Here is a 72089-nt window from a genome sequence, read left to right on the forward strand (position 1 = left end):
ATGACGATGAGTCCGATGACCCGGATCAATTTGTGGTTGCGAGAAGGAAGAAGCTAGTATCCAAGAGGGGACGAGGCCCTAAGTGATTTGTAGTTGGTGTTGCACTTGTCGAGCTGAACTATTTATTGTAGTCTTGAACTATTTCGAGTTGTGAACCATTTAGTTCTAGTTGTAGTTGTTGAGAACCATTTAGTGCTGTCAAAAGATCCTTATTGCTGGAAATATATTGCTTTATTGCACTCACAAGATCCTTATTGCTGTCAATATATTGATGTATTGCTGTTCTAAGATCTTTATTGCTGTCAGAAATTGCTTTATTGCTGTCCATATTCAGTTCCAGCAGGTTTTCCCATGTGTGGCGCCTAAGCCTTAGGCGCCACACATGTGCAGTGTGGCGCCTAAGGCTTAGGCGCCACACATGGGCTTATACAGCCACCCCCCTCCCCAGTATAAGTCCATGTGTGGCGCCTAAGCCTCAGGCGCCACACTACACATGTGTGGCGCCTAAGTCTTAGGCGCCACACACTCTGTCATGCCTAGAACTGCATCTTATTGGAGGAGGAGTTCAAAAATAGTGGTGGAGTTCAGATACATACGTTAAAACATACAACACAAAGCACGTAGTAGTGGTGGTGGAGTTCAAACATACATATGGTTCTTAAAGTAACTTACGTCCAAAAGTGCATACATAGTGGAGTTTCATTGTCATAAAGCGCGGAACCAAACAAGGTTTAACAACACATAGATTACAAGCATCCGGCTCTATTGGGTCGAGCAAGGCCCCTTACCCTTCTTCTTCTTCTTCCTCTCTTCTTCCTCTTCCTCTTCCCTTTTGCGCAGTTTTGAAGCCTCTTCCTTAACCCTCTCCGTGAAGCGCTGATGCTCCCGCTCTCTCTTTGCTGCGGCCTCTGCCAACATCTTCTTAAAGTTAGCTTCATATTCTTTTTTACGTTTCTCTAGCGTCTTCCTGTCATTCTCCTTTATCCTAGCCTCATATCGCTTATGCTCAAGGAACATTTGCCACTCCTCATCCCTCTTTGCCTTATCCTCCTCATCCTTCTTCTTTCGCGCTTCCGCTGCATCCTCCTCTCTCAACTTCTTTGCAGCCCTATCCATCAACAGCTGCTCCTCACTGGCTACATCCTTCTCCTCCCCCCACTCCGCTTTTGCCTTGTTCGGCTGAGAAGCGGCCATACCTACAAAACAGGCATCATAGCTCATAGTTAGTAAAATAACACACAAAGGAGCATCAAAAACAACATGATAAAGATAAGTGAAATATGTGACATACGGAAATGGTCCTTGTAGGTATCCACGCATACCAATCCTAGTAAGTCCACCACCTATCCCACCACTGCCTCTAGCACCACCACGACCTATCCCACCCCTGCCTCTAGCACCACCACGACCTATCCCACCAATTCCTCTAGTAGCACGTCCTCTAGTAAGCCCAAGTCGGCTAGGAACACGTTGAGTAGGAACTTGTTGGCTCGTGCTTCCTTGACCCGTCCCTTGTTGGCTCGTGCTTCCTTGACCCGTCCCTTGTTGGCTTGAACTTGGTTGGCTAGGACTTGGTTGGCTAGGACTTGGTTGGCTTGACCTGGAATCATTGTTTTTGGACTTCTTCTTTCGCGCCGTACACCTTCTTCTGTTGTGCCCTGTTACACCGCAATCTCCACATTGTGATCTCTCAGTAGGCTCTTCGAATTGGTTGTTCCCCATTTCTCTGCCACCACCATGGCCCCATCCATCCATGTCTCCTCTAAAACGCTTTGTCTTTCGTCTTCCAGTTTCACAACCTTCCACTCTGGGTCGGGCCATAGTTGTACTCCATGATACTACGGCCATTGTGATTGGTCAAAGTATGGTTCAAATCTAGGAGCCCATGTATGCTTCGTGGTCATGATCGAGAACTCGGACTCCCTCACGGTTAGTGGATGGTTGACGTCCACATTCCTACTGCGAGCTGCCGTGTACAAATGCGAGCATGCGAGATGAAGCAACCTTGGTCTCCCACAAGAGCAATCACACAAGGATAAAGAAACCTTGAACGCCCTGTTTCCGTGTTGCTGGCCATCGTTTGTCGTTCCTCCGGGCTCATTCACTTCGTATGTCCAATCCTCGTTGTTGTACAGGGTAGCCGTTTGGGAGTCAGCCTTCCGTGATTGAAATACCATCCATTTCTCAACCTTTGGTGGAAACTGGTACTTATACTTTTTCTTGTTCTCTCCCGCAATCTGATCATCTGTTTCTTGTGAGTACTTTAGAAAGTATGCTCTCAACTTGTCGAATGTGTATTGAACTATTGCCGTCACCGGCAACGCACGGACACCCTTCAACACCCGGTTGAAGCATTCTGCCATGTTACTGGTCATTTGACCATATCTTCGGCCATCTTCGTCATAAGCTCGTGCCCACTTGGCCCGAAGTTCAATGTGCCTGTTAAGAAACTCAAGCCCACCTGCATCAAGTTTTTTGTTTACAAGCAAAGCATTGTACAATCTTGCAAATCGTTTGTCAGAAAATGCTTGACAACAATCCTGAAGATCATCCGCCAACTCCTTGCTACCACATGCCCGATAGAAGTTTGCACAGAAATGCCTCATGCACCATCGATGATGCAAAGGAGCATGGCCGGGAATGACAATGTCAACCGCGTTAAGTATGCCTTGATGACGATCCGATATGACACATATTTCCCTCTCAAACGGTAATACTTTGGTTCTCAAAATATGCAAGAACCATTCCCAGTTAACATTGTTCTCTGCCTCAACCAAAGCAAAAGCCAAAGGCATCAACCGGTTATTGGCATCACTTGCTATTGCAACCAACAAAGTGCCCCTGAATTGTCCGGTCAAAAACGTGCCATCGATGGAGATGACAGGACGGCAGTGCTGGAAAGCCCTCACACATTGCTCAAATGCCCAAAATGCACGGCCAAATACGCGAACCCTATTTCCATTCTTAATCCTTGTTTTCTCCCCATACGGCTCGACCACATGAACCATGCCCGGGTTAGTGTGGGCAATAGCTCCCAACAACCTAGGTATGCGGTTGTATGCTTCCTCCCAATCACCATACAACATCTTGAATGCGGCTTGCTTTGCTTTCCATGCCTTACCATATTTCACCTCGTAGTGAAAGAGGGCTTTCACAAGGTCTTGTACGCTTTTTATGCTCATTGTAGGAAGAGAGGAGATGGAGTTGGAAAGCCTATAAGCGATGAACTCGGAGGTTAGTTGTCTATGGCTTTGCGACGATAGGGCACCATCAACCCTCTTGCCTTGACACATGTGAGGCATACAACTGATAATGTTCCATCCTGGCCCTCCTTTCCATGGTCTTGCACGGACAATCCAAGGACAACCTCTATCCTCACAAGCAACCGTGTAGCGCAGCTTCATGTTTGAATGAACAACTTTGTGTGGCCTGTAATGCGTAACAGAATATTCATCCAACCACATCTTCAGTTCAAAGAATGTTTCGAACTTTGACCCCGGCAAAATAATATTCTTCCCATGTGTGTCCCGATGAGAAGGTGGCCTAACTCCAAACAATATGCCTTCGCCTCCGTCAACCACGGCTTCATCCGCAAGGCTAAGATCCTCGAACAATGGTGTCCGGTGATCACGCTTTAATACCTTCGTGAAAGCTTCAGCCTCCGTTGCCGTGAACCCTTCCTCATCAACTTCTTCATCGGGACCCTCATCGTCAGACTCAGAGGCATACCCACGTGAGTACGGAATGGAATGGTCCATTGTCTCTTGCAAATTATATTTGTCCAAATCACCAAGATTGTTGTCATGAAGAACATTACCATCATCATAGTGCTCATAATTAGCCTCTACCAATGGTTCAATGTTGACCTCTTCGTTAGCCTCATACACACAAGAAAGAGGTTCAATGCTGGCCTCTTCGTTGATGGTTGCAGGAATAGCTTCAACAATCGAAGAGGAAACCCGGTTCAAATCCAACAAGTTAGGAACATTTGTTTTCATGGCAAATAACTCTAGAGCCTTGTCTAGTGATTCGGCCACCGTATCCTTGTATGCAAGCCAACGTTGCTCGGAGTTGACACGCATGGTCTTCCAACGAATGTGCATTCCGAATCCCACATTATGCCTACCAGCAAACTCAACTACATCACTAGGGTCCATCCAATTCAAATCCTTTCGGACTTGTTCCAACAATTCAGCATAGCTAGGACACAAATCGAACACCATGTCAAGCTCATCCGAGTCCGGATCAATATTGCCTTTTAAAAAGGCATCCTTGTCCACGTGATGAACATAAACACATGTTCTTCCCATACCTAAACAACAAAACATAGAACCTTTTTATGAGCAATCATACAATTACAATAACCATAGCCTAACTTCCAAATAACCCTAACCCCCTCATAACCCTAACACAACCAAACATCCCTAACCCTAGCCTAACCATAGCCTAACCCTAGCCTAACCCTAGCCTAACCCTAAAACAACCATAATGCACACATCCAAACAACCCTAATCCTAACCCCATCATACCCCTTATCCTAACATACAAACAAATAAAACAATATGATATACATCCCACATTTCATGAAAAACTAGGGTTTCCTCTAATTTGCAAAAAAAAGAACACAAAAGATTTTCCTTTGGATGAGAATGATGGGAGAGGTGGGGATTACCTTAGGGGAGTGATTGGACAACAAATGCCCGCTCCAAACCTTGAGATTTGGTGATGTAGAGAAGGATTTGAGGGAGGGGGCAGTGGCTGGGAGAGGGGCTGGGGGAGGGGAATGAGGGAGGGGGGTGGGGGAGGGGGTGGGGGTGGGGAGGGGGCTGGCCCGTGGCTCTGTAAGTCAGTGTGTGGCGCCTAAGGGTCAGGCGCCACACATTACAATGTGTGACGCCTGAGGCTTAGGCGTCACACTGCCTGGGGGTGGGCCCCTCCCTGCCACGTGGTCGGGGGTGTGGCGCCTAACCCCTAGGCGTCACACAGTACAGTGTGGCGCCGAGGTGTCGGGCGCCACACAAAAGGGTCAGGCCGGTGAATTATTTCTCCCGAGGGGTCAATCCTTGAGTTCTTTCGTCCCAGGGGTCATTTTTGTCAATTTTGCCTTGTGAAGAGAGGTAGAATATAACCGCCCTCGAAAGATAAGACAGGGAACGAGTGGCTGTGGAGGCAGCGGTCCATGGTCCCCACCAAAACGTGTGACGTGTAGCAAAGCGGATGATCATCCAGATGATTCTAAACATTTCCCTTTTGCCATCGATTAACTTACGAGTGAGCCCAAGGTAGCGGAAACACTATCATACGTTTTAGAAAAAAATATATTTGTATTTGATTACAAAACTTACTCTAAAGTTGTGTTCGATTGAAAAAGCCCCCTTCAGTTAAGATTCTTCGATGCCATAACTTAAAAAGCTACTCCCTCTGTTTTTAAATATAAGTTCTTTTAGAGATTACATTAGGAGATTATATACGCAGCAAAATGAATGAATCTACACTTTAAAATGTGTCTATATACATCCGTATGTAGTATCCTAGGGACTAAAAAAACTTATATTTAGAAACGGAGGAAGTACTATATATAATTGTGGCATTTGATCATTGTTGTTGGAACGTGTTCTGTGTCCGTTTTATTATATTTTTCGCTTCTGCAAATATGGCATGGAACCCTTTGATGGAAATTTTTTATTTTGTAAGCTAGACTAGACTATGCTTGATCCATAGAGAAAATTGTTAAACGGCACTCCTTGCATGTAGCTATAGGTAGCGCGAGCGCTACTCCTGGATCTCACGATCCCTTCTCCCGACGGCCTGCGTGTCTAACATAGCGGGAGTTAGTTAGTCTAGCTGTTGTATATAGCACTCACGTGATGTAACAATGTTTCCTATCGATAATACAATTCAGCTTGGTATCAGACTCTCAGGTTCTCCATGGCGGAACCCGATGCCCCCGACGCTCTCCACTCGGCGACCTCTCCCGGCACCGCCCCATCCACGACGCCCTCCGCCGTGTCATCCTCCTCCGCCACCTCTGCTGCCTCCCCACCTCCCTTCGTCTTCGGTACTACCTCCGCTCCCCTTTTTCAGTCTCAACCTCTGGCGCCGCCGATCGCCCCTCGCCACCCCATCTTCTCCGATCACATCACCAACCACCTTAAATTCCTTCTACACCCTGCTGATCACAACTATCATAAGTGGAAAACCTTCTTCCTCATGGTGCTCGTTCGCTACGGCGTCTCCTACCTCATTGAGGAGCCTCCCCCACCCAACGCCACCGCACAATGCCTTGAACTCGACGCCCATGTCGCTCTCTGGATTTATGCCACTCTCGTCGATCCTATGGTGGATCACGTCATCGGCGCCACCACCACCTTCGCCCTCTAGAATAAAATCAAGGACTACTTCCTCGCCAACCGAGCTGCCCGCTTCATGGTCCTCAACCGTCAGTACCGCAACCTCAAGCAAGGCGATCTTCCCGTCTCCGAATATGCGCGCCGCATGAAGCTCATCACCGAGGGTCTGGATGACATCGACCACGCCGTCACTGAGGTCGACCTCACCACCCAATTCCTCCACGGCCTCGACAAACGTCTCGACACGATCCGTGTTGTCCTTGGTGACCAGGTTCCCACCCTGGATTTTGACACGGTCCTCTCTCGTGTCACCCTCGCGGAGGAATCCATGGCCCAACGCGTCGCTGATGAGAGCGCCTCCGTCTTCGCTCTCCCTGGCGGCGGCCCCTCGGCCACAACCTCTGGTGATCGCACCCCCGGCACCACCACCAACGGCTCCTCTCCTCAACCGTCCACTCCCTCCGGCCGCGGCCGATCTGATCGTGGTGGTGACCACGGTGACCGCGGTCGCGGTCGTGGCCGTGGCCGTGGTCGTGGCCGCAACAACTCCGGCGGCCGTGGTCAGCAAGCTCCTGCCCCTCCCTTCATGGGCTACTTCGCCCCCTACGGGATGGCACTCCCCTCTCCGCGCGCCGGCTGGGTCCCCGCGAACGCGGCTGGCGTCCTTGGGCCGCCCCCCGGCTCCCATGCTCACGACTACCCGGTATATCCCTCGGCACCTGCTGCACCTCCTTCGCCGCACTCCCCACCCCCGCCGACGTGGGAGCATCTCGCCATGCTAAACGCCGCCTACAGCAATGACGGGTTCAACTCCAACCCCTCCCCCGAGTGGTTCCTCGACAGTGGCGCTTCTTCACACGTCACCGGCACACAAGGTAACCTCACCAAGTTTAGTTCTTCCTTGAAGCATGTACCATCTAGCATCCTTGTTGGTAATGGCCACCACATTCCCATCACCGCTTCTGGATCCACCACTCTCCCACCCACTGATTTCCGCCTCACCGACGTCCTCGTCTCCCCTAATATTTGTTGGGGAACGTCGCATGGGAAACAAAAAATTTCCTACGCGCACGAAGACCTATCTTGGTGATGTCCATCTACGAGAGGGGATGTCTGATCTACGTACCCTTGTAGACCATACAGCAGAAGCGTTAGTGAACGCGGTTGATGTAGTGGAACGTCCTCACGTCCCTCGATCCGCCCCGCGAACTATCCCGCGATCAGTCCCACGATCTAGTGCCGAACGGACGGCACCTCCGCGTTCAGCACACGTACAGCTCGACGATGATCTCGGCCTTCTTGATCCAGCAAGAGAGACGGAGAGGTAGAAGAGTCCTCCGGCAGCGTGACGGCGCTCCGGAGGTTGGTGATGATCTCGTCTCAGCAGGGCTCCGCCCGAGCTCCGCAGAAACGCGATCTAGAGGTAAAACCATGGAGATATGTGGTCGGGCTGCCGTGGCAAAAGTTGTCTCAAATCAGCCCTAATACCTCAGTATATATAGGAGGGAGGGGGAGGGAAGAGGCAGCCTCAAACCCTCAAGGTTTGGCCGAAATTGGAGGTGGAGGAGTCCTACTCCAATCCTACTTGGAGTAGGATTCCACCTTCTCACTTGGAAACTCTTTCCACCTTGTGTTTTTTCCTTCTCAAACCTTATGGGCCTTAGTGGGAACTTATTCCAGCCCACTAGGGGCTGGTTTATCTCTTCCCATAGCCCATGAGACCCCTTGGGGCGTGACACCCCTCCCGATGGTCCCCGGCACCCCTCCCGGCACTCCCGGTACACTACCGATGAGACCGAAACTTTTCCGGTGACCAAAACAGGACTTCCTATATATCAATCTTTACCTCCGGACCACTCCGGAGCTCCTCGTGACATCCTGGATCTCATCCGGGACTCCGAACAACATTCGGTAACCAACCATATAACTCAAATACGCATAAATCAACGTCGAACCTTAAGTGTGCAGACCCTGCGGGTTCGAGAACTATGTAGACATGACCCGAGTGACTCCTTGGTCGATATCCAATAGCGGGACCTGGATGCCCATATTAGATCCTACATATTCTACGAAGATCTTATCGTTTGAACCTCAGTGCCAAGGATTCATATAATCCCGTATGTCATTCCCTTTGTCCTTCGGTATGTTACTTGCCCGAGATTCGATCGTCAGTATCCGCATACCTATTTCAATCTCGTTTACCGGCAAGTCTCTTTACTCGTTCCGTAATACAAGATCCCGCAACTTACACTAAGTCACATTGCTTGCAAGGCTTGTGTATGATGTTGTATTACCGAGTGGGCCCCGAGATACCTCTCCGTCACACGGAGTGACAAATCCCAGTCTCGATCCATACTAACTCAACGAACACCTTCGGAGATACCTGTAGAGCATCTTTATAGTCACCCAGTTACGTTGCGACGTTTGATACACACAAATCATTCCTCCGGTGTCCGTGAGTTATATGATCTCATGGTCATAGGAACAAATACTTGACACGCAGAAAACAGTAGCAACAAAATGACACGATCAACATGCTACGTCTATTAGTTTGGGTCTAGTCCATCACATGATTCTCCTAATGATGTGATCCCGTTATCAAGTGACAACACTTGCCTATGGCCAGGAAACCTTGACCATCTTTGATCAACGAGCTAGTCAACTAGAGGCTTACTAGGGACAGTGTTTTGTCTATGTATCCACACAAGTATTGTGTTTCCAATCAATACAATTATAGCATGGATAATAAACGATTATCATGAACTAAGAAATATAATAATAACTAATTTATTATTGCCTCTAGGGCATATTCCCAACAGTCTCCCACTTGCACTAGAGTCAATAATCTAGTTCACATCACCATGTGATTCCAACGAATCCAACACCCATATAGTTATGGGGTCTGATCATGTCTTGCTCGTGAGAGAGGTTTTAGTCAACGGTTCTGAAACTTTCAGATCCGTGCGTCCTTTACAAATCTTTATGTCATCTTATAGATGTTGCTACTACGTGCTATTCGGAAATACTCCAAATATCTACTCTACTATACGAATCTGTTTCACTACTCATAGTTATTCGGATTAGTGTCAAAGCTTGCATCGACGTAACCCTTTACGACGAACTCTTTAACCACCTCCATAATCGAGAAAAATTCCTTAGTCCATCAGTTACTAAGGATAAATTTTGACCGCTGCTAGTGATTCAATCATGGATCACTCTCTGCACCTCTCAACAACCTTTGAGTCAAGGCACACATCAGGTGCGGTATACAACATGGCATACTTTAGATTCTACGTCTAAGGCATAGAAGACGACCTTCGTTTATTCTCTTTATTCTGCCGTGGTCGGGTTTTGAGTCTTACTCAAATTTACACCTTACAACGCAACCAAGAACTCCTTCTTTGTTGATCTATTTTGAACTCCTTCAAAAACTTGTCAAGGCATGCATATTATTGAAACTTTCATTAAGCGCTTTTGATCTATCTCCATAGATCTTTGATGCTCAACGTTCAAGTAGCGCAATCCAGGTATTCCTTTGAAAACTCCTTTCAAACAACCTTATATGCTTTATAGAAATTCTACATTACTTCTGATCAACAATATGTCTACCACATACACTTATCACAAATTCTATAGTGCTCCCACTCACTTCTTTGGAAATACAAGTTTCTCATAAACCTTGTACAAACCCAAAATCTTTGATCATCTCATCAAAGTGTATATTCCAACTCCGAGATGCTTGCACCAGTCCATAGAAGGATCACTGGAGCTTGCATACTTGCTAGTATCTTTAGGATCGACAAAACCTTCTGGTTGTATCACATACAATGTTTGCTCAAGGAAACCGTCGAGAAAACAATGTTTTGACATCCTACGTGCAATATTTCATAAATAATGCATTAACAACTAACATAATTCTAACAGACCTTTAACATCGCTACGAGTGAGAAAGTCTCATCATAGTCAACTGTTTCATCTTGTCGAAAACATCTTTGCGACAAGTCGAGCTTTTCTTAATAGTGACTTATCACCATCATCGTCTGTCTTCTTTTGAAGATCCATTTTTACTCAATAGTCCTATGACCATCAAGTAATTCTTCCAAAGTCTACATTTTGTTTTCATACATGGATCCTCTCTCGGATTTCATGGCTTCCAGCCATTTGTCGGAATCTGGGCCCGCCATCGCTTTCTCCATAACTCGTAGGTTCACTGTTGCTCAACAACATGACCTCCAAGACAGGGTTACCGTACTACTCTGCAGCAGTACGCGACCTTGTCGACCTACGAGGTTTGTAGTAACTTGATTCGAAGCTCAATGATCATCATCATCAGCTTCCACTTCAATTGGTGTAGGCGCCACAGGAACAACTTCCTGCGCCCTGCTACACACTGGTTGAAGTGATGGTTCAATAACCTCATCAAGTTCTACTACCCTCCCACTCAATTCTTTCGAGAGAAACCTTTCCTCGAGAAAGGATCCGTTTCTTAGAAACAAACACTTTGCTTTCGGATCTGAGATAGGAGATGTACCCAACTGTTTTGGATATCCTATGAAGATGCATTTATCCGCTTTGGGTTCGAGCTTATCAGACTGAAACTTTTTCACATAAGTGTCGAAGCCCCAAACTTTCAAGAAACGACAGTTTAGATTTCTCTAAACCTCAGTCTATACTGTGTCATCTCAACAGAAATACGCGGTGCCCTATTTAAAGTGAATGCGGTTGTCTCTAATGCATAACCCATAAATGATAATGGTAATTCGATAATAGACATCATAGCATGCACCATACCAAATAGTGTGTGGCTATGACGTTCAGACACATCATCACACTATGATGTTCCAGGTGGCATGAACTGCGAAACAATTTCCACATTGTTTTAACTGCGTACCAAAACTCGTAACTCAGATATTTATTTCTATGATCATATCGTAGACCGTTTATCCTCTTGTTACGACGAACTTCACTCCGAAACAGAATTGAACTTTTCAATATTTCAGACCTGTGATTCATTAAGTAAATACTCTTGTATCTACTCAAATCGTCATTGAAGTAAGAACATAATGATATCCACTGCGTGCCTCAGCACCCATTGGACTGCATACATCAAAATGTATCACTTCCAACAAGTTACTATCCTGTTTCATCTCAATGAAAACAAGGCCTTGCTCATGTGGTATGATTTGCATGTCACTTGTGATTCAAAATCAAGTGAGTATAAAGATCCATCAGCATGGAGCCTCTTCATGCAATTTATACCAACATGACTCAAGCGGCAGTGCCACAAGTAAGTGGTACTATCATCATTACCTCGTATCTTTTGGCACCAATATCATGAACATGTGTAACACTACGATCGAGATTCAATAAACCATTGAAGGTCATTATTCAAGCAAATAGAGTAACCATTATTCTCTTTAAATGAATAATCGTATTGCAATAAACATGATCCAATCATGTTCGTGCTTAACGCAAGCACCAAATAACAATTATTTAGGTTTAATACCAATCCCGATGGTAGAGGGAGCGTGCGACGTTTGATCATATCAACCTTGGAAACACTTCCAACACGTATCGTCACCTCGCCTTTAGCTAGTCTCCGTTTATGCCGTAGCTATCATTTCGTGTTACTAATCACTTAGCAACCGAACCGGTATCCAATACCCTCATACTACTAGGAGTACTAGTAAAGTACACATCAACATCATGTATATAAAATATACTTCTTTCGACTTTTGCTAGCCTTCTTATCTACCAAGTATCTAGAGTTGCTCCGCCTCAGTGACTGTTCCCCTCATTACAGAAGCACTTAGTCTCGGGTTCAGGTTTAATCTTGGGTTTCTTCATTAGTGCAGCAACTGTTTTGTTGTTTCACGAAGTATCCCTTCTAGCCCTTGCCTTTCATGAAACTTAGTGGTTTTATAAACCATCAACTATTGATGTTCCTTCTTGATTTCTACTTTCACAGTGTCAAACATCGCGAATCGCTCAAGGATCATTTGTATCTATCCTTGATATGTTATAGTTCATCACGAAGATCTCACAGCTTGGTGGCAGTGACTTTGGAGAACCATCACTATCTCATTTGGAAGATTAACTCCCACTTGATTCAAGCGATTGTCGTACTCAGACAATCTGAGCACACGCTCAACGATTGAGCTTTTCTCCTTTACTTTGTGGACAAAGAATCTTGATGGAGGTCTCGTACCTTTTAACAAGGGCACAAGCATGAAATCACAATTTCATCTCTTTAGAAAATCACTTATGTTCCGTGACGTTTCAAAAACGTTTTCGGCACCTTGCTTCTAAGCCATTAAGTATTTTGCACTGAACTATCGTGTAGTCATCAGCAACGTGTATGTCGGATGTTCACAGCATCCACAGACGACGCTCGAGGTGCAGCACACCGAGTGGTGCATTAAGGACATAAGCCTTCTGTGCAGCAACGAGGATAATCCTCGGTTTTACAGACTTAGTCTACAAAGTTTGCTACTATCAACTTTCAACTAAATTTTCTCTAGGAATATATAAAAAATAGTAGAGCTATAGCGCAAGCTACATCGTAATTTGCAAAGACCATTAGACTATGTTCATGACAATTAGTTCAATTAATCATATTACTTAAGAACTCCCACTCAGAAAGTACATCTCTCTAGTCATTTGAGTGGTACATGATCCAAATCCACTATCTCAAGTCCGATCATCACGTGAGTCGAGAATAGTTTCAGTGCTAAGCATCTCTATGCTAATCATATCAACTATACGATTCATGCTCGACCTTTCGGTCTCATGTGTTCCGAGGCCATGTCTGCACATGCTAGGCTCGTCAAGCTTAACCCGAGTGTTCCGCGTGTGCAACTGTTTTGCACCCGTTGTATGTGAACGTTGAGTCTATCACACCCGATCATCACGTGGTGTCTCAAAATGAAGAACTGTCGCAACGGTGCACAGTCGGGGAGAACACAATTTCGTCTTGAAATTTTAGTGAGAGATCACCTCATAATGCTACCGTCGTTCTAAGCAAGATAAGGTGCATAAAAGGATTAACATCACATGCAATTCATAAGTGACATGATATGGCCATCATCATGTGCTTCTTGATCTCCATCACCAAAGCACCGGCACGATCTTCTTGTCACCGGCGCCACACCATGATCTCCATCAACGTGTCGCCATCGGGGTTGTCGTGCTACTCATGCTATTACTACTAAAGCTACATCCTAGCAAAATAGTAAACACATCTGCAAGCACAAACGTTTGTTTAAAGACAACCCTATGGCTCCTGCCGGTTGCCGTACCATCGACGTGCAAGTCGATATTATCTATTACAACATGATCATCTCATACATCCAATATATCACATCACATCGTTGGCCATATCACATCACAAGCATACCCTGCAAAAACAAGTTAGACGTCCTCTAATTTTGTTGTTGCATGTTTTACGTGGTGACCATGAGTATCTAGTAGGATCGCATCTTACTTACGCAAACACCACAACGGAGATATATGAGTTGCTATTTAACCTCATCCAAGGACCTCCTCGGTCAATTCCGATTCAACTAAAGTTGGAGAAACTGACACCCGCCAGTCATCTTTGAGCAACGGAGTTACTCGTAGCGATGAAACCAGTCTCCCGTAAGCGTACGAGTAATGTCGGTCCGAGCCGCTTCGATCCAACAATACCGTGGAATCAAGAAAAGACTAAGGAGGGAAGCAAAACGCACATCACCGCCCACAAAACCTTTTGTGTTCTACTCGAGAAGACATCTACGCATGAACCTAGCTCATGATGCCACTGTTGGGGAACGTCGCATGGGAAACAAAAAATTTCCTACGCGCACGAAGACCTATCATGGTGATGTCCATCTACGAGAGGGGATGTGTGATCTACGTACCCTTGTAGACCATACAGCAGAAGCGTTAGTGAACGCGGTTGATGTAGTGGAACGTCCTCACGTCCCTCGATCCGCCCCGCGAACTATCCCGCGATCAGTCCCACGATCTAGTGCCGAACGGACGGCACCTCCGCGTTCAGCACACGTACAGCTCGACGATGATCTCGGCCTTCTTGATCCAGCAAGAGAGACGGAGAGGTAGAAGAGTCCTCCGGCAGCGTGACGGCGCTCCGGAGGTTGGTGATGATCTCGTCTCAGCAGGGCTCCGCCCGAGCTCCGCAGAAACGCGATCTAGAGGTAAAACCGTGGAGATATGTGGTCGGGCTGCCGTGGCAAAAGTTGTCTCAAATCAGCCCTAATACCTCAGTATATATAGGAGGGAGGGGGAGGGAAGAGGCAGCCTCAAACCCTCAAGGTTTGGCCGAAATTGGAGGTGGAGGAGTCCTACTCCAATCCTACTTGGAGTAGGATTCCACCTTCTCACTTGGAAACTCTTTCCACCTTGTGTTTTTTCCTTCTCAAACCTTATGGGCCTTAGTGGGAACTTATTCCAGCCCACTAGGGGCTGGTTTATCTCTTCCCATAGCCCATGAGACCCCTTGGGGCGTGACACCCCTCCCGATGGTCCCCGGCACCCCTCCCGGCACTCCCGGTACACTACCGATGAGACCGAAACTTTTCCGGTGACCAAAACAGGACTTCCTATATATCAATCTTTACCTCCGGACCATTCCGGAGCTCCTCGTGACATCCTGGATCTCATCCGGGATTCCGAACAACATTCGGTAACCAACCATATAACTCAAATACGCATAAAACAACGTCGAACCTTAAGTGTGCAGACCCTGCGGGTTCGAGAACTATGTAGACATGACCCGAGTGACTCCTCGGTCAATATCCAATAGCGGGACCTGGATGCCCATATTGGATCCTACATATTCTACGAAGATCTTATCGTTTGAACCTCAGTGCCAAGGATTCATATAATCCCGTATGTCATTCCCTTTGTCCTTCGGTATGTTACTTGCCCGAGATTCGATCGTCAGTATCCGCATACCTATTTCAATCTCGTTTACCGGCAAGTCTCTTTACTCGTTCCGTAATACAAGATCCCGCAACTTACACTAAGTCACATTGCTTGCAAGGCTTGTGTATGATGTTGTATTACCGAGTGGGCCCCGAGATACCTCTCCGTCACACGGAGTGACAAATCCCAGTCTCGATCCATACTAACTCAACGAACACCTTCGGAGATACATGTAGAGCATCCTTATAGTCACCCAGTTACGTTGCGACGTTTGATACACACAAAGCATTCCTCCGGTGTCCGTGAGTTATATGATCTCATGGTCATAGGAACAAATACTTGACACGCAGAAAACAGTAGCAACAAAATGACACGATCAACATGCTACGTCTATTAGTTTGGGTCTAGTCCATCACATGATTCTCCTAATGATGTGATCCCGTTATCAAGTGACAACACTTGCCTATGGCCAGGAAACCTTGACCATCTTTGATCAACGAGCTAGTCAACTAGAGGCTTACTAGGGACAGTGTTTTGTCTATGTATCCACACAAGTATTGTGTTTCCAATCAATACAATTATAGCATGGATAATAAACGATTATCATGAACTAAGAAATATAATAATAACTAATTTATTATTGCCTCTAGGGCATATTCCCAACAATATTGTCACCAGCCTCATCTCTGTTCGCAAGTTTACAAAAGATAATGCCTGCTCTATTGAATTTTACCCTTGTGGTTTTCTTGTGAAGGATCTACGCACTCGGAAAGTTCTCATGATCTCCATTAGCAATGGCGACCTCTACCCCTTCACCGGCCACTCACCAGCTCATGCCTCCGCTCTTCTGGCCACCTCGTCGCCGGATCTGTGGCATCGTTGGCTTGGACACCCCGGCGCTTCCTCTTTCTCCACCCTCGCCATGCATTTTCTTCCTGATTGTAATAAAGCTGCCCATGTACCTTGTACTGCTTGTCAACTGGGCAAGCAACCCCATCTACCCTTTCCCTCTTCCTTTAGCAAAACTTATTCACCATTTGATTTAATACACTGTGATTTATGGACATCTCCTGTTGTTAGTTTCTCGGGGGTTTCAATATTACCTTGTCATCCTCGACGACTACACCCATTACTCATGGTCTTTCCCCTTATGCCACAAGTCCGACACCTCCACCATACTCCAACGCTTCTTCACGTTTGTTCACACGCAATATAACATCGTTATCAAGGCCATGCAATGTGATAACGGTGGGGAGTTCATCAACTCCTCCCTTCGCTGCTTCTTATCCTCCAACGGCATCGCGTACCGTTTCTCCTGCCCCCATACATCTCCACAAAACGGCAAGGCCGAATGGCTCATTCGCATCACCAACGATATCGTTCGCACCCTACTTCTCCAAGCCAACCTCACTCCCCCGTTGTGGGTCGAGGCTCTCCATACCGCAACTTACCTCCTCAACCAAAGACCCTCTCGCGTCATCGCTCACAACACACCTTACCTTCTTCTCCACGGTACACCACCCTCCTACGACCACTTACATGTCTTTTGGTGCTTATGTTTTCCTCACACCGCCGCCATTATGTCTCACAAGCTCTCGCCCCGCTCCACTTGTTGCATCTTTCTTGGTTACCCTCTGGAGCACAAGGGGTACCGTTGCTATGACCTCCTTACCCGCCGCGTCATAGTTTCCCGGCATGTCATTTTTGATGAAACTTGTTTTCCCTATGTGCCCGCCACACCGATCGCTCCCACCAACCCGGCCACAACAGATCCCGCTGCCTCCACCCAATCATCTCTCGCTGATGGGGTCATAGTCCCAGGGTAGGGTCATAGGCCTGCCCTATAGGTCCTACCCAAAGACTACCCTTCTTAAGGGACAAGGCCCTTAGTCAGTTCCGACTGAATTAAGGACTTCCCATCATCTAGTCGGTAATGATTCCCCCCATCATCCGGTCAGAGACGAGCATTCGGAGCGTATTAAACTGCTGACTGGATTCCACTCTGTATATCGTAACCTCCCTGGAGGGCAACGGTCGTACGTTTTCATACACCATTATTAGCATTTAAGGCATACGTTACCTGTAACGTAGGCATTTATTCGCCACTACTCCACCCCTGTGCACCGGACCGTTGTGAAGGGCAGCGTACTCTATATAAGCCGCCCTTCCCCACTGGTGCAGGGGTTAGCATTTCACTGTACCCATATTGCACTCGACATTAAGCTCCCAAGAGCACTGAGACGTAAGGCTTTTACCTCCACCATAGAGGGGCCTGAACTCATACAACCTCACCATAGCTAAGGCTCCGCCCATCCTTTCGTACCCTACACATCTACTGTCAGACTTATACCCACGACAGTTGGCGCCCACCGTGGGGCAGGCGTCTAAGCGACTTCCGGCGAGTTTGCGACTACATCTTTTCATCATGTCGTCCGGTGGAGATTTGTGCATGGGGCATGAGATCCTCTTCGGCGCACTCTCCTTCATCGTCGACGATTCGGCATGGCTTCGGGATGCGCCTCTCGATGTCGAGGCACTCCCCAGTCGCGGGGCTACGCACTTCCGTGCCGGCGCCCGCGGCATCCTTCTTCTCCAGCAGTCGGCTTCGGTGTCGATCTTTGCCCCCGTCACGCGCCGCAACAAGCGGTTTCGCCGTCCGCGGCTCCAGCGTTGGGTGCGACACGCCCAGGCGCGCCAGAACGCGTCCTCTCAAGTGGCGGTCCTCGAGTCGGTTGTGGTTGCGCCGCCGTCCCAGCGCTCAGACTCAGTTCCGACTGAGTTGCCTTCCGAGTACTTGGGTCATGGGCCTACGGCCGAAGTTCATATGGCCAATTCCCATGAAAGTCCCCGCCAAACTGGTCGGAACGAGCACGAGGTCGGCGAGTCATCCGGCGCTCGCCGTCCACCCCGTCGTTCTTCCAGTCGACGCACTCGTCAGAGTAACGTGGAGGTGTTCCGCACACCCGTCCTCAACCTCGCTGCCACCGCCAAGATAGCCGATTCCCTCCAGCCGACTGATTCAGAAGCTGGCAGAGGGATTGAGCAGATCCGTGCCCTGTTGCACACGGCGCAGCAGCAAAATTCGGCGGTCTCCCAGTCGCACAACAGGATCCACAACAGTTCTGTTCACGCGAACACGCATCGGTCAGTTTTCAGCCCCGATTCTCATTAGCGACACACAGGAGGTAGCCGTTCCATGAATCCCGAAGATCATCACCGTTCACGCACCCCTCCGCGGGGTGGGCCCTACGGGCCCCGACATCATGATGATCGGTGTTCGGTCGGTGACACTTATGATCCAAGGCCCGACGCAAGAGGGTACATCACCTAGAGGAAGGTCGACAGGAGTCGAGCCCACCGTGATGGTCATGACAGAGACCGTCTGAGTGGAAGCAGGACCATCGTCTCTGGCCCTGAGTGTTTCAGTCGGGCCATCCGTTCGGCTCACATCCCTCCCAACTTCCGATTGGCGACGGGGATCAGCAAGTTTACAGGAGAATCCAAGCCAGAAACGTGGCTGGACGACTACCGAGTGGCGGTCCAGATCGGTGGTGGAGATGACCAGGTCGCCATGAAACATCTCCCCCTGATGCTCGACGGCTCGGCACGAGCGTGGCTGAACCAGTTGGCTCCTTGAAGCATCTACAGCTGGGCAGATCTGGCCCGAGTCTTCATCAGGACCTTCGAGGGGACGTGCAAACGCCCTGTTGGTCTCGTGGAGCTCCAGCACTGTGTCCAGAAGCCGAATGAGCCCCTGCGCGATTTCATCCAGCGTTGGACAACCCTCTACCACACGGTGGAGAACGTCACAGAGCACCAAGCAGTCTGCGCCTTCAAGGAAGGCGTGCGGTACAGAGATCTGTACCTGAAGTTCGGTCGGACAGGCGACATCTCCATGAGCAAGATGATGGAGATTGCGGCACGCTATGCAAATGGCGAAGAAGGGGACCGCATTCGTAGCGGCAATCATAAAGCAGTCGCCGATGGAGATGGGAACAACACTCGGAAGTAGAAGCGGAAAGCTCCGTCCACTCCGCAGGCAGAGGCCGCAGCCATTACCAATGCCAAGTTCAAGGGCAAGGGGAAGGCTCAGTCCACCCCCAAGAAGAAGCAGTACGGAAACCACATCCTGGATCAGCCATGTCCAATCCATACGAAGATGGACGAAGAAGGCAACGCCATATTCCCGAAGCATACCACTCGGCAATGTCGCCTCCTGATCCAAGGGTTCGGTGAAGGGCAACCGAGTGAAAAGGACAATGAACAGGATGATGAGGACAAGGAGGATCCGTTCCCCCAAGTCCATGCAACACTGATGATTTTTGCTGACGTAGAAAGCAAGAGTCGACTGAAGCTGGTGAACAGGGAGGTGAACATGGCCACCCCCAACCAACCCCACGTTCCTCAAATGGTCTCAGACTGCGATTACCTTTGTCCAGTCGGATCATCCAGCACACGTGCCCACCCCAGGGAGGCAGGCTCTGGTCGTCGACCCGGTGGTGGAAGGAGTCCGACTGCGCAAAGTCACTCGGCCAGATCGCGTTGGATGTCGTTTTCGGCTCCGACAAGAACTTCCGCAAGGAAAAGCTGACATTCGAGGTGGTGGACTTCCAGAGTGCATACCACGCGATTCTGGGCTGTCCGGCGTATGCGCGTTTCATGGCCCGTCCATGTTACATGTACCTGAAGCTGAAGATGCCAGGTCCCAAAGGTGTGATTGTTGGGGAACTTTGCATGGGAAACAAAAATTTTCCTACGCGCACGAAGACCTATCATGGTGATGTCCATCTACGAGAGGGGATTTCCGATCTACGTACCCTTGTAGATCACACAGCAGAAGCGTTAAGAAACGCGGTTGATGTAGTGGAACGTCCTCACGTCCCTCGATCCGCCCCGCGAACCGTCCCACGAACCGTCCCGCGATCCGTCCCACGATCCGCTCCGATCTAGTTCCGAACGGACGACACCTCCGCGTGCAGCACACGTACAGCTCGACAATGATCTCGGCCTTCTTGATCCAGCAAGAGAGATGGAGAGGTAGATGAATTCTCCGGCAGCGTGACGGCGCTCCGTAGGTTGGTGGTGATCTAATCTCAACAGGGCTCCGCCCGAGCTCCGTAGAAACGCGATCTAGAGGTAAAACCGTGGAGGTATGTGGTCGGGCTGCCGTGGCAAAAGTTGTCTCAAATCAGCCCTAATACCTCAGTATATATAGGAGGGAGGGGGAGGGAAGAGGCAGCCTCAAACCCTCAAGGTTTGGCCGAAATTGGAGGTGGAGGAGTCCTACTCCAATCCTACTTGGAGTAGGATTCCACCTTCCCACTTGGAAACTCTTTCCACCTTGTGTTTTTTCCTTCTCAAACCTTATGGGCCTTAGTGGGAACTTATTCCAGCCCACTAGGGGCTGATTTATCTCTTCCCATAGCCCATGAGACCCTTGGGGCGTGACACCCCTCCCGATGGTCCCCGGCACCCCTCCCGGCACTCCCGGTACACTACCGATGAGCCCGAAACTTTTCCGGTAACCAAAACAGGACTTCCTATATATCAACCTTTACCTCCGGACCATTCCGGAGCTCCTCGTGACGTCCTAGATCTCATCCGGGACTCCGAACAACATTCGGTAACCAACCATATAACTCAAATACGCATAAAACAACGTCGAACCTTAAGTGTGCAGACCCTGCGGGTTCGAGAACTATGTAGACATGACCCGAGTGACTCCTCGGTCAATATCCAATAGCGGGACCTGGATGCCCATATTGGATCCTACATATTCTCCGAAGATCTTATCGATTGAACCTCAGTGTCAAGGATTCATATAATCCCATATGTCATTCCCTTTGTCCTTCGGTATGTTACTTGCCCGAGATTCGATTGTCAGTATCCGCATACCTATTTCAATCTTGTTTACCGGCAAGTCTCTTTACTCGTTCCGTAATACAAGATCCCGTGACTTACACTAAGTCACATTGCTTGCAAGGCTTGTGTGTGATGTTGTATTACCGAATGGGCCCCGAGATACCTCTCCGTCACACGGAGTGACAAATCCCAGTCTCGATCCATACTAACTCAACAACACCTTCGGATATACCTGTAGAGCATCTTTATAGTGACCCAGTTACGTTGCGACGTTTGATACACACAAAGCATTCCTCCGGTGTTAGTGAGTTATATGATCTCATGGTCATAGGAACAAATACTTGACACGTAGAAAACAGTAGCAACAAAATGACACGATCAACATGCTACGTCTATTAGTTTGGGTCTAGTCCATCACATGATTCTCCTAATGATGTGATCCCGTTATCAAGTAAGAACACTTGCCTATGGCCAGGAAACCTTGACCATCTTTGATCAACGAGCTAGTCAACTAGAGGCTTACTAGGGAGAGTGTTTTGTCTATGTATCCACACAAGTATTCTGTTTCCAATCAATACAATTATAGCATGGATAATAAACGATTATCATGAACAAATAAATATAATAATAACTAATTATTATTGCCTCTAGGGCATATTTCCAACAATGATCACTGTCACAGGCAATCGGCAGCGGGCCGAGGAGTGTCTGCAGCAGGGGTCGAGGATCGCCGATCAGCAGATGGCTATCCTCGAGCTGGACGAATACAAGAAGACAGTCGACCCGGCTGACTTGATGCGTTCGAAGAAGCCAGCTTCGGAGTCCGTATTCCAGTCGGCGGGAGACACGAAGAAGGTCAGCATCCACCCGACAGACGACGCCGCTGCCCCGACGAACATCTCCACCACCCTCGAACCAAAATAGGAAGCCGAGCTCATCCAATTCCTCCGTGAGAACTGGGACATTTTCGCATGGAAGCCCGCTGACATGCCAGGTGTACCCAGGGAGTTGGCTGAGCACCGACTGCATGTGGATCCTGCTGCTCGGCCTGTCCGAGAATGCCTGCGTCGGTCCGCCGCGCACAAGAGGAAGGCAATCGGAGAGGAGGTGGCTAAACTTTTGGCAACCAACTTCATTCGCGAGGTACACCACTCCGAGTGGCTCGCCAATGTTGTTATGGTGCCCAAGAAGGACAAGTCTCTCCGAATGTGCATCGACTTCAAGCATCTCAATAAGGTCTGCCCGAAAGACCATTTCCCGCTCCCCCGCATTGATCAAATTGTCGATTCGACTGCGGGTTGCGAGCGTTTGTCATTCCTTAATGCCTACTCGGGCTATCATCAGATCCGTCTGTATGGCCCCGATGAATTAAAAACAGCCTTCATCACCCCATTCGGGTGCTTCTGCTACATCACTATGCCATTCGGTTTAAAGAATGCACGAGCAACTTTTATGCGCATGATCCAAAAATGCCTCCTTGACCAGATCGGTCGAAATGTGGAGGCGTATATGGACGATATCTTAGTCAAGTCACGCAAAGGTTCCGACCTGCTGACTGACTTGGCAGAAACATTCGCCAACCTTCGTAGGTACGATATCAAGCTCAACCTCGCCAAGTGTTCATTCGGTGTTACCAGCGGAAAATCACTCGGTTTCTTCGTTTCCGAACGAGGGATCGATGTCAACCCCGAAAAGATGGGGACCATCGTCCGAATGGAGCGGCCGGTCAGAATACACGATGTTCAAAGGCTCACAGGTTGCCTAGCGGCTTTGAGCAGGTTCATCAGTCGACTCGGCGAGAAGGCGCTACCTCTGTACCGACTCATGAAGAAATCAGATACTTTCGAGTGGACAGACGAAGCCCAAATCGCATTCGACGACCTCAAAGCCCTGCTTTCCACCCAGCCGGTTCTTACTGCTCCGCTCAGTAAAGAACCCCTTCTTCTGTACATCGCGGCTACAAATCAAGTCGTCAACACTGTTCTCACAGTCGAACGCGAAGAAGAAGGAAAAGCATACAAGGTTCAGCGGCCAGTGTATTATGTCTCCGAAGTCCCGACTCCTTACAAGCAGAGGTATCTCCATTATCAAAATCTTATTTACGGGATTTACATGATTGCGAAGAAGGTGGCTCATTATTTCCAAGACCACTCAGTGACCGTCGCTTCTGATGCTCCGTTGTCGGAAATCCTCCACAATCGGGACGCATCAGGCCGAGTGGCGAAGTGGGCAATGGAGATGTTATACTGCGACATCAAGTTCGAGGCCAAGAAAGCTATAAAGTCTCAAGCTCTGGCTGACTTCATAGCAGAATGGGTAGAACAACAGCAACCGACCCACATCTACTCGGCTCATTGGACAATGTTCTTCGATGGGTCCAAGATGTTGAATGGCTCCGGCGCTGACGTTGTGATCATATCGCCAAAAGGTGACAAACTCAAGTATGTGTTGCAGATACATTTCGATTCCTCCAATAACGAGGCAGAGTATGAAGCTCTCCTTTATGGATTGCGCATGGCCATCACACTCGGCGTCCGTCGCCTGATGGTTTATGGCGATTCAGATTTGGTGGTTAATCAAGTGATGAAGGAGTGGGATGTAAGGAACCCCACCATGACTACATACTGCAACGCGGTGAGGAAGCTCGAGAAAAAGTTTGAAGGTCTGGAACTCCACCATGTTCCGCGACTGAAAAACCAAGCAACTGATGAATTGGCGAAACTTGGATCCACTCGGAGACCAGTCCCGAGTGACGTCTGCCTCGAGCACCTTCACCTTCCCTTAGTTAAAGAAGATCCTTTCACAGAGGAACCAGTACAACCAAAGAGCTCGACAGATCCGACTGAAGTCGACGTCCCCGCTGTGGTTGATTTGATCATGGAGATTCTTGCTATCATCCCCGATTGGACTGTGCTGTTCATTGCGTACATCCTAAGGCGAGAATTACCAGAAGACGAGGTCCAAGCCAGACAGATCGTCCGCAGGTCGAAGTCGTTCACCGTCATTGATGGCCAGTTGTACAAAGAAAGTGTTTCAGGCATCCTTCAACGATGCATCTCCCGTGAGGAGGGACAGTTAATCCTGGAAGAAATTCACTCGGGAACCTGTGGTCATCATGCCTCCTCAAGAGCAATCGTCGCCAAAGCATTTAGAGCTGGTTTCTTCTGGTTGCAGGCGAATGAAATGGCGAAGGAAATGGTCGACCGATGCGAAGGCTGTCAATTCTACTCGAACAAGTCTCACAAGCCAACATCCGCGCTGAAGACAATCCCTCTTGTTTGGCCGTTTGCAGTGTGGGGATTAGATACAATCGGTCCATTCAGGACAGGCCAAGGGGGATTCACACATCTGTTGGTGGCAGTCGACAAGTTCACAAAGTGGATTGAAGCCAAGCCCATCAAGAAGCTCGACGCCCTTACGGCCATCAAGTTTGTCAGGGACATTATCTCCAGATTCGGAGTACCGCACAGCATAATCACTGACAATGGCACAAATTTTGACTCGGACAGATTCAAAGGTTTCTGTACAGGCCAAGGTATCCGAGTGGATTTTGCATCTGTGGCGCATCCCCAAACAAACGGGCAAGCAGAGCGGGCGAATGGACTTATTCTTCAAGGGTTGAAGCCTCGACTCCTGCAAGAAGTTGGACATGCTGCCGGCGCATGGGTCACCGAGCTGCCTTCGGTGCTGTGGGGCCTCCGCACAACCCCAAATAGATCTACAGGGCGATCCCCGTTCTTCCTCGTTTACGGAGCAGAGGCAGTCCTTCCGAGTGACTTGCTTCACAACGCTCCGCGAGTCGAACTCTTCTCCGAAGCCGAAGCAGAGCAAGCCAGGCAAGACGGAGTGGATCTTCTAGAAGAGGAGCGCGAGATGGCACTAACTCGCTCAACCATTTATCAACAAGATCTACGGCGATTTCACGCGCGGCACGTCAGGAGTCGTACATTCCAAGCAGGCGACCTGGTGCTCCGAGTGGATCAGCAGAGACCTCACAAGTTGGCTCCCGCATGGGAAGGACCCTTCATCATCTCCAAGGTGCTGAACAACGGAGCATATCGACTCTACAACCTCGACAGGGAAACGGATGAGCCGCGAGGATGGAACAGAGATCTGCTAAAGCACTTCTACACGTGACCGCCGACTGGGGCAATGTAAAGAACAAGTATCATTGAAGTAATACAAAGCAAATTGATTTTTTGCAGATTCAAAATTCTTCCGCGTTGGCAGACTCCGGTCTCAAAAAAAAAAACTTAGCTGCGATCCAGAATCGCCTAAGTACAAACTTTCTCCGAGTGTGCACTAAACGTCACACTCGGGGACTTAGCTGCGATCCAGAATTGCCTAAGTACAAACTTTCTCCGAGTGTGCACTAAACGTCACACTCGGGGACTTAGCTGCGATCCAGAATCGCCTAAGTACAAGCTTTCTCCGAGTGTGCACTAAACGTCACACTCAGGGACTTAGCTGCGATCCAGAATCGCCTAAGTACAAACTTTCTCCGAGTGTGCACTAAACGTCACACTCGGGGACTTAGCTGCGATCCAGAATCGCCTAAGTACAAACTTTATTCAAGTGTGCACTAAACGTCGCACTCGGGGACTTAGCTGCGATCCAGAATCGCCTAAGTACAAATTTTCTTCGAGTGTGCACTAAACGTCGCAGTCGGGGACTTAGCTGCGATCCAGAATCGCCTAAGTACAAACTGATGGGGTTATGGTCCTAGGGTAGGGTCATAGGCCTGCCCTGTAGGTCCTACCCAAGGACTACCCTTCATAAGGGACAAGGCCCTTAGTTAGTTCCGACTGAACTAAGAAGTTCCCTTCATCCAGTCGGTGACAGATCTTCAACCATCCAGTCGGAGACGAGCATTCGGAGCGTATCAAACTAACCGACTCGATTCCACTCTGTGCATCGTAACCCCCCTGGGGGGAAACGGTCATACGTTTCCACACGCCTTTATTAGCATTTAAGACGTATGTTACCTGTAACGTAGGCATTTATTTGCCACTACTCCACCCCTGTGCACCGAACCGTTGTGGAGGGCAGCGCACTCTATATAAGCCACCCTCCTCCACTGGTGCAAGGGTTAGCAACTCATTTGTATTCCATATTCCACTCGACAACAAGATCCCAGAGCACTGAGACGTAGGGCTATTACCTCCACCGCAGAGGGGCCTGAACTCATACAATCTCGCCGTAGTTAAGGCTCTGCCCATCCTTTTCGTACCCTACACATCTACTGTCAGGCTTATACCCACGACAGTTGGCGCCCACCGTGGGGCAGGCGTCTAAGCGACTTCCGGCGAGTTTGCGACTACTTCCTTTCGTCATGTCGTCCGGTGGAGATTCGAGCATGGGTCACCAGATCTTCTTCAGCGCTCTCTCCTTCATCGTCGACGATTCGGCGTGGCTTCGGGATGCTCCTCTCGATGTCGAGGCGCTTCCCCGTCGTGGGGCTACGCACTTCCGTGCCGGCGCCCGCGACATTCTTCTTCTCCAGCAGTCGGCTCCGGTGTCGACCTGCACCGCCGTCACGCGCCGCAGCAAGCGGTCTCACCGTCCGCGGCTCCAGCGTTGGGTGCAACACGCCCAGGCGCGCCAGGACGCGTCTTCTCAAGTGGCGGTTCTAGAGTCCGTTGTGGTTGCCCCGCTGTCCCAGCACTCGGACTCGGTTCCGACTAAGTTTCCTTCCGAGTATGCGGGTCGCGGGCCCGCAGCAGAAGTACACATGGACAACTCCCATGAAGATCCCCGTCAAGCTGGCCGGAACGAGCACGAGGTCGGCGAAACGTCCGGCGCGCGCCGTCCACCTCGCCGTTCTGCCAGTCGGCACACTCGGCGGAGCAACGTGGAGTTGTTCCGCACACCCCTCCTCAACTTGGCTGCGGCTGCCAAGATAGCCGATTCCCTCCAGCCGACTGATTCAGAGGCTGGTAGAGGGATCGAGCAGATCAGAGCCCTGTTGCACACGGCGCAGCAGCAGAATTCGGCAGTCTCCCAGTCGCACAACAGGATCCATAATAGTTCTGTTCATGCGAATACGCATCGGTCGGTTCATAGCCCTGGTTCCCATCAGCGGCACAGGGGAGGCAGCCGTTCCATAAATCACGAAGATCGCCGCCGTTCACGCACCCCTCCGCGGGGTGGGCCCTATGGGCCCCGACATCACGATGATCGGCGTTCAGTCGGTGACACTTACGACCCAAGGCCCAACGCAAGAGGGCGTATCGCCCAGCGAAGGGTCGACATGGGCCGAGCCCACCGCGATGGTCACGATATGGACCGTCCGAGTGGAAGCAGGACCATCGTGTCTGGTCCCGAGTGTTTCAGTCGAGCCATCCGTTCGGCTGACATCCCGCCCAACTTCCGATTGGCGACGGGAATCAGCAAGTTTACAGGAGAGTCCAAGCCAGAAACATGGCTAGATGACTACCGAGTGGCAGTCCAGATCGGAGGAGGGGACGACCATGTCTCCATGAAGCACCTCCCTCTGATGCTCGACGGCTCGGCGCGAGCGTGGCTGAATCAGTTAGCCCCCTCAAGCATCTACAGTTGGGCAGATCTGGCCCGAGTGTTCATCAAGACCTTCGAAGGGACGTGCAAGCGCCCTGCGGGCCTCGTGGAGCTCCAGCATTACGTCCAGAAGCAGAATGAGCCCCTGCGTGACTTCATTCAGCGTTGGACAACACTCTACCACACGGTAGAGAACGTCACCGAGCATCAAGCAGTCTGCGCCTTCAAGGCAGGCGTGCGGTATAGAGATTTGTACCTAAAGTTCAGCCGAATAGGTGACATCTCCATGAGCAAGATGATGGAGATAGCAGCACGCTATGCAAATGGCGAAGAAGAGGATCGCATCCGAAGCGGCAAGCACAAGACAGTCAGCGATGGAGATGGAAGCAACACTCGGAAGCAAAAGCAAAAAGCTTCGTCCACTCTGCAGGCAGAAGCTGCAGTCGTGACCAATGCCAAGTTCAAGGACAAAGGGAAGGCACAGTTTACCCCCAAGAAGAAGCAGTTAAATAATCCCATCCTGGACCAGCCATGTCCAGTTCATACGAAGATGGACAAAGAGGGCAACCCCATATATCCAAAGCATACCGCTCGACAGTGTCGCCTCCTGATCCAGGGGTTCGGCGAAGGGCAACCGAGTGAAAAGGTCAATGAACAGGATGAGGAGGATAAGGAGGATCCGTTCCCCCAAGTCCATGCGACACTCATGATTTTTGCTGACGTTGAGAGCAAGAGTCGACTGAAGCTGGTGAACAGGGAGGTGAACATGGCCACCCCTACCAGCCCCAAGTTCCTCAAATGGTCTCAGACTGCGATCACCTTTGACCAGTCGGATCATCCAGCACACGTGCCCACCCCAGGGAGACAAGCTCTGGTCGTCGACCCGGTGGTAGAAGGAGTCCGACTGCGCAAAGTCCTCATGGACGGCGGCAGCGGTTTGAACATCATGTACGCCGACACTCTCAAGGGGATGGGCATTCCGATGTCCAAACTCAGCGAGAGCAGCATGCAGTTCCATGGAGTCGTCCCTGGGCGGAAGGCCAAGTCACTCGGCCAGATCGCGTTGGACGTCGTTTTCGGCTCCGACAAGAACTTTCGCAAGGAAAAGCTCATGTTTGAGGTGGTGGATTTCCAGAGCGCTTACCACGCAATTCTGGGCCGCCCAGCGTATGTGAGTTTCATGGCCCGTCCATGTTACGTATACTTGAAGCTGAAGATGCCAGGCCCGAAAGGCGTGATCACCATCATGGGAAATCGACAGCGAGCCGAAGAGTGTGTGCAGCAGGGATCAAGAATCGCCGACCAGTAGATGGCCATCCTCGAGCTCGACGAGTACAAGAAAACAGTCGACCCCGCCGACCTGATGCGCTCAAAGAAGCCAGCTTCAGAGTCTGCATTCCAGTCGGTGGGAGAGACGAAGAAGGTCAGCATTCACCCGACGGACGACACTGCTGCCCCGACGAACATCTCCACCACCCTCGATCCTAAATAGGAAGCCGAGCTCACCCAATTCCTCCGTGAGAACTGGGACATCTTCGCATGGAAACCCTCTGACATGCCAGGTGTACCCAGGGAGTTGGCTGAGCACCGACTGCATGTGGACCCCGTCGCTCGGCCCGTCCGAGAGCGCCTGCGCCGGTCTGCCGCGCACAAGAGGAAGGCAATCGGGGAGGAGGTGGCCAAGCTGCTGGCAGCCAACTTCATTCGCGAGGTTCACCACTCCGAGTGGCTCGCCAATGTTGTCATGGTGCCCAAGAAGGACGCTCCGAATGTGCATCGACTTCAAGCATCTCAATAAGGTCTGCCCGAAAGGCCATTTTCTGCTCCCCCGCATAGGTCAAATTGTCGATTCGACTGCGGGTTGCGAGCGTTTGTCATTTCTTGATGCCTACTCGGGCTATCATCAGATCCGTCTGTATGGCCCCTATGACTTAAAGACAGCCTTCATCACCCCATTCGGGTGCTTCTGCTACATCACTATGCCATTTGGTTTGAAGAACGCATGAGCTACCTTTATGCGCATGATCCAAAAATGCCTTCTTGACCAGATCGGTCGGAATGTGGAGGCATATATGGATGATATCATAGTCAAGTCACGCAAAGGTTCTGACCTGCTGACTGACTTGGCAGAAACATTCGCCAACCTTCGTAGGTACGATATCAAGCTCAACCCCGCCAAATGTTCATTCGGCGTTCCCAGCGGAAAGTTACTCGGTTTCTTCGTTTCCGAACGAGGGATCGATGTCAACCCCGAAAAGATCGGGACCATCGTCCGAATGGAGAGGCCGATCAGAATACACAATTTTCAACGGCTCACAGGTTGCCTAGCGGCTTGAGAAGGTTCATCAGTCGACTCGGCGAGAAAGCACTTCCTCTGTACCGACTCATGAAGAAATCAGATACTTTCGAGTGGACAGACAAAGCCCAAGTCGCATTCGATGACCTCAAAGTCCTACTTTCCACCCAGCCGATTCTTACTGCTCCGCTCAGTAAAGAGCCCCTTCTTCTGTATATCGCGGCTACAAATCAAGTCGTCAGTACTGTTCTTACAATCGAACGAGAAGAAGAAGGCAAAGCATACAAAGTTCAGCGGCCAGTGTACTACGTCTCCGAGGTCCTGACTCCTTCCAAGCACAGGTATCCCCACTATCAAAACCTTATCTACGGGATTTACATGACTGCGAAGAAGATGGCCCATTATTTCCAAGACCACTCGGTGTTTGTCATTTCTGATGCTCCGTTGTCGGAAATTCTCCACAATCGAGACGCGTCAGGCCGAGTGGCGAAGTGGGCAATGGAGATGCTGTACTGCGATATCAAGTTCGAGGCCAAGAAAGCTATTAAGTCTCAAGCTCTGGCTGACTTCATAGCAGAATGGGTAGAACAACAGCAACCGACCCACATCTACTCGGCCCATTGGACAATGTTCTTCGATGGGTCCAAGATGTTGAATGGCTCCGGCCCTAGCGTTGTGATCATATCGCCAAAGGGCGACAAACTCAAGTACGTGCTACACATACACTTCGATTCCTCCAACAACGAGGCAGAGTATGAAGCTCTCCTCTACGGATTGCGCATGGCCATCTCACTCGGCGTCCGTCGCCTGATGGTCTACGGCGATTCGGATTTGGTGGTCAATCAAGTGATGAAAGAGTGGGACGTCAGGAACCCCACCATGACTACATATTGCAATGAAGTGAGGAAGCTTGAGAAGAAGTTTGAAGGTCTAGAACTTCATCATGTTCCGAGACTGAAGAACCAAGCAGCTGATGAGTTGGCAAAATTCGGATGCACTCGGAGACCAGTCCCGAGTGACGTCTGCCTCGAGCACCTTCACCTTCCCTCAGTCAAAAAAGATCCTTTCACGGAGGAACCAGTACAACCAAAGAGTTCAACAGATCCGATTGAAGTCGATGTACCTGCTGTGGTTGATCTGGTCATGGAGATTCTTGATGTCATCCCCGATTGGACTGTGCTGATCATTGCATATATCCTGAGGCAGGAACTACATTGGACTGTGCTACCAGAAGACGAAGTCCAGGCGAGGCAGATAGTCCGCAGGTCAAAGTCATTCACTGTCATTGGCGGCCAATTGTACAAGGAAAGCGTGTCAGGCGTTCTTCAACGATGCATCTCCTCAGAGGAGGGGCAGTTAATCCTGGAAGATATTCACTCGGGGACCTGCGGTCATCACGCCTCTTCGAGAGCAATCGTCGCCAAGGCATTCAGGGCTGGTTTCTTCTGGCTGCAGGCAAACGAGATGGCTAAAGATATGGTCGACCGATGTGAGGGCTGTCAGTTCTACTCCAACAAGTCCCACAAGCCGACATCTGCGTTGAAGACAATCCCTCTTGTGTAGCCATTCGCGGTATGGGGATTAGATACGGTCGGTCCATTCAAGACAGGCCAAGGAGGATACACACATCTGTTGGTGGCAGTCGACAAGTTCACAAAATGGATTGAAGCCAAGCCCATCAAGAAGCTCGACGCCCTAACAGCCATCAAGTTTGTCAGGGACATCATCTCCAGATTCGGTGTGCCTCACAACATAATCACAGACAACGGAACTAATTTCGACTCGGACAGATTCAAAGGTTTTTGTGCAAGCCAAGGTATCCGAGTGGATTTTGCTTCCGTAGCACATCCTCAATCCAATGGACAAGCAGAGCGGGCGAATGGACTTATTCTGCAAGGTTTGAAGCCCCGACTCCTGCGAGAGGTGGGACATGCCGCTGGCGCATGGGTCATCGAGTTACCTTCAGTGCTTTGGGGTCTCCGCACAACCCCGAACAGATCTACAGGGCGATCACCGTTCTTCCTCGTTTATGGAGCAGAAGCGGTCCTTCCGAGTGACTTGCTTCACAATGCTCCACGAGTCGAACTCTTCTCCGAAGCTGAAGCAGAACAAGCAAGGCAAGATGGAGTAGATCTTCTAGAGGAGGAGCGCGAGATGGCACTGACTCGCTCAACCATATATCAACAAGATCTGCGGCGCTTCCATGCACGCCACGTCAGGAGTCGCACGTTCCAAGTAGGCGACCTGGTGCTCCGAGTGGATCAGCAAAGACCCCACAAGTTGGCTCCTGCCTGGAAAGGACCCTTCATCATCTCCAAAGTGCTGAAGAACGGAGCATACAGACTCTACAACATCGACAGGGAGATAGACGAGCCGCGAGCATGGAACGGAGATCTCCTGAAGCGCTTCTACACGTGACCGTCGACTGAAGCAATGTAAAGAACAAGTATTGATGAAATAATATAAAGCAGAGTGAGCTTTTGCAGATTCAAAATTCGTCCGCGGTCGCACACTCCGGTCTCAAAAAAAAACTTAGCTGCGATCCAGAATCGCCTAAGTTGTAAATTTCTCCGAGTGTCCACTAAACATCGCACTCGGGGACTTAGCTGCTATCAAGAATCGCCCAAGTATTAACTTTCTCCGAGTGTGCACTTAACGTCGCAATCGGGGACTTAGCTGCGATCAAGAATCGCCTAAGTATTAACTTTCTTCGAGTGTGCACTAAACGTCGCATTCGGGGACTTAGCTGCGATCAATAATCGCCTAAGTATTAACTTTCTCCGAGTGTGCACTAAACGTCGCACTCGGGGACTTAGCTGCGATCACGAATCACCTAAGTATTAACTTTCTTCGAGTGTGCACTTAACGTTGCATTCGGAGACTTAGCTGCGATCAAGAATCGCCTAAGTACTAACTTCCTTCGAGTGTGCACTAAACGTCGCACTCGGGGACTTAGCTGCGATCAAGAATCGCCTAAGTATTATCTTTCTCCAAGTGTGCACTAAACGTCGCACTCGGGGACTTAGCTGCGATCACGAATCGCCTAAGTATTAACTTTCTTCGAGTGTGCACTTAACGTTGCACTCGGGGACTTAGCTGCGATCAAGAATCGCCTAAGTACTAACTTCCTTCGAGTGTGCACTAAACGTCGCACTCGGGGACTTAGCTGCGATCACGAATCGCCTAAGTATTAACTTTCTTCGAGTGTGCACTTAACGTTGCACTCGGGGACTTAGCCGCGATCAAGAATCGCCTAAGTACTAACTTCCTTCGAGTGTGCACTAAACGTCGCACTCGGGGACTTAGCTGCGATCAAGAATCACCTAAGTATTAACCTTCTTCGAGTGTGCACTTCATGTCACAGTCGGGGACTTAGATGCGATCCAGAATCGCCTAAATACATGAGTGATAGACCCTCATTGAGGCCCATGTGGATGTCAAAACAACTGACAACTACATGAGTAGCAGACCCTCATTGAGGCTCATGTGGATGACAAAACAACTGACAATTACATGAGTACCAACTCGTTTCGAGTGAGGCCTGTCCGACGCACTCGACGACTTAGCTGCGATCATGAATCGCCTAAGTACTCTATTGCCCTCGAGTGTACCCTACAGATCCACTCGGAGACCCCGCAAGACCCTCACAGAGGTTCATGCAGATGTCAAGACAACTGACACGTACATGCTACGCATGTTTGCCATTGGCTTCACCAAGAAACGCCAAACAGAAACTCGAGGCAAAATTGCAACACAAGAGCAAGCGATTTGATTCAGATTCAAAAGTTCAAACAAAGATAGTTCACTCGGTGCGGATCAACCTTACCCGCACCGATTCAAGAATGTGACGGCCAACAGCAGTGGCCAAAGTTTCTTACAAATCAACACTCGGAATACAGAGGATAAAGTTTTCTTACGCAACATCAGGATTAGCGCCAGGACTGGAGGGCTCTACGAACGTGTCCAGATCGATACCGTCGGCGATGCGTGTGGCACTCTCAAGGAAGGTTTCCATGAAGTCTTCGAATCGAAGTTTCTTCGTGTTGGCGACCTTCAATGCTTTCAGCTTCTCCTCGCGCACCTCCTTGCAATGAACTCGGACCAGGGACAGAGCAACATCTGCACCACAACGAGCCGCAGATTTCTTCCATGATTGCACTCGGTTCGGGATCTCTTCCACTCAAGTCATCAAGTTTTCCATCTCCTGCCGTGACTCATCTTTAGGCCAAAGCTCCTTGTCGATTCGGCCGACGACTTCTCTCAGTCGACCGATGAAAGGACCAACTTTGCCCACGTGGATGTGCGCTCGGAGCAGATCTCGATTGGCGTCCTCGCCGAGTGGAACGTTCTCGCGAATCGACCGCTCCACGTCAGCTGCTTCAGCCTCAACGTCAATGCAGTAATCTGCAACAACAGGACAAACAAACAATAAGCGCCGAGTGTGACGTACATACCACAGGCACTCGGAAAAAGCAGGACTTACCAGCCAGACGCGTCATCATCTGTCGAGCCCAGTCGCTGACGTATTTCTCCTGAGCTATGCACCGTTTGTTCAGCACGTCCATTTGTCCCATCAGAGCAGTCCTCTGTTTCCCCATCTTCTCAACTTCCTCAGTCAGCACTTTGTTCGCTTCGCGAGCCTGCTCCAATGACTTCTCTCGTTCCGCCAGAACCTCCTTCATACCAGCCATTGCAAGCAGCGCCGCATCAAGCTCACCAGCAAACTGATTCTTCTCCGCCCTGAGAGTTTCATATGCTGTCCCCATTTCACAAGTTTTCTGCCAGCCAACACCAAGAGACAATCAGACAATTCCACAATAAAAGTATTAGTTCTTCAGACCCCTGCCGACGCAAGCAGTCGACAGCGGTCTCGGGGACTACACCCAGTGGGTTCACTAAGAGTGACCCCACTGGCATGCAACTCAAGCAGGCCCGCCCTATTGAGATACATGTTACCACCTACGCCTACGAGGCTAATACTACCCGACCTGAGTACAAATTACTCTCGGGGACTCTTATAGTAAGTGCACCCCGAGTGCCACAACTGTTCGCAGTCGGCCATATTATTTACAGATCTGACCAAAGCAAAAACAATATGTATAAAGACAACTGCCGGTGCAAGCACTGGACAGAAGTCTCGGGGACTACACCCACTGGGTTCACTCAGAGTGAACCCATTGCAAACGTCATACGGTATCCGAGAACACCCAGTGGGTTACAGGAGAAAAGTAAATACTTACTAGCCCACTTACTCGGATATCATCCCGCAGCTCCAAGCTCCGCTGGTACAGGGATGCGATGGAGTCATATGCCTTCTTGGCTTCTCCCGCCATCAGCTCCTCCTGCACCATGGCCCCCTTGGCCGCTCCCACCTGCTCCTCCGGGAGACGCTGGATGTTGAACTCGACATTCGACGAGCCTGGCATCATTGGAAGTTCCTGGGGCATCCCAAGACCCGCTCCAGTCGGTTCATCAGCCACCAGCGCCGTTTCAGTCGGCGGCATCGCCTCAGTCGGCAGCACGTCTGCGGCGAGAGCAGTGACTGGCGGGGCAGCCTCAAGAACAGGCTCCGCGGCTTGTTCAGGTCTCCCCTGGTCACCCTCGTCCACGCAAATCTCCCCTGAAAGACCGAGCGGCACGAGATCTCAGAAAAAGAAAGAGGCAAGACCTAAGATAGAATTCGCGACGCGATAATATAAAACTCTCGGAGTCACTACAACGCACCTGGCTAGGACGAGACGACGTTGTCCGTGTCCATGGGGTCATCCTCCTGGCGTGCCGGAGAGGTGGCGGAGGTAGAAACTCTGTCGAGTGAAATCCATTCGACCAATAAACAGGAGTCCAACCGGATATCAGAAGAAATTAGAAGATTAATGCACTTACGTGGAGGTGACGGGAACAGTAACCCTCATCCGCGGCAAAGCCTTTCGAGGTTTAGACCCACTCGGTTTGGCCGCCTTGGAAGACTCACCCGCAGGCTCAGCAGCAACATCACTGGCCCTCTTGGTGCTCCGAGCACTCGGGACCACGGGGGCAGTGGGCGGAGCACTCGAGGATGCCGGAGGGACCGAGGGAACTGCAGGTTCATGTCGGCGCTTGGTCCGATGCTCTAGCTGTGGGGGTGGCGAGTCCTGCTCTTCGTCTTCCTCCTCTTCATCGCTAGTCTCTTCCTCCGTTTCCCCGTTGTCGGAGACATACTCGGCGCTCTCCACGCTGCCTTCCTGGCTGCCTTCCTCCTCCTCCTCGGTCGAGTTCCCGTTCGAGACGGGAGAAAACCAGTTGGTCCACTTCTGCATAAAATTCAGTCGGCGACATCAGACGTCACATAGAGATTCAAGCAAGCAATAAGACTAAGACAGTTACGCGCACTCGACAAATGGTACTCACCTAATTCGGAGGAGGATTATCCGCGCAGAAAGGGCTAACTCGCCGCGATCCTCTGGGGTTCTCGCAGGCGCCTGTGATCTGGAGCACCCACGAGGTCACCTTCTCCTTAGTCATGCCCACAACGATGGTCCGAGTGGAATCTTCGGGCCCCGTATAATGCCACATGGCGTGGTCGCGAGCCTGCAGGGGTTAGATGCACCGACCGAGGAAGACCTCCAGCAAGTCTATACCGGTGACCCCCCTTCTGATGACATCTACGAGTGTGTCGACCAGAGGCTGGATGTCGTTCTTCTCCGCCTTCGTGAGCGCAAGCTCCTTAGGCGGAGCGGGTCGATCTAGGGTAAAGGGAGGCAACCCTGTCGTGGCATTCGGGCAGGCAACGTCCTGGCAGTAGAACCACGTCGACTGCCAGTTCCTGACCGACTCACTCAGCTGAAGGGCAGGATAACTACTCCGACTCTTTTTCTGGAAACCTAAGCCTCCGCAGAGCTGGAGAAGATGTGTCTTATCGTCCGACTGGCTGAGTCGTTTGATGGTTTGAGATCTAGCAGAGAATATGTGCTTGAACAGCCCCCAATGGGGAGGACAGCCAATGAAGCACTCGCACAGAACTATGAAAGCAGAGAGATGGGCAATGCGTTCGGGGGAAAGTGGTGAAGCTGTGCCCCGAAGTAATTCATAATGCCCTTGAAGAAAGGATGCGGGGGCAAGGAGAAACCTCGATAGACATGGCTGAGCAGCAGGACGCGCTCCCCCTCCCGGGGCGCCGGCTCGACCTCATTCTCCGCCGGCAGCCTCCAAGACTTGTGCACGATCATCTCGTGCTCCACCAGCTGCAGCAGATCCCCCTCCGTCACCGTGGAGGGGAGGAAGTCGCCTTGAATCCACCCCGCCGGCAGCGGTCGCTGCCGCCGTTGAGCAGGAGCCACCGCCTTCCCCTTCTTCTTCCTCGCCTCCATCTTGCTGGTCTGACCCTTGGTCATGGCGGAAGCTGTGGATCCGCGGGGAGGAAGGAGGAGGAAGGAGTGTAGGTGCGCTGGAGGTGGCGAGAAGAACGGAGCAAGCGATGGAGCAAGCGAAGGCAAGAGATTCGGCGAGTGTAACGAAAAACCCTCGCCGCTGAGATTTAAGTAAGGTTCCGACTTGGTCGCTGGCAGGTGGCCCCGAAACCTTATCCCCCGACCAACCGCGGCGATATTAGTGGACAGGTTGAAGGCGCGAGATTCGAGGCGTCAGGCACTACTAGAGCGCGATGGCGTCATCCCCGCTGAGCGCGCGGTAACCAAAATTTGAGGATCCCGAAAAATTCGCCGCTGTCAGTTGACCGGTCACGTCAGAAGATACCGCAGAAGCACTCGGTTCCCGACAGTTTGTTTCACAAATACTTCCACTCGGATCATTGATCAGAAAAGATAAAATGGATCGAGGCAAGCAACGCCAAAGTCACATCCGTACCAGTCGGATCCAAACTTCAAGCATCGCTTCGTCGTTCCAACCCCAATCCATTCGGGGACTAATGATGGGGTTATGGTCCTAGGGTAGGGTCATATGCCTGCCCTGTAGGTCCTACCCAAGGACTACCCTTCATAAGGGACAAGGCCCTTAGTCAGTTCCGACTGAACTAAGAAGTTCCCTTCATCCAGTCGGTGACAGATCTTCAACCATCCAGTCGGAGACGAGCATTCGAAGCGTATCAAACTAACCGACTCGATTCCACTCTGTGCATCGTAACCCCCCTGGGGGGAAATGGTCATACGTTTCCACACGCCTTTATTAGCATTTAAGACGTACGTTACCTGTAACGTAGGCATTTATTCGTCACTACTCCACCCCTCTGCACCGAACCGTTGTGGAGGGCAGCACACTCTATATAAGCCACCCTCCTCCACTGGTGCAAGGGTTAGAAACTCATTTGTATTCCATATTCCACTCGACAACAAGCTCCTAGAGCACTGAGACGTAGGGCTATTACCTCCACCGCAGAGGGGCCTGAACTCATACAATCTCGCCGTAGCTAAGGCTCTGCCCATCCTTTTCGTACCCTACACATCTACTGTCAGGCTTATACCCACGACACAAACTTTCTCCGAGTGTGCACTAAACGTCACACTCAGGGACTTAGCTGCGATCCAGAATCGCCTAAGTGCAAACTTTCTCCGAGTGTGCACTAAACGTCGCACTCGGGGACTTAGCTGCGATCCAGAATCGCCTAAGTACAAACTTTCTTCGAGTGTGCACTAAACGTCACACTTGGGGGCTTAGCTGCGATCCAGAATCGCCTAAGTACAAATTTTCTTCGAGTGTGCACTAAACGTCGCACTCGGGGACTTAGCTGCGATCCAGAATCGCCTAAGTGCAAACTTTCTTCGAGTGTGCACTAAACGTCACACTCGGGGACTTAGCTGCGATCCAGAATCGCCTAAGTACAAATTTTCTTCGAGTGTGCACTAAACGTCGCACTCCGGGACTTAGCTGCGATCACGAATCGCCTAAGTGCAAACTTTCTTCGAGTGTGCACTAAACGTCACACTCGGGGAGTTAGCTGCGATCCAGAATCGCCTAAGTACAAACTTTCTCCGAGTGTGCACTAAACGTCACACTCGGGGACTTAGCTACGATCCAGAATCGCCTAAGTACAAACTTTCTCCGGGTGTGCACTAAACGTCACACTCGGGGACTTAGCTGCGATCCAGAATCGCCTAAGTACAAACTTTATTTGAGTGTGCACTAAACGTCGCACTCGGGGACTTAGCTGCGATCCAGAATCGCCGAAGTACAAATTTTCTTTGAGTGTGCACTAAACGTCGCATTCGGGGACTTAGCTGCGATCCAGAATCGCCTAAGTACAAACTTTCTCCGAGTGTGCACTAAACGTCACACTCAGGGACTTAGCTGCGATCCAGAATCACCTTAGTACAAACTTTCTCCGAGTGTGCACTAAACGTTGCACTCGGGGACTTAGCTGCGATCCAGATTCGCCTAAGTACAAACTTTCTTCGAGTGTGCACTAAACATCGCACTCGGGGACTTAGCTGCGATCCAGAATCGCCTAAGTACAAATTTTCTTTGAGTGTGCACTAAACGTCGCACTCGGGGACTTAGCTGCGATCCAGAATCGCCTAAGTGCAAACTTTCTTCGAGTGTGCACTAAACGTCACACTCGGGGACTTAGCTGCTATCCAGAATCGCCTAAGTACAAATTTTCTTCGAGTGTGCACTAAACGTCGCACTCGGGGACTTAGCTGCGATCACGAATCGCCTAAGTGCAAACTTTCTTCGAGTGTGCACTAAACGTCACACTCGGGGACTTAGCTGCGATCCAAAATCGCCTAAGTACAAATTTTCTTCGAGTGTGCACTAAATGTCGCACTCGGGGACTTAGCTGCGATCACGAATCGCCTAAGTGCAAACTTTCTTCGAGTGTGCACTAAACGTCACACTCGGGGACTTAGCTGCGATCCAAAATCGCCTAAGTACAAACCTTCTTCGAGTGCGCACTAAACGTCACACTCGAGGACTTAGCTGCGATCAAGAATCGCCTAAGTAAAAAGCTCCCTTCGAGTGTATCCTAGAGATCCACTCGGAGGCTTAGTAGACCCTCATTGAGGCTCATGTAGCTGTGAAGACAACTGACAACTACATGACTAGCAACTCGCTACGAGTGCGACCTTACAGTCGCGCTCGAGGACTTAGATGCGATCAAGAATCGCCTAAGTAAAAAAGCTTCCTTCGAGTGTATCCTAGAGATCCACTCGGAGGCTTAGCAGACCCTCATTGAGGCTCATGTAGATGTGAAGACAACTGACAACTACATGCTCCGCATGTTTGCCATTGGCTTCACCAAGAAACGCCAAACAGAAACCACGAGCCAAAATCGTGTCAAATTTTTTTTTGGCGAAAGAAGAGCAAAATATTCGATTCGAATTCAAAGTTGGTTCAACGATAGTCGGCTCGGTGTAGATCAAGGTTATCCACGCCGAACCACGAATGTGACGGCCAACAACAGTGGCCAAAGTTTGATACAAATACCACTCGACATACCGAGGTAAAGTTTTTCAAGCGTCGTCAGGACTGGCACCGGGACTGGCAGGCTCCACAAAAGTGTCAAGGTCGATCCCGTCTGCGATGCGAGTGGCGGTCTCAAGGAAGGTCTCCATGAAATCTTCGAATCGAAGCTTCTTGGTGTTGGTGACTTGCAACGCCTTCAGCTTCTCTTCGCGAGCTTCCTTGCAGTGCACTCGGACCAGCGACAGCGCCACGTCCGCACCACAGCGAGCGGCAGACTTCTTCCGCGCTTGCACTCGGTTCGGGACGTCCTCCAGCCGAGTCATCAACCCTTCTATCTCCCGCCGGGACTCGTCTTCGGGCCACAACTCCTTGTCGATTCGGCCGGCGACTTCTCTCAGGCGACCGATGAAAGGCCCCACTCTGCCAAGGCGAATGTGCGCTCGGAGCATGTCTCGATTGGCCTCGTCGCCGAGTGGAACGTTCGGAATAACCGACCGCTCAACGTCAGCTGCTTCAGCCTCAGCGTCCATACAAAAATCTGCAAAGACAACACGAGCAGAAAGTAAGCGCAGAATGAAATACAAAGTCAAGAATCACTCGGAAAAAACTTACCACCGAGCAGCGCAATCATCTTCCTTGCCCAGTCACTGACGTACTTCTCCTACGATATGCACTGACTGTTCATCAACTTCATTTGACCCATCAGCTCAGTTCTTTGCTTGCCCATTTTTTCAATTTCGGCCACCAATGCCTTGTTCGCCTCACGGGACTCCTCGAAAGATTTCTCTCGTTCAGCAAGGGCACCCTTCACACCAGCTAAGTCATTCACAACTGCCTCCAATTCCGCAACAAGCTGAATCTTTTCAGCCTTCAGAGCATTGTACGCTGATCCCATTTCGCAAGTCTTCTGCAAATCAGCGCGAAGAAAAGATCAGACACATTCAACAAGGACAACAATAAAAACTCAAAGTTCTTCAGACCCCTGCCGACGTAAGTAGTCGACAACGGTCTCGGGGACTACACCGAGTGGGTTCACTAAGAGTGACCCCACTAACATGAAGCTCGAACAGGTCCGCCCTATTGAGCTACATAACAAAAACAAGCCTATGAGGCTACTACTACCCGACCTGAGTAAAATTACTCTCGGGGACTATTTCCAATGGGTGCACTCGGAGTACCCCCACTGGTATCATTCGGACAGATTAGTTCAGATCCGATCAAGTCAAGGAAAATGTATATAAAGACAACTACCGGTGCAAGCACTCGACAGAAGTCTCGGGGACTACACCCACTGAGTGAATCCACTGCAAAATAATCCTACTGTATCCGAGTATATCGCTTAAACCCCCAGTGGATTACAAGAGGAAAGCAAATACTTACTAGCGCACTTACTCGGATATCGTCCCGGAGCTCCAAGCTTCTCTTGTACAAAGATGCGATGGAGTCGTACGCCCCCTTGGCATCACCCGCCATCAACTCCACCTGCACCATGGCCTCCTTGGCGGCTCCCACTTGATCTTCCGGGAGGTGTTGGGCGTCGTATTGGACGGTTGATGGACCCGGCATGACAGGAGACTCCTTGGGCATCCCAAGTCCTGCTCCAGTCGGTTCAGCCGCGATGAGCACCATCTCAGTCGACGACATAGTCTCGGTCGGCGGCGCGTCCATGGCGGGAGCGGTAGAAGATGGAACAACCTCAAGGACAGGCACCGAAGCTTGCCCGGGCGTCTTCCGGTCATCCTCCTCCAGATGAATCACCTCTGAAGGAAGCCCGACTGAACGACGTGAGACCACGAAAAAAGGGCAAGATTAAAGACAGAATTCGCGAAACAATAATGCAAACTCTCGGAGTCGTCACGACGTACCTTGCTGGGATGTGGCAACGTTATCTGTATCCATGGGGTCGTCTTCCTCGCGTGGCAGAGAAGTGGTGGAGGTAGCGACTCTGTCGAGTAAAATCCACTCGACCAATAAGCATGAGTTCATTCAAATACTGAAAGAAGATAGGAGAACAAGACACTTACGCTGAGGCGACGGGAACATCGATCCTCATCCGAGGCAAAGCTTTCCGAGGCTTGGATCCACTCGGTTTGGCCACCTTGGAAGGTTGGTCCGTGGGCTCGGCAGCAGCTTCCCTGGTCCTCTTTGTGCTCCGAGCACTCGGAGCCACGGGAGTAGCTGGCAAGGCACTCGGAACTACGGGAGGAGCTGGCGAGGCACTCGGGGCCGCTGGAGGAGCTGACGGAGTCACGGGTGTTGGGAAACGTCGCATGGGAAACAAAAATTTTCCTACGCGCACGAAGACCTATCATGGTGATGTCCATCTACGAGAGGGGATGAGTGATCTACGTACCCTTGTAGACCGTACAGCAGAAGCGTTAGAGAACGCGGTTGATGTAGTGGAATGTCCTCACGTCCCTCGATCCGCCCCGCGAACAATCCCGCGATCAGTCCCACGATCTAGTACCAAACGGACGGCACCTCCGCGTTCAGCACACGTACAGCTCGACGATGATCTCGGCCTTCTTGATCCAGCAAGAGAGACGGAGAGGTAGAAGAGTTCTCCGACAGCGTGACGGCGCTCCGGAGGTTGGTGATGACCTTGTCTCAGCAGGGCTCCGCCCGAGCTCCGCAGAAACGCGATCTAGAGGAAAAACTATGGAGGTATGTGGTCGGGCAGCCGTGAGAAAGTCGTCTCAAATCAGCCCTAATTGCTCCATATATATAGGAGGAGGGAGGGGGGCCTTGCCTTGGGGTCCAAGGACCCCCCAAGGAGTCGGCCGAGCCAAGGGCGGGAGGACTCCCCCCCCAAACCGAGTTGGACTTGGTTTGGTGGGAGGAGTCCCCCTCCCTTCCCACTTCCTTCCCCCTTTTTTTTTCCTTTCCTCTTGATTTTTCTTCTCTTGGCGCATTGGGCACTTGTGGGCTGTCCCACCAGCCCACTAAGGGCTGGTGTGGCTCCCCCAATGCCTATGGGCTTCCCCGGGGTGGGTGCCCCCCCCGGTGAACTCCCGGAACCCATTCGTCATTCCCGGTACATTCCCGGTAACTCCGAAAACCTTCCGGTAATCAAATGAGGTCATCCTATATATCAATCTTCGTTTCCGGACCATTCCGGAAACCCTCGTGACGTCCGTGATCTCATCCGGGACTCCGAACAACATTCGGTAACCAACCATATAACTCAAATACGCATAAAACAACGTCGAACCTTAAGTGTGCAGACCCTGCGGGTTCGAGAACTATGTAGACATGACCCGAGAGACTCCTCGGTCAATATCCAATAGCGGGACCTGGATGCCCATATTGGATCCTACATATTGTACGAAGATCTTATCGTTTGAACCTCAGTGCCAAGGATTCGTATAATCCCGTATGTCATTCCCTTTGTCCTTCGGTATGTTACTTGCCCGAGATTCGATCGTCAGTATCCGCATACCTATTTCAATCTCATTTACCGGCAAGTCTCTTTACTCGTTCCGTAATACAAGATCCTGCAACTTACACTAAGTTACATTGCTTGCAAGGCTTGTGTGTGATGTTGTATTACCGAGTGGGCCCCGAGATACCTCTCCGTCACACGGAGTGACAAATCCCAGTCTTGATCCATACTAACTCAACTAACACCTTCGGAGATACCTGTAGAGCATCTTTATAGTCACCCAGTTACGTTGCGACGTTTGATACACACAAAGCATTCCTCCGGTGTCAGTGAGTTATATGATCTCATGGTCATAGGAATAAATACTTGACACGCAGAAAACAGTAGCAACAAAATGACACGATCAACATGCTACATCTATTAGTTTGGGTCTTGTCCATCACGTGATTCTCCCAATGACGTGATCCAGTTATCAAGCAACAACACCTTGTTCATAATCAGAAGACACTGACTATCATTGATCAACTGGCTAGCCAACTAGATGCATGCTAGGGACGGTGTTTTGTCTATGTATCCACACATGTAAATGAGTCTTCATTCAATACAATTATAGCATGGATAATAAACTATTATCTTGATACAGGAATTATAATAATAACTATACATTTATTATTGCCTCTAGGGCATAATTCCAACAACGGGTTCATGACGGCGCTTAGTTCGAGGCTCTGGTGGTGGGGGTGGCGAGCTCTGCTCCCCAGCTTCCCCTTCCTCCTCTTCGGTCTCCTCCTCCATGTCCCCGCTGTCGGAAACGTACTCGACGCTGTCCACGCTGCCCTCCTGGCTGCCTTCCTCTTCCTCAGCCGGATTCCCGTTCGAGACGGGAGAATACCAGTTGGTTCACGCCTGCACAAGATACAGTCGACAACATCAGACGCCAGTCGGTGATGCAAGAAAAAGCGATAAATCTAAGAGGATTGAAAGCACTCGACAAGATGTGCTCACCTCATTCGGAGGAGGATTGTCAGCGCGGAAGGGCTTCACTCGCCGGGCTCCTCTCGGGTTATTGCAGGCGCGTGTGATGTTGCGGACCCACGCCGTCACGACTTCCCCGGTCACGCATTCGGGATGAGTCCGAGTGGAGTCCCCAGGCCCCGCGTAGTGCCACATGGCGTGGTGTCGAGCTTGCAGAGGCTGGATGCGCCGACCCAGAAAAGTCTCCAGCAAATCCGTGCCGGTGACTCCCTTGCGGACGACATCTATCAGCGCTTCGACCAGAGATTGGATCTGGATCTTTTCCAACTTCGTGAGCACAAGCTGCCTGGGCGGAGCCGGTCGGTCTAGACTAAAAGGCGGCAGCCCAGTTGTAGCATTCGGACAGGCGACGTCCTGGCAATAGAACCAAGTCGACTGCCAGTTCCTGACGGACTCGGACAACTGAAGAGCGGGGTAGCTACTTTTGTTTTTCTTTTGGAAGCCTAAGCCCCCGCAGAGCTGGAGGATATGAGTTTTGTCGTCCGACTGGCTAAGTTTTTTGACGGTTTGGGATCTAGCGGAGAAGATGTACTTAAAAAGCCCCCAATGGGGAGGACAACCGATAAAGCACTCGCAAAGCACGACGAATGCAGAAAGATGAGCTATCGCGTTGGGGGGAAAATGATGGAGCTGCGCCCCGAAGTGGTTCATGATACCTCTGAAGAAGGGATGAGGAGGCAGAGAGAAGCCCCGGTACACGTGACTGAGCAGCAAGACGCGCTCCCCCTCCTGGGGCACCGGCTCCGTCTCGCCCTTCGCCGGCAGCCTTCACGACTTGTTGATGATCATACCTTGCTCCACCAGCTCCAGCAGGTCGTCCGTCGACACCGTGGAGGGGAGGAAATCCCCCTGGATCCAACCCGCCGGCAATGCCCGCTGTCGCCGCTGAGAAGGAGCCGCCTTCTTCTTCTTCTTCTTCTGTGACTCGAGCTTGCTCGTCTGCCCCTTCGTCATGGTGGAGGCTGCAGATCCGTAGGGGAGGAGAGGAAGGAGGAGGCTTGGAGTGCGCAGGGAGCCACGGGAGAAGCGGGGCGAGGGCGAGTAACCAGGAGAGCACAACGAGAAACCCTCGCTGGGGAGGTTTAAATAAGGTTCCGACTGGGTCACTATCAGGTGGCCCCGAAATCTTATCCCCCAACCGGCTGCTGCGATATTAGTGGAGGAGATGAAGGCGCGGTAATCGAGGCGGCAAAAACTACTCGATGACGATGCCGTCATCCCCGCTGAGCGCGCGGCAACCGAAATTTGAGGATCCCGGAAAATCCGCCGCTGTCAGTTGACCGGTCACGTCGAAAGATTCCGCGGAAGCACTCGGTCTCTGACGGTTCGTTTCACAGATATATTCACTCGGAGCACTGATCAAAAGGATAAAATGGATCGAGGCAAACCACGCCAAAGTCGCACCCATACCAGTCGAATCCGTACTCCAGGCATCACTTCGTTGTTCCAACCCCGATCCATTCGGGGACTAATGATGGGGTCATAGTCCGAGGGTAGGGTCATAGGCCTGCCCTATAGGTCCTACCCAAAGACTACCCTTCTTAAGGGACAAGGCCCTTAGTCAGTTCCGACTGAATTAAGGACTTCCCATCATCCTGTCGATAATGATTCCCCCCCATCATCCAGTCGGAGACGAGCATTCCGAGCGTATTAAACTGCCGACTGGATTCCACTCTGTATATCGTAACCTCCCTGAAGGGCAACGGTCGTACGTTTTCATACACCATTATTAGCATTTAAGGCATACATTACCTGTAACGTAGGCATTTATTCGCCACTACTCCACCCCTGTGCACCGGACCGTTGTGAAGGGCAGCGTACTCTATATAAGCCGCCTTCCCCACTGGTGCAGGGGTTAGCATTTCACTGTACCCATATTACACTCGATATTAAGCTCCCAAGAGCACTGAGAAGTAAGGCTTTTACCTCCACCGTAGAGGGACCTAAACTCATACAACCTCGCCGTAGCTAAGGCTCTGCCCATCCTTTCGTACCCTACACATCTACTGTCAGACATATACCCACGACACCCGCAGTTTCGAATCCCAACAACCCACCTACCTCGTATGGGCGCCATCCTTTTCCCCCAGATCCGGCGCCCTCACTTTCCGCGCCATGCACACCTCCCTCGCAGCATCGGGATTTCCCCGTATCCACCTCGTCCGCCGCGCATCTCCCGCCCACTCCGTCCCCTCCTCGTGGGGTGACCCCACCTGCCTCCCACCAACCCGCGCCAGCTCCTCCACATTCGACCACGTCATCCCCCACTTCCCCGACAGCCACGCCTGCCGCGCCCCCGACCGGTTCCTCCTCTTCTTCCGTGCAGCCAATCACTGACACCTCTGCCACAGGGTCCACCGGCTCCTCCTTGGGGTCCTCCCCGCCCACACCGCCACCCACACGTCTGCCCCCTGGCGCCTTTCCCATTGTTCCCCTCCACAACGCACATAAAATGACCACTAGGGCCAAATCTGGTCTTCTCTTTCCCAAACGAATTTTCCTTGCTGCAAACCAAAGCACTCCCATCTCTCCCATCCCTCCTACGTACAAGGCCGCACTTGCCGATCCCCACTGGAAACAGGCCATGCTAGATGAATACTCTGCTTTAATGAACAACTCGACTTGGTCTTTGGTTCCTCGCCCTGCAGGTGTCAACATTGTCACTCGGAAGTGGATCTATCGCCACAAGTTCAACAATGACGGCTCCTTGGCTCGCTACAAAGCTCGGTGGGTCGTCCGTGGCTTCACTCAACGCGAAGGTGTCGACTATGACGAAACTTTCAGCCCGGTGGTAAAGCCTGCTACCATTCGCGTGGTTTTGAGCCTTGCCACATCCCACTCTTGGCCGATCCATCAGTTGGATGTCAAGAATGCATTTCTCCACGGTGAGCTCACTGAGACCGTATACTGCTCTCAGCCCTCTGGTTTTGTGGATCCCTCTCATCCCACACACGTCTGTCGTCTCCACAAGTCGCTCTACGGCCTCAAACAGGCACCGCGGACTTGGTTCCTCCGCTTTCAGGCCTACCTTCTATCGCTTGGGTTCCAGGCGTCACGGAGTGACTCCTCCCTCTTCATTCTACGCCGCGGCACTGCTCTTGCTTACTTACTCCTCTACGTCGATGACATTATTTTAACAGCCAGCTCCACCGCTCTCCTGTAGTCTGTCATCCACTTCCTCAAGCAGGAGTTCTCCATGACTGACATGGGCCTCATCCACCATTTTCTTGGGATCAATGTCACACCCAACGCATTCGGACTCTTCCTCTGTCAACAACAATACGCCCTCGAGATTCTCGCTCGCGCCGACATGTTAAATTGTAAGCCTGTCTCAACCCCCGTTGACACCACCTCCAAACTCTCTGTCACCGATGGCCAACTCCTCTCGAATCCCACACACTACCGCAGTCTTGCCGGCGCACTTCAGTATCTCACTCTAAAACGGCCGGACATCACTTATGCTGTACAACAGGCCTGCTTGTTCATGCATGCCCCTCGTGACTCCCACATGCGCCTTGTCAAACGTATCTTGCGGTACATTCAGGGCACAACACACTACGGGCTGCAATTCTACAAAGATCCCTCCACTGACATCATCTCCTACACCGACGCTGACTGGGCAGGTTGCCCAGACACCCGAAAATCCACCTCCGGCTTCTGTGTGTTCATTGGATCCAACATCATCTCCTGGTCCTCCAAGCGCCAAGCCACCATTTCTCGCTCCAGCGCCGAGGCAGAATACCGTGGCATCGCCAACTCCGTTGTTGAAACATGCTGGCTACGGCAACTCCTCCAGGAGCTACACTGCCCTCCACGTCGTGCTACTGTGGTTTATTGTGACAATATAAGTGCTGCATATCTCTCCAGCAATCCCGTCCAGCATCAGCGAACCAAGCACATAGAGATCGATCTCCATTTTGTTCGCGATCGGGTTGCCATGGGCGATGTCTGCGTGCTTCATGTATCATCCAGCTCCCAGTATGCTGACATCTTCACGAAGGGCCTGCCGTCACCGGTGTTCAAGGACTTCCACAACAGCCTCAACGTCCACCCACATGGAGTTCCGGCTGAGGGGGGTGTTAAACGGCACTCCTTGCATGTAGCTATAGGTAGCGCGAGCGCTACTCCTGGATCTCACGATCCCTTCTCCCGACGGCCTGCGTGCCTAACATAGCGGGAGTTAGTTAGTCTAGCTGTTGTATATAGCACTCACCTGATGTAACAGTGTTTCCTATCGATAATACAATTCAGCTAAAATCTTTAACCGTAAGAAAGGAAAATATTTTTTTTGGATAAAAAGAGATTTTTTTAGGCTGAATATATATACACGCATGTAGAGACGTGATAGACACACTCATTAGTGAGATAAACTCTGATCCCTCGTTGGTTGAAATAATCCCTAAAAAAGTTGAGATAAAATCTGTCGATCTGTTATTGGTTGTTCGTTCACAAGGTTAAGTTTGTTACAAATCTGAACAATAGATGTATGTGAACCCAGTCCGCCAAGCCACCAAAAGACATACTACTACCAGATATCACCGATCGAATCTCTCGGGGCGACGGCGGACGGGCTGCCGGAATTCCACGAACAAGACCGAGCTAGGCAACCATGGGCGCATACACTCAAGAAGAACAGCGCTCCGCTCGGCTGGAGGAAATGGCGCGAAGGTGCAACCCCTGCTGGGCGTGGTACGCGGTGGCGCTGGTCCTGCTCGTCATGGCCGCCTCAGGTTTCTACTTTGGCGAAAAAGATGACGAGGCACAGCGCAGTTACTCCGTCGCCATCGACTCCTTCTCCGGCCTCGACCCGACGACGGATCTCGGCCAGCGGCCCATGCTGGACCCGGAGTTCAACTTCACCTTTCGCGTGGCCTCGAGCTCACTCTGGGTCAGCGTGTGCGTCCAGCCGGGGCTCTATGTGGAGGTGTCATACCGTGGCGTCTCGTTGGCGTCCAGCGGAACCATGACGGAGCGGATCTGCGCCGGGCCGAGGAACATGACTGACCATGCCGGCGTAGCAAGGGGCGTCGGGGTGGTCGTTCCAGGGTCTGTGTTGAACGGCCTCGCGGCGGATTTGCGCCGTGGGGAGCAGGTTTTTGATGTCATGATCCGTGGCTACAACAGGTGGTCGTGCGGGTCGATACGGGTCGGTGACCCCGGTTCCTTGCGAAGGGCCTGCAGCTAGCTCCTAGTACTCCTGGCTGCTGCCGTAGATACCGTCGTCGTGCCGTCACGTCATTATAGATAGTAGAGATTATAATGAAATGATATGTTATACATTTGATTATCATCTATATATATCTTGTTCGTATTGTTATAATTATTGTGGTGACTAAATTTGTTATGCTATAAGTGAGCTAGCTCCATCCAAAAAACACGAGTATTGGCATCGCTCCACTGAGCTAGCTCATGCACAATCATCATATTATTAGACCCTCTAATACAATGTTCTATCACAGCCTTTCCCAATGCTCTCAACATCTCTCGACAATCTTGCAAAATAGGAGCCGCCACCATGGAGTGTCCTTCATTATTATGTAGCACCTTCATCACTGGTTGTCGAGTCCTACTTCCCTACTCCCCCCCCCCCCCTAACTCATTTTTGAAGGGGTAAGCCCATATCCAAGCCCCGTATAACCCATACCATATAGGTATGGTACCCTCTTCCAAAAAGAAGACGACACGACCCCATGACCACATACGAGCTGTCGCTTCATAATTCACGAAGCACTCCGACTCATAGCGTTGGGAATGCATTGCGTCGGCAAAACAATGCTTCAATCCGGCAATGCTGCTTTACCGGAGACGGTGCGGTTCTCCTGGTGTTCGAATACCGTGGCGGACACGCAATCCCTTCGTTGACGCACCGAGGACATCCTCGGACACTAACATGGCTCGTCGTGCGAGGCAGCGGGCGCGGGTGGCGGCGGAGGCCCTCACGATGCTGGACGTTGGAGAGGCGGAGTCACACTCTCGGACACCCCGTATAATGCACGGGTGCGGGCGCCACAACCGCGTCGTGGTGGACACCATCTCCATCCAGGAAGGATCTATCGTCGACCTAACGTCCACATGCACTGTCCGGGTTACAGGTTCCAACGAGGAAGAATATGACATGGAAGACGGCGGGAGCTCGACTCCCGTGAGCCAGCTAGTGTCCCATGTCCTACTCTACCTTGTCGGCGACATGACCGACACTACGAGGGACACAGCCGGCCGTCCGACATGGGCAAGACGGAGCTGGGTGAGCTTCGCTTGTATTAGACTGACGTTGCATGTAATAATATGGATTTGATGTTTTCAATTTGAAGTGTCCGGTTATAGAATGTATTATTTAAGACGTGATCAGTCACTGTCCGTGAACGCGTCCAGATGCATCCGTGGCTGTTTGAGGGGTTGAGACGCATTCCCGGCCGTTTGAGGCGTCGATTTTGCAGTCCTGCTGTAGATGCTCATAGCTTTTCAAAAGAATAATAAACAGTACCGGTCATGCATATCCATAGACGATAATAGTACATGAAATAGAAACCAATCCACAAGTCGAGGCAGCACTAATAATACATCATTTTCTTGACATGAATCCTACATCATTGACATCACTAACAAAGTAACAATAGTACCTGGAATTAACACTCCTTTTGGATGGCAGCGGCATCCCCGACAGCCCTCTTCCCGCACGACCGCCATCCCCAACCACGGAGCTCGACATCGACCATCAGCATCCCACCGCGCATGTCCATGGCCAGGCCGTCCAGTACGGACCCCGGCACGACCACCCCGGTGCCCCCCGTGACAAGTCGATGATCAACCGCCTTTCCCGGCTGGGCACAGACCTGCCGATCCATGAGCGTGGCGGTGGAGGCGAGCGGGATGCCACGGTAGGACACGACGACGTACATGCCAGGCTTGAAGCACTCCTCGTCCCAATATCCCATGGAGGCTACACGGAGCGTCAGATTGAACTGCGGGTGCAGCGCGGGCTTTTGTCCGATGTCCGTCGCCGGATCGAGGCCGCTGACGGAGTCGACGGAGACGTAGTAGTGCGGCCCCTGGCTGGCCTGGACCATGTAGAAGATCAAGCCGCCCATACAGGCGACGACCAAGATTACCACCGTGGACAGCACCATGAACACCACCATGCAGACGCAGATCTTTTCTGCCAGCGATGGCTCCTGCTGCATCTCTTCCTCCTCCGGCTGGAGCGGAGAGTACCCGTGGGTGGCGCCCATCGTCGTGCGTCTTGCCGGCGGCCGCCGTCCCGAAATCGATTGTATGTATGCCGCTTTTGTGGATCTGCTGCTAGTTTGGAACCCGACTCGTCAATTTCTCAATCTCTGTGGCGGTTTATATATATATATATATATATATATATATATATATATATATATATATATATATATATATATATATATATATATATATATATATATCAACAGACATACATGGATGTTGGTTAGTTTCCTGGACCGTGATCAGTTGATTTCTTTAATTTTGTCAAGAGATCAGATTAGCATTTTTTTTTTCATCGAAGATAGGGGCTTTATTTAACGTAATATAGTGCGATTACAATCAGCCTTCAGGCTGCTAAAAAGAAAATCCGGACAGGACTCAACCTAGCTATCAGTGCCCTCGAGCGTACAAGCACGCCTCGCACATAGATGAGCCAGCAAATTAAGCTCTCGACCAACATGTCGCACCAAAAAAGAAGTAAAACTAAAAGTAATATCCTCCACTTCGTTCCAGATAGGCGCCGCAATAGAGCGAGAATTGCGTCGCGAATTCCATAAGTTGACAAGCTCCAGGCTATCAACCTCCATTATCACATGTGAGTAACCCCGCAGCTGTGCAAAAATCACCCCCTCGCGGAAGGATAAAAGCTCGGCAATGAAAGGATCTGAAATTCCTGGCAAAGGTTTACTCCATGCTCCAAGGAGAGCAAGATGAGAGTGGGCGACACCACCAGCCGTCCAGCCCCTCCCGACAAGGTATCTGAGGCAATCGATCCATCAGTATTAATCTTGATCCATCCTGTCTCTGGTGGCCTCTATAGCTGAGCTCCAGGCACTGATCTAGCCCTAGGAAGCTCCAAAACCGCGAGAGTTTCATGTACTCATTTGATCGCCTGGACCGGATCATAGCCATCTCGATCATGGGTCCATCTATTTCTCGAAGACCAAATAGCATGCATGATAGAGATCACCGGGCATCTATTTTCTGCATTAAACATTGGGTCTAGCAGAATATCTTGCGCCCATGTAAGTGGATGCAAATTAGGAAGATGAAAATCAAACCTTTCCCGAACTGCCATCCAAAAAGCTTTTGCATGAACACACTCCACCAAGGCATGCTTCAAATCTTCCCTCAAGGAACGGCAGATTTCACAAATGCCACGAGGCTTTATATGCCGATCAGATTAGCATTGGACCACCTTCTCAACAACCAACCGATCAAATATACCCCGCATGTGTTTATCTGGTGCAAAACAAAAAGATACCAATACATCAGGTCTAAAAAAAATGCCTATACATGTGTTTGACTTAGCCAAATTCGCAGGGGACAGAGTCTATTCCAACACTTATTTTCTCCGAGTAGTTATGCACACGCGGTACTAATTTTCAGAGATAAAAAATAATGTCCTACTATACTTTAATGTGCTATATAGCCCAATCGATCAATGTAGACATACGCAGATGTATGATATGTTAGCTAACCGCCGCTAACATATTTTTCTCAACATGCACACATGCCACCTCCTCATCCAAACATGCATGAAAAAACCCACCTCAATAATTAAAAACAATAAATCATATGTATTTTCAGTTATGGTTCTCATATTATTCATCCAAATATTTATGTTCCAAATAATCTAATATCATATGGCAATGATGTCTGATGAAATGCGCATGGTATCATTTAGTTTATGTTATGTTGGTGAACACGTTTATATATTGTAGAGATGGGAGGTATCGATGCCGTGCCTCTTATGAGCCAAATAAGCATTCTACTAACCACTTATCTTTTTTTTTTTGTGAGGGGAAAGGGGACTTCTATTACTTAAGGCGGAGAGTCAGCCATAAAAGGCTTAATCTATCATGCAACTAGCTTCAATAATATTTCCCCGGGCTATGTTAGCTATGTATGAGCACATATGGTTTCATGGCGGAGGCATCCGATTAAACAAGATGGGATTGAAGAATGAAGAGATCTGGATGATATAGTCTTTAAGGAAGAGGAAGCGCCGCCGATGGAAGCAGTCCAGTGGTCGACAGTTGCAATGGTTCATAACAATGTGGAATAGGACCAGCTTTGGTTAGCTTCGCAAAAAGAAGGACCAACTTCCGTTGGATCTTGCGCTCATGTATAGATTCATGCTTTCGATGAGATTCACTATGTTCTTCGTTTACATGCTTCCGTTGAAGCGTAGACAAAGTCCAAATTTCACGCCACATCAGTCCTACTCCCTCCGTCCACAAATAAGTGTACATATAGATTTATACTTAATCAAACTTTTTAAAATTTGACCAACTTTATAAAAATTAGCAGCAACATATATGACATTAAAATAATATATTTGGAAACTTCATGTAAAGATAAATCTATTGATACTAATTTGATGTATTAAATGCTAGCACCTTTTCAGTAAAGTTAGTCAAAGCTTAACTAGTTTGAATGACAGAAAAGAAAAAAATACACTTATTATCGGACGGAGGGAGTATGTTACTGTACAACCCATCAGTTTGACATAAATATTGAAAACATAATCTATGTATCATTGGGGTTAGGATCCTCTGCTGTCGCGTACCATGCTGTACAGTGGCTGTTGTGTGGACCCGCTTCCATATGTCACCCGCACTAGGACGGCGTACAGTACTGTCACTACAAGGAATATGCTAGTACACGACGTTATTTTTTCGTCGCTACATCGTCATAGTTTTTCATTTACGACGATCGCACGACGAAAAACCAAGCGTCGGAAACGGAGCGTCAGAAATGAACAACAACGACGTTGTGATCAAAATCGTCGTAACTTTACGACGATTCCTGGATTGTCGTAACCTTTATGACGATCCTAAATCATCGCTGACAATCAAACCCAGTCCTACGTGGCAAAATTACGATGAAATCAAAACGTCATGGCTGAAATCAGCCCAACCCATTTCAAATGATCACATGGGCTCGTTTTATTTTTTTGGGCTTTTCTTATTAGGCTTCTTTTGGGCCTTGGCCTATTTTCAGCCACTTCAGTTTTTTTTTTCGATTTTTTTTATCATTCTAATTTGGGCTTCTTTTGGGCCTTGGCCTTTTCATGCCCAAATACATTTGATCCATTTTCAGTTTTGGGCTTTTCATGCCCAAATACATTTGATCCATTTTCAGTTTTGGCCTTTTTTCATTTTTGAATTCAGCAACTTTTTTTTCTTTTATGTCCAAATATATCTAAGCCTATACACATAAATCTGAGCCCATGAACTTTGAAGCCTATACAAAGATTCTAAAACATCTCAGCCCACATCACAAAGTCAGCCCACATCACAAAGTATGAAGCACAACCAAAATCTGATATTATATAGCCCACATCACAAAGTATGTAGCACAACCAAAAATTTCAGCCCACACCAAAAATAGCATAGCACATACAGATCCTAAATCACAAGAACTGCTACCAAAATCTGAGCACAACCAAAATAAATTTCAGCCCACACCATAGTTATCAAGTGCACAAGAACTGCTATGAAAATCTAGTTCTAAAACCAACTAGTTTCCTGTTTTGGCTCCAAGCAACGCCATCAGCTGAGCATACTTCGCATCATTTTCTTCCGCCTTCTTGAGCAGTAGCTCATAGGACTTGTCACGTTCAGCTTGTGCAGCTTCAGATTCTGCTGCCTTCCTCTTCATAGCATCCATCTCTTCACGCATAACTTCACTTCTTTGACGCGACATCTCCAGCTTCTCTTGTAGATCCAGCACACGAGCATTGACAGCAGCATTTGACTTGCTGGACTTGCCAGTAGAGTTTGGCTGCAGACCAACATTCTTCAAGAATTTGCTTGATGGGCGATGCTTGGTCAGAACTTCCGCAACAACTCAAATAGAAGACTTCCGCTCTTCGCCTTCTTGTACAGGAGCAGTCATCTTCTCTTCCATCTCAGACTGAAAGATAATGAATGCATTGAGAAACAGTTTAAATCCATGAGAAAGAAAGCAAAATAAGCGCCCAATAATGAGGAAAGCAGACATAATGAAACCAGATTTCTGTTTCATGTTAATAGAACCAGTAGAGTTTGGCAATACCATCTTCCAATAAGATAGGAATAAGTTTCTGGTTTCATGTTAATAGAACCAGGGAGAGGAAACTACTTATCCAGAAATTACATACAGAAACTAATGAAACCAGAAACTACATAAAACCAGAAACTAATGAAATAACGAAACTACATACATAAACTACTTATACAGAAATTAATGAAAAATAATGAAGAATACAGAAACTACTTATACAGAAACTACATACAGAAACTACTTCTACAGAAATTAATACAGAAACTACTTATACAGAAACTACATACAGAAACTACTATTTTACTGGTTGTTATTTTAGACTCAGCAAACTACATGTATAAGCATGTATCAGCACATAGCAGGATAATAATACAAAGTCAAACAAGCATTTTACTGGTTGTTACAATAAAATGCTGGACACAAAAGGAGCTGATGCAAATACTACTTATAGTGGCTCATCCAGAAACAAATCCATGTTTTTCACTCCCAGAGCATACAACGGTATAGCACATGACGCCAGAAACAAATCCAAGGAAGATTACTTACTATAGCAACTTGAACATCCTCTGAGAATCCATGTTTGGTGCTGTTGTGTGTCGCCTTGAAAATGTCCAATGCAGATAACACTTCACCCTTTCTTTGCTCTTGCTGAAATGTTTTTCAACAACAACCCAACCATTAGCTTTTGCAACAAATTGATGCTTATGTCTAAAGGAAAACAACTAAAGGAACAACAGTGTTGGATCTTACAGTTGCATGCACATGAGCAACATAGCATCTTGAACCAGTTTTCTGCGCAAACTTGACTTTTGTTTGATTAATCTTGTTATTGGCACATGTCTCCTACATATGTGCACATCAGATCATCACTTCCATACAATAAAGCAAATCACACAGTTTGCATGGGCAAGGTAAAGCAAGAGTCAGGCATTTACATACCTTGTGTCTTGGAGTTGACCACAGCTTGACCAGCCTTTGCCATTCATTATCCGTTATGTCAGAAACAGGGGACTTGATGCTAACCTTGCTTGCTTCGACATTGTCAAAGTACTGCTTCTTGACATAATGGCGTCTGTTCCTCAACGAATTCTTTAAGATATCAGTGCATGCATACTCAATGACACTTGATTCCGTGTCCATCTCAGAATTTGCCTACAAAGGCAGCAAACAAGATGAGTACCAAGATTAACCATCATATGAGATGTATAATAACAGGGAATAAAGACCACATTCAGCAACAAGATAGTTAGCTTACAAATACTTTTCCTATATAATTCTGCACAAGACTTGGGTTCTTTTTATACTCCTTGAAGTGAGGAAGCAGCGGCATATGAGCTCTCGCAATGAGGCCACCCTCAGATGCTAGCTTTGCAGCCTGCACGGGCTTCTCCGGACGCCTCATCCCTTCAACGATTTCAATTCTCACCTTTGCTCCCATTAAACGTGTCAACTTTTCTAGCCCTTTGCCATTCCTAGAACTCTTGACCACATCAACAGCGCCTGAAAAGGATACATCAAACATTAGTCAAGACTAGTAGTCACCCATACATGCATTGCTTACATTTAGAAAATGAACTAGTAAGAAAAGAAAACTAGATGAACATGCCTTCATCACCCATTGGCTGCTCAGGTTCTGTAGAAAGGACTGTCAAGTTCAACTCATGGCCATGATTGCTGACCACAGAAGGTGCAACAGGGCTGAGGTCCATGTACATCCTGCTTCCTTCTTCCATGGAGGCCAACTCATCATCAGTTCGCAGTGGTCCTTGACCCTTGTGCAGCAGGCTCTTGTCAACATCCTCCCTTACTTTCTGCCTAGTGAATCTAGCCACAACTGGTTCATCATCAGGTGTCAGAAGCCTCTTTGATCCTTCTGTGAGTCTAGCCGCATCTGGTTCATCATCAAGTGTCAGAAGCCTCTTTGATCCTTCTGGAGATAGAGCTAACACCCTTCCTGGAGCCATTAGAGTAGATGTTTCTGAAACTTTCCTCCTGTTTCTGTTAGCACACTTCTTCTTCCTAGAAACCTGTAGGGTGTCGTATAAAATGCAAGGACGGCAGAATTAGATCACAAGAAAATTCTGCAATGTACGAAAAAAGAAAGCACACAACATACAACTCCCACCCAAACAAGATAGAGTTTGCACCTTTCCTTTCTTCTTCACTAATTTGTCATCAACTTCCTCTCCATCAATAACTTCATCATCTTTAGGGTTGTAGTCTGAGCTTCCATCTTGTGTTATGGCAGATGCCGATTCATTACAAGTAGCCACACTACCATCTTCACGTGCATTTGACTTCCTAATCATTGATACTATCGCACCAAGACCTAGCGATTGGAACATGCGGTTGTTCCTCATCATAGTTCTAGCCCTAATCTTCTCGATCTCAGTCAGGGGTTCTTCTTTACATGAATAAGAAAATATAGCCATTAGATGAATGGTTGAAATGCATAGGGAAGCAAGACAACTCAAACAACTAAGGTATCCTATAAGATCTTAGTTTTTTTTAATCCTAGTACATTAATGGCACAAGCAAAATATAAACCAATTGTTTGGACTAAAACAATATATTTCAATTACCAGATTACAAGCATGAGCTAGGCACATTTCTATAGTTAGCACACAGACACACCCAAGCGCCACATAATATATTTTGTGTGAAACTTACAAACAAACAGTATTGCACCCAATGTCACATGCATCCTGGTAGCTTAACATGGCTGATAAAACAAGCGGTACAATAAGTAGCAAGTTGTATACCAGGCGACGGCTGCTTCGTCCTTGTCATGGCTGATCTCGAGGGGCTGTAGGCTGATCTCAAGGGGCTGTATATGTGCTGATTGTGCTGATGGTATCAAGTTGTCCTAATAGCTTGCAAAACAGAATGAACACGAATGAGATACAATGGGGATAAAGTAGAATGATCCTCCAATGAACTAATATATTATCAATCAATTTCAGGAACAAAACCACCATAAACAGGGCCAAGAACTCAATAGATTCAATTAATATCTAAGAAGAAGCACTTGTATAAGAAGCTTATACAACAGGGCCAATCAAGCTTGATGTAATAACAAGCTAGTGATGCCGTACAAAATATAGATTAAAGTAAAAGATGAGTTACTAACAATAGACTATTTACATTAATAGTTAATAACAAACCAAGAACCATATACACTTTCTTTAGATTAACTAAAACTACCAGCCTACCAGCCACATGACCACTTGCTTCAGATCCACAATTGTGTTCAGATCGACAAGAATTAGTAGATGCACAAATCAAAACCTTCAACAAACAAATTACTCCCAGGATTTTATTTACAAGGTGATGAGCACTGGCAATAAGCACTACCGTATACAACATAGACTACCATATAAGTTCACAACTTTACATAAGTGTTCCACACCATAAATTTTACAGAATCACAACTAACAGAAATTAGGGAAGCGAGATAACCACAAAATCACACGGTCACGGTAGCTTGACTCCAAAACTTGGCACCTGCAATGGAATAAGAAATATTACTTAGCATATACAATGAGCTACCTGACAAAAGCATGTGAAAGAAGATCGCGCTATATGTTTAATGATCGTGTTCCTGTGTTAAGATACATTGAATTGCACCCTGTTTCCACATGACCTGATCACCACCTTGATCCTACAACATCTACGCACATTTTCTGATGGCAAGAGCCAACAAGTACCATTAAACTAGTAAATAAGCATACCAGGATCATAGTACTGTAGAAAATTAAAAAAGAAACAAGTCTGGTCCATAGTTTACATGCTACTCCCTCCGTCCCATAATATAAGAGCATTTTGCAAGCCAACATAACTTGCAAAAATGCTATTATATTATGGGACAGAGGGAGTAAAAATTAGTGTGCCCATATTTTGCTCTCATAAACTTAAGAGTAAAAATATGATAAACATCCAGATAAGATGAATGACTGCATTCAGGTTGTATATACAGAAATAGAGGAATGATTATGGTTTAATTGAAAGTATAGCAACCACTGACATTACTGTATCAGAGAGCTGTGTCTACCATTTGTAAGTATCAATAAGTAATGCTGTGGAGTTACCGAAAACTAATATTGTTGACCTTTTAATCTAATTTATCAAAGTGTTTTACGCATAAACATGCAGAATGGATGGTTCATTACTTTTGGCAAAGTTGAATGCGTGCCATAATTACAACACACTCACACATGGTGATCTACCTCTACTCAAGCCTTAATAAAATTCATGTGCTTGTGCAATTGCACAAGCATGTGTGAGTGATTCACACACATTGCACACACTCTCACACACACTCACACATGGTGATCTACCTCTACTCAAGCCTTGGTGGTGTTTGCACCACACAAGCACACATGCACCTAGTGGCTTTCTCACACAAACACTAGAATCACCTACATCAACTAACATAGCAATAAAATACAAACAACAAAGGAATTAGGCAAAAAAAATAAAAGGCTTGGGGGGAATCGATCCCAAGACCCCCTGGAAACTACACACAACAGCATGCCACCGTGCTACTGCTCGAGCACTTGACTGAATAGGGACTGCTATCAGGGTAACTCCTCTACTAATCAAAATTAAAGACGAAAAAAGACATGCATCCGCGCATATATGAACCTGCGGCTAGATCTACTCGCAGATTTACCGCTACTAAGCAGAGGCTCAGCCCGCCAGTGTTGCCGATCTCTGGGTTTGGGTTCGGCCCGTCGCATTGCGCCAACGGCGCCAGGTGAGCAGCCGCCGCCAGTGCTATTACCAGCAACAGCGCCGGGGAGGACCTCATCCTCGTGTCCGACCGAGCACTGAGCGGTGACGGTGACAGGTTGCAAGGTGCAAGCATGAAGCATATCCTTCAAACCGCGGACGGAGTCGACATGCATCACCGCAAAAAGAGCCTAAAACTCGATCTACTAGCAGAGCATGGGTACTACACGCAAGCAAGCACGCAGATCTGGATGCAACACATCGGACAACGAATCAGAGCAGGGAAGGTGGAACAGATCGGGATGCTCACCACCGAGGAAGGAGAAGGACAGTCCTAGACGAGAGCCTCTCCGCACGTCGTCGCCGTCGACGAGAGCCACTCCGCGCGTCGTCGCCGTCGTCAGTAGCCGCCCCGCGTCGTCTCCCCGCAAAGTCGTGAGCCGTCACCGTCGTCAGTAGCCGCTCCGCGCGTGGTCGCCGTCGTCGGGCGTCGTTGCGAGCCGTTTGGGGAAAGGGTTTGGCTGTGGGTGGAGAGGGGAATGGGGTTTGGCCGCGGGTTTGGCCGCGGTGATGGGGTCGGTCGGCCGGTTGCCGCGGCGGGGGAGGGGAGAGGGCGAGCGGTTGATACGGCGGGCGACGGGGGAGGGCTTGGAGGGAGGGCGAGGAGGCGGCCGGCGGCGAGGGTTGGCGGGGGAAACCCTAGGCTTTCGATTTGGGGGAGACGTGGGTGGGAGGGGGGAGACGGGGGTGGGAGGGGTGGGGCAGACAGCCGACCTATCTCGACAACAACAGACGGGTGCGGGGTTTCGATTTGGTGTTTTTTTCGGGTGCGGGGTTTGGCGCGTGGAATGGGGTTTGGCGCGTGGAATTGGTGGGAAGAATTGGTGGGAAGAATTGGGGTTTGGCCGGGAGGGAAGAATTGGTGGGAAGGGAAATTTTCCCTTTTTTGACAAGAATTGGAGGGAATTTTTTCGTGTTATTTTTTAGATAGTTTTTATGTAAAATATTACAATCTTAAATATTGTGAAAAAAGGTTTAGTGCTAGTTTGGCAATGTAGTATTTTCAAATCCACGTCAGCAGGTCACGCGGGCCACATGCTAGACGCCAGAGATCATGGCATTCAGCGTACGACTCATTGCCCGTAGGTGCTAATAAACGTCCTGACGAACCCCGCAAGTTGCTCGCGGGGTTTGTTGTTGTTTTTGTTGTTGTTGTTGTTGTTGTTGTTGTTGTTGTTGTTGTTGTGGTTGTGGTTGTCGTTGTCGTTGTCGTTGTCGTGGTTGTGGTGGTGGTCGTGGTGGTGGTCGTGGTTGTGGTCGTTGTCGTGGTCGTGGTCGTGGTGGTGGTCGTAGTTGTGGTTGTGGTTGTTGTGGTGGTGGTGGTCGTGGTCGTGGTCGTGGTTGTGGTGGTGGTGGTTGTGTGTGGTTGTTGTTGTCGTTGTTGTTGTGGTTGTCGTTGTGGTTGTCGTTTGTTGGAAATATGCCCTAGAGGCAATAATAAATTAGTTATTATTATATTTCTTTGTTCATGATAATCGTTTATTATCCATGCTATAATTGTATTGATTGGAAACACAATACTTGTGTGGATACATAGACAAAACACTGTCCCTAGTAAGCCTCTAGTTGACTAGCTCGTTGATCAAAGATGGCCAAGGTTTTCTGGCCATAGGCAAGTGTTGTTACTTGATAACGGGATCACATCATTAGGAGAATCATGTGATGGACTCGACCCAAACTAATAGACGTAGCATGTTGATCGTGTCATTTTGTTGCTACTGTTTTCTGCGTGTCAAGTATTTGTTCCTATGACCATGAGATCATATAACTCACTGACACCGGAGGAATGCTTTGTGTGTATCAAACGTCGCAACGTAACTGGGTGACTATAAAGATGCTCTACAGGTATCTCCGAAGGTGTTAGTTGAGTTAGTATGGATCGAGACTGGGATTTGTCACTCCGTGTGACGGAGAGGTATCTCGGGGCCCACTCGGTAATACAACATCACACACAAGCCTTGCAAGCAATGTGACTTAGTGTAAGTTGCGGGATCTTGTATTATGGAACGAGTAAAGAGACTTGCCGGTAAACGAGATTGAAATAGGTATGCGGATACTGACGATCGAATCTCGGGCAAGTAACATACCGAAGGACAAAGGGAATGACATACGTGATTATATGAATCCTTGACACTGAGGTTCAACCGATAAGATCTTCGGAGAATATGTAGGATCCAATATGGGCATCCAGGTCCCGCTATTGGATATTGACCGAGGAGTCACTCGTGTCATGTCTACATAGTTCTCGAACCCGCAGGGTCTGCACACTTAAGGTTTGACGTGCTTTTATGCGTATTTGAGTTATATGGTTGGTTACCGAATGTTGTTCGGAGTCCCGGATGAGATCCAGGACGTCACGAGGAGCTCCGGAATGGTCCGGAGGTAAAGATTGATATATAGGAAGTCCTGTTTTGGTCACCGAAAAAGTTTCGGGCTCATCGGTAGTGTTCCAGGGGTGCCGGGAGGGGTGCCGGGGACCATCGGGAGGGGTGTCACGCCCCAAGGGGTCTCATGGGCTATGGGAAGAGATAAACCAGCCCCTAGTGGGCTGGAATAAGTTCCCACTAAGGCCCATAAGGTTTGAGAAGGAAAAACCACAAGGTGGAAAGAGTTTCCAAGTGGGAAGGTGGAATCCTACTCCAAGTAGGATTGGAGTAGGACTCCTCCACCTCCAATTTCGGCCAAACCTTGAGGGTTTGAGGCTGCCTCTTCCCTCCCCCTCCCTCCTATATATACTGAGGTATTAGGGCTGATTTGAGACAACTTTTGCCACGGCAGCCCGACCACATACCTCCACGGTGTTTCCTCTAGATCGCGTTTCTACGGAGCTCGGGCGGAGCCCTGCTGAGATTAGATCACCACCAACCTCCGGAGCGCCGTCACGCTGTCGGAGAACTCATCTACCTCTCCGTCTTTCTTGCTGGATCAAGAAGGCCGAGATCATCGTCGAGCTGTACGTGTGCTGAACGCGGAGGTGCCGTCCGTTCGGCACTAGATCGGAGCGGATCGTGGGACGGATCGCGGGACGGTTCGTGGGACGGTTCGCGGGGCGGATCGAGGGACGTGAGGACGTTCCACTACATCAACCGCGTTCACTAACGCTTCTGCTGTGCGATCTACGAGGGTACGTAGATCGGAAATCCCCTCTCGTAGATGGACATCACCATGACAGGTCTTTGTGCGCGGAGGAAATTTTTTGTTTCCCATGCGACGTTCCCCATCAGTGGCATCATGAGCTAGGTTCATGCGTAGATGTCTTCTCGAGTAGAACACAAAAGTTTTTGTGGGCGGTGATGTGCGTTTTGCTGCCCTCCTTAGTCTTTTCTTGATTCCGCGGTATTGTTGGATTGAAGCGGCTTGGACCGACATTACTCGTACGCTTATGAGAGACTGGTTTCATCGCTACGAGTAACTCCGTTGCTCAAAGATGACCGGCGAGTGTCGGTTTCTCCAACTTTAGGTTAATCGGATTTGACCGAGGAGGTCCTTGGATGAGGTTAAATAGCAATTCATACATCTCCGTTGTGGTGTTTGCTTAAGTAAGATGCGATCCTACTAGATACCCATGGTCACCACGTAAAACATGCAACAACAATTAGAGGACGTCTAACTTGTTTTTGCAGGGTATGCTTGTGACGTGATATGGCCAATGATGTGATGTGATATATTGGATGTATGAGATGATCATGTTGTAATAGTTAATATCGACTTGCACGTCGATGGTACGGCAACCGGCAGGAGCCATAGGGTTGTCTTTAAACTAACGTTTGTGCTTGCAGATGCGTTTACTATGTTGCTAGGACGTAGCTTTAGTAGTAATAGCATGAGTAGCACGACAACCCCGATGGCGACACGTTGATGGAGATCATGGTGTGACGCCGGTGACAAGAAGATCGTGCCGGTGCTTTGGTGATGGAGATCAAGGAGCACGTGATGATGGCCATATCATGTCACTTATGAATTGCATGTGATGGTAATCCTTTTATGCACCTTATCTTGCTTAGAACGACGGTAGCATTATGAGGTGATCTCTCACTAAAATTTCAAGAGGAAATTATGTTCTCCCCGGCTGTGCACCGTTGCGACGGTTCTTCGTTTTGAGACACCACGTGATGATCGGGTGTGATAGACTCAACGTTCACATACAACGGGTGCAAAACAGTTGCACACGCAGAACACTCGGGTTAATCTTGACGAGCCTAGCATGTGCAGACATGGCCTCGGAACACATGAGACCGAAAGGTCGAGCATGAATCGTATAGTTGATATGATTAGCATAGAGATGCTTACCACTGAAACTATTCTCGACTCACGTGATGATCGGACTTGAGATAGTGGATTTGGATCATGTACCACTCAAATGACTTGAGGGATGTACTTTTTGAGTGGGAGTTCTTAAGTAATATGTTAATTGAACTAATTGTCATGAACATAGTCTAATGGTCTTTGCGAATTACGATGTAGCTTGCGCTATAGATCTACTATTTTTATATGTTCCTAGAGAAAATTTAGTTGAAAGTTGATAGTAGCAAACTTTGAAGAGGATTGTCCTCGTTGCTGGGCAGAAGGCTTATGTCCTTAATGCACCACTCGGTGTGCTGCACCTCGAGCGTCGTCTGTGGATGCTGTGAACATCCGACATACACGTTTCTGATGACTACACAATAGTTCAGTGCAAAATACTTAATGTCTTAGAAGCAAGGCACCCAAGACGTTTTGAAACGTCACGGAATATAAGTGATGTTCTAAAGAGATGAAATTGTGATTTCATGCTCGTGCCCTTGTTGAGAGGTACGAGACCTCCGACAATATTCTTTGTCCACAAAGTAAAGGAGAAAAGCTCAATCATTGAGCGTGTGCTCAGATTGTCTGAGTACGACAATCACTTGAATCAAGTGGGAGTTAATCTTCCAGATGAGATAGTGATGGTTCTCCAAAGTCACTGCCACCAAGCTGTGAGAGCTTCGTGATGAATTATAACATATCAAGGATAGATACAATGATCCTTGAGCGATTCGCGATGTTTGACACTGCGAAAGTAGAAATCAAGAAGGAGCATCAATAGTTGATGGTTTGTAAAACCACTAAGTTTCAAGAAAGGCAAGGGCTAGAAGGGATACTTCGTGAAATGGCAAAACAGTTGCTGCACTAATGAAGAGACCCAAGATTAAACCCAAACCCGAGACTAAGTGCTTCTGTAATGAGGGGAACAGTCACTGAGGCGGAGCAACTCTAGATACTTGGTAGATAAGAAGGCTGGCAAAAGTCGAAAGAAGTATATTTGATATACATGATGTTGATATGTACTTTACTAGTACTCCTAGTAGCATGAGGGTATTGGATACCGGTTCGGTTGCTAAGTGATTAGTAACACGAAATGAAAGCTACGGCATAAACGGAGACTAGCTAAAGGCGAGGTGACGATACGTGTTGGAAGTGTTTCCAAGGTTGATATGATCAAATGTCGCACGCTCCCTCTACCATCGGGATTGGTGTTAAACCTAAATAATTGTTATTTGGTGCTTGCGTTAAGCATGAACATGATTGGATCGTGTTTATTGCAATACGATTATTCATTTAAAGAGACTAATGGTTACTCAATTTTCTTGAATAATCACCTTCAATGGTTTATTGAATATCGATCGTAGTGTTACACATGTTCATGATATTGGTGCCAAAAGATACGAGGTAATGATGATAGTACCACTTACTTGTGGCACTGCCGCTTGAGTCATGTTGGTATAAATTGCATGAAGAGGCTCCATGCTGATGGATCTTTATACTCACTTGATTTTGAATCACTAGTGACATGCAAATCATACCACATGAGCAAGGCCTTGTTTTCATTGAGATGAAATAAGATAGTAACTTGTTGGAAGTGATACATTTTGATGTATGCAGTCCAATGGGTGCTGAGGCACGCAGTGGATATCATTATGTTCTTACTTCAATGACGATTTGAGTAGATACTAGAGTATTTGCTTAATGAATCACAAGTCTGAAATATTGAAAAGTTCAATTCTGTTTCGGAGTGAAGTTCGTCGTAACAAGAGGATAAACTATCTACGATATGATCATAGAAATGAATATCTGAGTTACGAGTTTTGTTACGCAGTTAAGACATTGTGGAAATTGTTTCGCGGTTCATGCCACCTAGAACATCATAGTGTGATGATGTGGCTGAACGTCATAGCCACACACTATTTGGTATGGTGCATGCTATGATGTCTCTTATCGAATTACCACTATCGTTTATGGGTTAAGCATTAGAGACAACCGCATTCACTTTAAATAGGGCACCACGTATTTCCGTTGAGATGACACAGTATAGACTGAGGTTTAGAGAAATCTAAACTGTAGTTTCTTGAAAGTTTGGGGTTTCGACACTTATGTGAAAAAGTTTCAGTCTGATAAGCTCGAACCCAAAGCGGATAAATGCATCTTCATAGGATATCCAAAACAATTGGGTACATCTCCTATCTCAGATCCGAAAGCAAAGTTTTTGTTTCTAGAAACGGATCCTTTCTCGAGGAAAGGTTTCTCTCGAAAGAATTGAGTGGGAGGGTGGTAGAACTTGATGAGGTTATTGAACCATCACTTCAACCAGTGTGTAGCAGGGCGCAGGAAGTTGTTCCTGTGGCGCCTACACCAATTGAAGTTAAAGCTGATGATGGTGATCATCGAGCATCGGATCAAGTTACTACAAACCTCATAGGTTGACAAGATCGCGTACTACTGCAGAGTGGTACGGTAACCCTGTCTTGGAGGTCATGTTGTTGAGCAACAGTGAACCTACGAGTTATGAAGAAAGCAATGGTGGGCCCGGATTCCGACAAATGGCTGGAGGCCATGAAATCCGAGAGAGGATCCATGTATGAAAACGAAGTGTAGACTTTGGAAGAACTACTTGATGGTCATAGGACTATTGAGTAAAGATGGATCTTTAAAAGGAAGACAAACGATGATGGTGATAAGTCACTATTAAGAAAATCTCGACTTGTCGCAAAGATGTTTCCGACAAGATCAAATAGTTGACTATGATGAGACTTTCTCACTCATAGCGATGCTAAAAGTCTGTTAGAATTATGTTAGTAGTTGCTGCATTATTTATGAAATATTGCATGTAGGATGTCAAAACATTGTTTCCTCGACGGTTTCCTTGAGCAAACATTGTATGAGATACAACCATGAGGTTTTGTCGATCCTAAAGATACTAGCAAGTATGCAAGCTCCAGCGATCCTTAAATGGACTGGTGCAAGCATCTCGGAGTTGGAATATACACTTTGATGAGATGATCAAGGATTTTGGGTTTGTACAAGGTTTATGAGAAACTTGTATTTCCAAAGAAGTGAGTGGGAGCACTATAGAATTTCTGATAAGTATATGTGGTTGACATATTGTGGATCAGAAGTAATGTAGAATTTCTGTAAAGCATATAAGGTTGTTTGAAAGGAGTTTTCAAAGGAATACCTGGATTGAGCTACTTGAACGTTGAGCATCAAAGATCTATGGAGATAGATCGAAAGCGCCTAATGAAAGTTTCAACAAGATGCATGCCTTGACAAGTTTTGAAGGAGTTCAAAATAGATCAGCAAAGAAGGAGTTCTTGGTTGCGTTGTAAGGTGTGAATTTGAGTAAGACTCAAAACCCGACCACGGCAGAATAAAGAGAATAGACGAAGGTCGTCTTCTATGCCTTAGCCGTAGACTCTAAAGTATGCCATGCTGAGTACCGGACCTGATGTGTGCCTTGCAGCAAGTCTGTTGAGAGGTACAGAGAGAAATCCATGATTGAATCACTAGCAGCGGTCAAAATTTATCCTTAGTAACTGATGGACTAAGGAATTTTTCTCGATTATGGAGGTGGTTAAAGAGTTCGTCGTAAAGGGTTACGTCGATGTAAGCTTTGACACTAATCCGAATAACTATGAGTAGTGAAACGGATTCGTATAGTAGAGTAGATATTTGGAGTATTTCCGAATAGCACATAGTAGCAGCATCTATAAGATGACACAAAGATTTGTAAAGAACACACGGATCTGAAAATTTCAGAACCGTTGACTAAAACCTCTCTCATGAGCAAGACGTGATCAGACCCCATAACTATATGGGTGTTGGATTCGTTGGAATCACATGGTGATGTGAACTAGATTATTGACTCTAGTGCAAGTGGGAGACTGTTGGAAATATGCCCTAGAGGCAATAATAAATTAGTTATTATTATATTTCTTTGTTCATGATAATCGTTTATTATTCATGCTATAATTGTATTGATTGGAAACACAATACTTGTGTGGATACATAGACAAAACACTGTCCCTAGTAAGCCTCTAGTTGACTAGCTCGTTGATCAAAGATGGCCAAGGTTTCCTGGCCATAGGCAAGTGTTGTTACTTGATAACGGGATCACATCATTAGGAGAATCATGTGATGGACTAGACCCAAACTAATAGACGTAGCATGTTGATCGTGTCATTTTGTTGCTACTGTTTTCTGCGTGTCAAGTATTTGTTCCTATGACCATGAGATCATATAACTCACTGACACCGGAGGAATGCTTTGTGTGTATCAAACGTCGCAACGTAACTGGGTGACTATAAAGATGCTCTACAGGTATCTCAGAAGGTGTTAGTTGAGTTAGTATGGATCGAGACTGGGATTTGTCACTCCGTGTGACGGAGAGGTATCTCGGGGCCCACTCGGTAATACAACATCACACACAAGCCTTGCAAGCAATGTGACTTAGTGTAAGTTGCAGGATCTTGTATTATGGAACGAGTAAAGAGACTTGCCGGTAAACGAGATTGAAATAGGTATGCAGATACTGACGATCGAATCTCGGGCAAGTAACATACCGAAGGACAAAGGGAATGACATACGTGATTATATGAATCCTTGACACTGAGGTTCAACCGATAAGATCTTCGGAGAATATGTAGGATACAATATGGGCATCCAGGTCCCGCTATTGGATATTGACCGAGGAGTCACTCGTGTCATGTCTACATAGTTCTCGAACCCGCAGGGTCTGCACACTTAAGGTTTGACGTGCTTTTATGCGTATTTGAGTTATATGGTTGGTTACCGAATGTTGTTCGGAGTCCCGGATGAGATCCAGGACGTCACGAGGAGCTCCGGAATGGTCCGGAGGTAAAGATTGATATATAGGAAGTCCTGTTTTGGTCACCGGAAAAGTTTCGGGCTCATCGTTAGTGTTCCGGGAGTGCCGGGAGGGGTGCCGGGGACCATCGGGAGGGGTGTCACGCCCCAAGGGGTCTCATGGGCTATTTTAAGAGATAAACCAGCCCCTAATGGGCTGGAATAAGTTCCCACTAAGGCCCATAAGGTTTGAGAAGGAAAAACCACAAGGTGGAAAGAGTTTCCAAGTGGGAAGGTGGAATCCTACTCCAAGTAGGATTGGAGTAGGACTCCTCCACCTCTAATTTCGGCCAAACCTTGAGGGTTTGAGGCTGCCTCTTCCCTCCCCCTCCCTCCTATATATACTGAGGTATTAGGGCTGATTTGAGACAACTTTTGCCACGGCAGCCCGACCACATACCTCCACGGTTTTTCCTCTAGATCTTGTTTCTATGGAGCTCGGGCGGAGCCCTGCTGAGATTAGATCACCACCAACCTCCGGAGTGCCGTCACGCTGTCGGAGAACTCATCTACCTCTCCGTCTTTCTTGCTGGATCAAGAAGGCCGAGATCATCGTCGAGCTGTACGTGTGCTGAACGCGGAGGTGCCGTCCGTTCGGCACTAGATCGGAGCGGATCGTGGGACGGATCGCGGGACGGTTCGTGGGACGGTTCGTGGGGCGGATCGAGGGACGTGAGGACGTTCCACTACATGAACCGCGTTCACTAACGCTTCTGCTGTGCGATCTACGAGGGTACGTAGATCGGAAATCCCCTCTCGTAGATGGACATCACCATGATAGGTCTTTGTGCGCGGAGGAAAATTTTTGTTTCCCATGCGACGTTCCCCATCATCGTTGTCGTTGTCGTTGTCGTGGTCGTTGTCGTGGTTGTGGTGGTGGTCGTGCTCGTGGTCGTGGTTGTGGTCGTTGTCGTGGTCGTGGTCGTGGCTGTGGTCGTGGTTGTGGTTGTGGTTGTTGTGGTGGTGGTGGTCGTGGTGGTGGTTGTGGTGGTGGTGGTTGTGTGTGGTTGTTGTTGTCGTTGTTGTTGTGGTTGTGGTTGTGGTTGTGGTTGTCGTTGTCGTTGTCGTTGTCGTGGTCGTTGTCGTTGTCGTGGTCGTGGTCGTTGTTGTGGTCGTGGTCGTTGTCGTGGTCGTGGTTGCGGTCGTGGTTGTGGTTGTGGTTGTTGTGGTGGTTGTGGTCGTGGTCGTGGTCGTGGTTGTGGTGGTGGTGGTTGTGTGTGGTTGTTGTTGTCGTTGTTGTTGTGGTTGTCGTTGTCGTTGTCATTGTCGTTGTTGTTGTCGTTGTCGTTGTCGTGGTTGTGGTGGTGGTCGTGGTCGTGGTCGTGGTTGTGGTCGTTGTCGTGGTCGTGGTCGTGGTTGTGGTCGTGGTTGTGGTTGTGGTTGTTGTGGTGGTCGTGGTCGTGGTCGTGGTTGTGGTGATGGTGGTTGTGTGTGGTTGTTGTTGTCGTTGTTGTTGTGGTTGTCGTTGTGGTTGTGGTTGTGGTTGTCGTTGTCGTGGTTGTGGTGGTGGTCGTGGTCGTGGTCGTGGTTGTGGTCGTTGTCGTGGTCGTGGTCGTGGTTGTGGTCGTGGTTGTGGTTGTGGTTGTTGTGGTGGTGGTGGTGGTGGTCGTGGTCGTGGTTGTGGTGGTGGTGGTTGTGTGTGGTTGTTGTTGTCGTTGTTGTTGTGGTTGTCGTTGTGGTTGTGGTTGTCGTTGTCGTTGTCGTTGTCGTTGTCGTGGTTGTGGTGGTGGTGGTGGTGGTGGTCGTGGTTGTGGTCGTTGTCGTGGTCGTTGTCGTGGTCGTGGTCGTGGTTGTGGTCGTGGTTGTGGTTGTTGTGGTGGTGGTGGTCGTGGTCGTGGTCGTGGTTGTGGTGGTGGTGGTTGTGTGTGGTTGTTGTTGTCGTTGTTGTTGTGGTTGTCGTTGTGGTTGTCGTTGTCGTTGTCGTTGTCGTGGTTGTAGTCGTGGTTGTTACCTAGATGACTAGGCCGTCCGTGATGGGTTGGATCTGGGCGATGGGTTTGGTACATGCATTGCATGCAGCGACTGTGATGCACATGTTCACCCACATGAGTTGCACTGAAGCTAGCCGGGAGGTGGCGGGTGTATATAGCACTTGGCC

The sequence above is a fragment of the Hordeum vulgare genome, chromosome 6H (assembly GCF_904849725.1).
Source record: "Hordeum vulgare subsp. vulgare chromosome 6H, MorexV3_pseudomolecules_assembly, whole genome shotgun sequence".
Classification (NCBI taxonomy): Eukaryota; Viridiplantae; Streptophyta; class Magnoliopsida; order Poales; family Poaceae; genus Hordeum; species Hordeum vulgare.